Source organism: Malus sylvestris, chromosome 17, assembly GCF_916048215.2.
Source record: "Malus sylvestris chromosome 17, drMalSylv7.2, whole genome shotgun sequence".
NCBI classification, from domain to species: domain Eukaryota; kingdom Viridiplantae; phylum Streptophyta; class Magnoliopsida; order Rosales; family Rosaceae; genus Malus; species Malus sylvestris.
In genome coordinates this window covers 26,887,547-26,955,199 of record NC_062276.1, presented here as the reverse complement: position 1 = coordinate 26,955,199, position 67,653 = coordinate 26,887,547, and the positions used below count along the sequence as shown (strand labels likewise).

At 38.0% G+C, this 67,653-nt stretch overlaps 2 protein-coding genes, 2 long non-coding RNA genes and 2 pseudogenes across 8 annotated transcripts; 5 read left to right on the top strand and 1 right to left on the bottom strand.

Annotated features, from left to right (window-relative positions):
- Nucleotides 1-9,331: 9,331 nt before the first annotated feature.
- Nucleotides 9,332-13,939, top strand: LOC126611935 (1-aminocyclopropane-1-carboxylate synthase 1-like; annotated as a pseudogene).
- Nucleotides 13,940-36,805: 22,866 nt separating this feature from the next.
- Nucleotides 36,806-39,619, top strand: LOC126611934 (putative FBD-associated F-box protein At1g61330; annotated as a pseudogene).
- Nucleotides 39,620-47,887: 8,268 nt separating this feature from the next.
- LOC126611354 (uncharacterized) lies at nucleotides 47,888-49,483 on the top strand. The gene is made up of 3 exons (XR_007618816.1): nucleotides 47,888-48,014; nucleotides 48,132-48,468; nucleotides 49,228-49,483. It is a non-coding gene; the product is annotated as an uncharacterized LOC126611354 (long non-coding RNA).
- Nucleotides 49,484-51,597: 2,114 nt separating this feature from the next.
- LOC126611352 (ribonuclease 3-like protein 1) lies at nucleotides 51,598-61,624 on the bottom strand. Of its 5 annotated transcripts, none has more exons than XM_050279580.1 (5): nucleotides 61,427-61,624; nucleotides 61,108-61,337; nucleotides 60,496-60,610; nucleotides 60,070-60,262; nucleotides 51,598-51,846 (listed from the first exon to the last, which is right to left on the bottom strand). In XM_050279580.1, coding segments are annotated over exons 1-4 (507 nt in total). In that variant the 5' UTR covers nucleotides 61,429-61,624; the 3' UTR covers nucleotides 51,598-51,846; nucleotides 60,070-60,102. The 5 variants fall into 5 exon arrangements, with proteins under 5 accessions (XP_050135537.1, XP_050135538.1, XP_050135539.1 ...); XM_050279581.1 differs by lacking the exon at nucleotides 51,598-51,846 and adding an exon at nucleotides 53,550-53,573; XM_050279582.1 differs by lacking the exon at nucleotides 51,598-51,846 and adding an exon at nucleotides 55,263-56,072.
- On the top strand, nucleotides 54,238-59,412 carry LOC126611350 (ATPase 9, plasma membrane-type-like). Its single transcript, XM_050279575.1, has 14 exons — nucleotides 54,238-54,565; nucleotides 55,155-55,274; nucleotides 55,358-55,456; nucleotides 55,521-55,658; nucleotides 55,737-56,051; nucleotides 56,155-56,481; nucleotides 56,625-56,744; nucleotides 56,864-57,091; nucleotides 57,185-57,494; nucleotides 57,587-58,101; nucleotides 58,192-58,365; nucleotides 58,470-58,652; nucleotides 58,737-58,915; nucleotides 59,024-59,412. Exons 1-14 carry the CDS (start codon nucleotides 54,509-54,511, stop codon nucleotides 59,118-59,120), a joined length of 2,862 nt encoding a protein of 953 aa, XP_050135532.1. The 5' UTR covers nucleotides 54,238-54,508; the 3' UTR covers nucleotides 59,121-59,412.
- A 2,562-nt stretch (nucleotides 61,625-64,186) lies between the features above and the next one.
- On the top strand, nucleotides 64,187-65,779 carry LOC126611353 (uncharacterized). Its single transcript, XR_007618815.1, has 2 exons — nucleotides 64,187-64,346; nucleotides 65,523-65,779. It is a non-coding gene; the product is annotated as an uncharacterized LOC126611353 (long non-coding RNA).
- The last annotated feature ends 1,874 nt before the right edge of the window (nucleotides 65,780-67,653 follow it).

Below are 67,653 nucleotides of genomic sequence, written 5' to 3'. Positions count from 1 at the left end.
TCAAAAGTGCTTTGGCCACCATTTTCATTTTTCCGGTGAATTGGCAAAGCGATGGTCAATGCCACCACTTGTAACTTATATCTCATCATCCCAAGAGTAAATTTCGACCAGCCTTGACCCCGTTGGACCACCGTAGACGACGAATCGACACCGAGAAACTTTAGCCTCCCGCCGGCTTTATCGTTAAAATTGACCATCTTCCGTGCACTTTTGGACTTCGTGGCAGGTATAAAATATGTTTCCCTTGTTGAGCTATATCTCTCTATAAATTTTGGTAGAATTTAGAGTTAGTAAAAAAAGTGGGTTTCGTGTAGCCGGAAACCACCATGCGCGGCAGCGCGTGGGGGATATTCTGTTTTCATGGATTTTGGAAAGTGAGACATTCTCGATGTCCTGAGTGCATATCCAAAGACCGTTCGTTGAAATTCGATACAATGTTTCGATTATTCAAGTTTTAGGATAATTGTACTGCTGTATGATTTTTGTAATTGACAACAATCCGATCGTTGGATCGTTGTGAAATTTTGTGAGCACCCTATTTATCAGTTGTTGGACCTTTGAGAACTTACGGATTGAGAATTCGATGAGCGGATCTTCTAAATTGAATAACCTAGGTTTGTTGACCTTAAATGACCTTTGATCGACTTTTGGCTTTTTAGTCAATGTACCCTATTTTAGTGTGTTGTAATTTTTAGAATGTTGTTGACACTTGATAGAGCTTAGTTGGCTCATCACGATGACGTGTCATTTATGGTTGATGTGTGTCTTGATTTATGTGCAAGTGGCACTTGGCCTTGTTTTACGTGTTAGTGTTATTAAGGTTCCTAAGTGGGGTTTTGTGTGTTGTATTAGATTCCTGGAGGCAGAGTTGGTGAATCTAGAAGTTGTAAATAACTCAGGTGAGTGCAATTAATATTATGTAATATGGTTATTACCTATGAAATTCCTTATTATATACTTTGTGGATATAACATGGATTTGCAAATGATTTTATGGAAATGTGTGCTACCATACTATGTTTACTTAATGGTGCTATCGAAATATATATATATATATATATATATATATATATATATATATATATGTGTGCTACCATACTATGTTTACTTAATGGTGCTATCGAAATATATATATATATATATATATATATATATATATATATATATATATGCTTGAAATTATTGTAATATGTCAGGGCTAATAGAGGATCGTTAACCTAGTATATGGGGTAATGTGGGATTTAATCAGAATCTGCACTATGTAGCAGTGGTACATGGATGGTCCTACTTGGTTAGTCCGCAATGGGGGACCATACTACATTAGGATCGTGCTTGGTTAATCTGCGATGGGCGATCTTTATTACCTAGGTATGGCTATACATACATATTTATGAGTGATCATGCTTGGTAAATCCCTGATGGGTGATCACTACCTATAGTATTCATAGGAGTGACTCTGCTTGGTTAATCCACTATGGGAGTCACTACCTACATGATGTTTTCAGGAGTGGTTTTGCTTGGCTAATCCGCAATGGGGGACCACATCCTGATCGGTTGTCTAATGTAGGCTTCAGCCAAATTGTCTCTCTATAGCCATAGACTGTTGTTTGTTACATATATGAAAGTTGAGGTTGAAGGCTTGTATGACTCAATCTAAAAAATGACGATTTAACCAATTAGTTTACATGATGGTGTTACCTAAAAGATAACGGATTCAAATGTGACTCATTCCTACTTGTAACGAAGAAATGCAATGAGGAAAAGATATCAATCTCATTCCTACACGTAAATGTATTTATGATGGTGTGTCATTCCTACACAACTTTGGGGTTGTGTGATGACTGAATGTTATCTCAATAGACGTGGTGAGATTTAGAATTGAATAACCATTCTTATACGTAATAATGAGGTGTATGATGATTAAATTATGAAATATGTGGCAATTGGACCTTTGTGATTACTCGAAAATGATGAAAGGCGAGTGGTGAGTCACAATCTAAAGGGAATGACAGAATAATATTGACAGTGATGATATTGACGGTTGATACGTCATACAGAAGAAATGTCCTGTGTGGACGTAGCATTACTTTGACATTTAATCATTTGATGCTATTTATTTTCACATATGTTGTATTATTGTCACTCACACGAGCTTCGTAGCTTATCGGGGTTTTGCTTTGCCTGGTCCGTCATTCCTACGGCGTAGGGTTGTTTTGCAGAGTAACGAGTAGCGGTTAGAGGAGAAGATTGCAGGTGGTGTAGCTATTGTGGGCAGTGCACTCGAGAATAGGATTGCCATCCTTTGTTGTAAGTAACTTTCGTTGATGCTCTGATGTATATTATATGTACAAGTTTCGGTGACTTTATATATTTTATATTGTACCGCTACAATCCTTGGTCGTGCGTCGATTCTGGGTGTATCTCGGGATCTGGACGTGACAGTAATTGCATCCAACAATTGCAAACGTTGGGATTAAGCCATTATATATATGGTTGTAGGATTAAATGAAAGCATGCTTTTTAATTATTACATATATTATATAATCTGTATTTGATTGGTTTTAACAATCTAAGACAAAAATATGGATAAATCAAATGTTTGTGTCATTAAGCAACACATTGAGAAACCTGAGAAATTCAAGGGAGTTGATTTCAAATGTTGGCAACATAAGATTTTGTTTTACTTGACAACTCTGAACTTGAGTCATATCATTATAACTGAAGCCTTTAAAGCAGCATAATAGGGAGATATCAATGTTGAAATTTTGCAAGCTATGACAGACAGGACTTATAGTGAATTTCTATGTAGGAACTACATTTTGAATACTTTAGATGACTCACCTTCATATAAGACGGCTAAGGAATTGTGGGAGTTTTGGACAAAAAATATAAGTCTTAAGTGCCTAGTTTCAAAAAGTTTGTGATCGAAAAATTTCTGTATTATAGGCTTCATTTGACAGAACCATCTAGCCGTCAAATTTGGACCGACTCGCTTTGGGATTAGTCAATCTGACATATGGAATTAATGAAGAATATAGGAGAAGATTTCTTGTTTTTCGTGTACACACCACAAGTGCAAAGTCTCATCATTACAAGCTTTAGGGCACGATGTTTAAAGGCACATGTCATGAATCCGAAATGGCTCTACTTCAACTCTAAGAGTTGGATCAAACATACATAAAGATTGAAGACTAAACGATACGTATTCCAGCTTATTCCGAAATGCATGGTTTTTGGATAACAATCCATCCTTAAGGGAACAGGTTACCTTTCAAAGGCATAGTTAAGGGCAATTGCGAGACCATGATTTTCCAGAACCGAGTAAGGCTGCTTCGAATACAGTTATCTTAGGAGTCTAGTCATGGACACACTAGATTTGAGCGGAGCTGGATAGACGGAGTAACGGTCCACCATCACTTTATTCTAGGGCAATATATAGAGTCTAATCAATTCTACCGGATGACCATGCTTCAACTACCATTGCTGTCACGTCTTCCATCTTTGACGCTAGCAAAGGAAGAAATGATACGTGTCACGAATTTGATCCACATGATTTGTGATGACTTTAGACCCGCATCACTCATCAGAGCCGTTAAGGGAATTAATGCAGAACGTGAAATAAAAACATACATTTGGTATATCGCACAATAAATTATCGGAAGATGAATTTATATACTGGAATAAAAAGGGTGTTGTAAAACAATATATTGCTGGTTGATTACAGATAAATGCTTAGAAGAATAGCCCCTAAAGCGAGAAAATTTTCAGTGTGATTGGAACACGGGATGATACACCACGTGTCACTATACAAATGATGGGGTATATATGTTAAAAAATTAATAACTTAAAAATAAAATTTCCCACCACTTATATAAAAAGATGTGGTGTACCATTGTTGACCCTAAAAACTACCAAGCCTACGTGGCGTGCAGGCTGAGTAATTAATAAGCTAACTACGTCATTCGGTTGTGTACGGGGCGTACCAACTCGTCGGCCGAGCTCGACTGAGGAGTAAAATATATTGATGTTGCGTTGGGTGCGTTGCTAACTTCTGAATCTTGCGACTGCGGCCGAGGAAGGAACACGTCTTGGCCTTCGGGTTCTAAAGCCTGAAAACAAGGCTACTAGTTCTGCGAAGTTCAATATCAAATTCGACTTTCAATGTGCTGAATGTAGTAACTAATAACACCTTACTTCACCGAGAATGCTAATGAGATGACCTCTGCCAATAAGGATTCGAAAATCCTTCTCGATCAAGACTTGGATAAATAACCAGTCGGCCCTGTCGCAGTGCTGCTTATCCAAACTAAAGGTGCTTCACGGTCGGCTGATTCTACGGTAACAGTGCTGTTTATCCAAACTGAAGATGTTCGCCGGTTGCCTTTACAGTGCTGTTTATCCAAACTGAAGATGTGTTGGCGAAAAAGGAAAATAAAAATCTCAAGGTTGTTAAGAGGTTTCGCGTAGAGCGAGGGTTTGTGCAGAGTAGTTTGTGTGTTGAGTTGGAGATCCCCTCGAATGGTGCACGCCACCTTGTATTTATAGTACTGCTATACTGGCTTTGGCGGCTGACACTTGTTGGACACTTGTTGCAGAATCCAACCTTTTTTTCAAACTCATAAAATAATTTACGTTACGCAGGCCAAAGCCCATGCTTTGGTCGTACCATCTCATGCAAACTAAAGCCACGTGTTCATTTGTACCAACCTGATATACTGTGATTTTATCTCCAAGTCTTGCCGGCGTTGCCATCTGACTAAAATTCTTGGCATATTGCCAAGGATATTTGGTCCCATCATCATAATCTTTTATCTCTTCATGCATGGTAAACCTCCTGCTGCATCACATCACTATTTCCAGTTCATCTAAAATCTGAAACCTTTCATATGTGACTGGCTTTCCAAATAAGATAAAAGCTCATCTTGACTTTTCAAACTCATAATCAAAAGTCTAGCCTATCTAGGCTTCTTACCTTATCATAACTCCATCACCATCAAATCCTAGGCTTATCACATCACCACCAAAAGCCAAGCCTATCTAGGCATCTCCATGATCTAACCATGCATGCACTCATCTAATTGATGCCGTGCATATCCCAATATTCCATGTGTTCAAATTAATTGGGATTTAGACAAATATTAGGTATTAGGTTTAAATAATTTAACATATTACTACAAAATAATATCATGATTAAAATCACAACATTATTTCAATAATAATTGAAAATCATTTCAACTACTTTGTCATTCAACAGTCTAAAATTTTTGTCATTCAACGACCTCGATTACTCAGGCTGATAGCGTAATTTTGGGTCCAAACATTGCCCCCTAATTTCCTTGAGCTTCGGCCCGAAAGCCGAATGGTTAAGGAAATTAATTGTTTGTAGCCAACAAAATCTCGTATTGCTGAAAAACTTTATTCCTTGGCAACAACATCTCTGTATGTGTGTGTGTGTGCGTGTGTATATATATATGTGTTTGGGCCCAAAATAATGGTTTGGGCCGAGTTCTATTCTCAGCCCGGAAGGTCTTACGAAAAGTTATCATGGATCGTTTAGTTCATGGGCTTCCTAACCTAGGTCGACCAAGTCGTGCTGCAAGACGAGTAATTGAATCCTGGCACAATAAGAAGTCTCGGCAAGATATAGATATTGATAACCCGGAAGTGAACGCTGCTTGATAAAGGATCGGGTTCATAGTCATAGTAAAAATACGATTGGTCGAGATAGTGCTTGGTTAGAATAATGAGTCCTAATCCGAGTAGGGATATAACTCAATTTAGAGAAGACCTGATGCTATAAATATAGGAGGTTGTACATCATTCAATGCCCTCTTCAATTCAACACATAACTGCCCTGTGCAAATTCTCTCAACAACCTTGAGATTTTTTCCTTTTCTTTTTTCGCTGACACACTTTCAGTTTAGATAAACAGCACTGTGAAGGCAACCGGTGATATCTTCAATCGGCATAGATAACACTGTCATCGTAGAATCAGCCGGCCTCGCAACATCTTCAATTGGCATAGATAGCACTGCGTCGAGGTGATTGGTTATCTATCCAAGTCTCGGTCGAAAAGGATTCTCGAATCCATATTGGTCGAGGTCATCTCATTAGCCTTCTTAACGAAGTGAGGTGTTACAGTTTATTAGGCTCGGCACATTGCACGCCGAGTTAGTTTATGATTGGATACTCTTAAGTGGGATTTAGAGTTCGGCATTCCGACGGTCGAACCACATTTATTGTTAAGACATATATTCGCTTTGAGTATTTGTGCCCTTACACTTTGGTGTCGATTCGGCGTGAGTTTACTCTGACGAATACCATCACTGTGACTGAATCCAACGACGATGATTTGTGGGTTTCGTAAGAATAATAGCCTTGTCTTCAGGTTCGATAACCGAAGAGGTCGAGACGTGTTTCTTCCTCGGTTGTAATCGCAAGACGCAGAAGTCGGTTGCGCACTCATCACAACATCAGCATATTTTACTCCTCAGCCGAGCTCAACCGACGAGTTGGCATACCCCGCATTCAACCGAATGACATAGTTAGCTTATAGATTACTCGGCCTACGCGCCACGTAGGCTTAGTAGTTTTTAGGGTCTGATTGTTGAAAAGTGCCTTCAGGTCGATGGTCGATGGGTACCCGGAGAGGGTAGCGTCAACTGGGATGCCGAAAAAGGAAGTCCCTAGGATCGCGGTAATATCTAGGATAGTGGGGCCAATGGGGCCGAGGGGAAAGACCATAGTGTTGGTAGCTGAGCACCAGAAGTTTGAGGCTACCATAAGAAGCTCCTTGTCCATGACAAGTTCCATAGACGAAAGACGAATGGCATCGTAAATGCCAAGATCTTTCCATTACTTGGAGAAGATCTTTTCCATCCATGCAACCCAGGCTGCCCAGGTCACAGTGGTCGAGGGCCAGGAGCCTTGGGGTTTTGCTAAATCTCACCTCGACCATTCAAACCCTTGCAGTAGGGGTGTTAGGCATTGCTCCTTAAAGAGTTGGGTGATGGCTGGTGGTACTGCGTCCTTAAAAAGTGGACCAAGGATTTGGTGGGGGGTACTCATATCGCTCTCAAAGCATAGAGTCTTGATTGAGCGTTGATCGATGATGGTCCAGCATTTGTCCCATTCCTTAGAAAGCTTATAGATGAATGAGGCCATTGGAAATGGTTTGATGGTTTTCTAGGAGAAAGTCAAGGGGTTTTTTCTTTTAATCTCTGAACAAAAGAGAGTTTAGCGAATTTGAAAACGTAAAGAATGAACAATAAAAGGTCGGTTATTTATAGACTCGTGGAAGGAAAGATCAAACGGGGAGAGTGATCGGGAATATCGTTAATAATTAAGGAGTGATGAAGAATATTAACAGACACAGGAGAAAGAACCAAAAGCTCGCAAATTGAAGGTCCATGATGATATCGTGATGGCGTCCTTTTATGAAGAAATGATGTTTTAGTGTCCGCACGATCTTGAGGGTACCGAAAGATTCGTAAATCGAGATTGCACGACGGCATGCGATGACAGGTATAATGATTTGTAGACGTTTGGATGTCTGCACGTCTTGAGGAATTCAAAAATCTCGCGGATCAAGGGGGTAATGATGAAAAGACATTTCAATTCAGGCTGAGAAGGGGACACGTGGCGAGATATCTGATGAGATCAAGATCGTGCAATCGTGTTTCATAAATACACCTTGGGAGATGAAGTCTGGTGTCGCTTCTTCAAGGTTAGGGCTTGGCCAGGGATGTCAGGCCGAGAAAAGCCTCAGAAGCGAGAGGGCAATGTTTGGGCCCAAAATAATGGTTTGGGCTGAGTTCTATTCTCGGTCCGGAAGGTCTTATGAAAAGTTATCATGGATCGTTTAGTTCATGGGCTTCTTAACCTAGGTCAGCCGAGTCGTGCTGCAAAACGAGTAATTGAATCCTGGCAGAATAAGGAGTCTCAACAAGATATATATATTGATAACCCGGAAGTGAACGCGGTTTGATAAAGGACCGGGTTCATAGTCATAGTGAAAATACGATTGGTTGAGATAGTGTTTGGTTAGAATAAGGAGTCCTAAGCTGAGTAGGGATATAACTCGATTTAGAGAAAACCTGATGCTATAAATAGATGAGGCTGTGCATCATTCAAGGCCCCTTTCAATTCAACACACAACTGCCCTGCGCAAATTCTCTCAACAACCTTGAGACTTTTTCCTTTTCTTTTTTCGCTGACACACCTTCAGTTTAGATAAACAACACTGTGAAGGCAACTGGTGATATCTTCATTCGGCATAGATAACACTGTTACCGTAGAACCAGCCGATCTCACAACATCTTCAGTCGGCATAGATAGCACTGCGTCGAGGGTGACTGGTTATCTATCCAAGTCTCGGTCGAAAAGGATTCCCGAATCCATATTGGTCGAGGTCATCTCATTAGCCTTCTCGACGAAGTGAGGTGTTATAGTTTATTAGGCTCGGCACATTGCACGCTGAGTTAGTTTATGATTGGATACTCTCAAGTGGGATTTAGAGTTTGGCATTCCAACGGCCGAACCACGTTTATTGTTAAGACATATATTCACTTTGAGTATTTGTGCCCTTACACTTTGGTGTCGATTCGACGTGAGTTTACTCTGACGAATACCATCACTGTGACCGAATCTGACGACGACGATTTGTGAGCTTCATAAGAATAGTAGCCTTGTCTTCAGGTTCAAGAACCCAAGAGGCCAAGACGTGTTCCTTCCTTGGTCGCAATCGCAAAATGCAGAAGTCGGCCGCGCACTTATCACAACATCAGCATACTCGGCTGACGAGTTGGCATGCCCCGCATTTAACCGAAGGACGTAGTTAGCTTATAGATTACTCGGCCTGTGCGCCACGTAGGCTTGGTAGTTTTTAGGGTCAATAATATGGTAGGCCGAATGACCCCATGGTCGAGCACCAGTACTCCAAGTCGAATGGCCATAGAATATATATAGTGACCCCATGGTTAAGCACAAGCACTCCAGGCCGAATGACCATAGAATTTATATTATATATATATACATGGCAGGCCAAATGACCCTATGGTCTAGCACCAACACTCCAGGCCGAATGGCCGTAGAATTTATATTATATATATATACATGGCAGGCCGAATGACCCTATGGTCTAGCACTAACACTCTAGGCCGAATGGCCGTAGAATTTATATATATATATATATATATATACAATCACTCTTGTATTTCCACTTCATTGCTTGAAAAATCTATCACTCTTGTATTTCCAGACTTCCAGTAATAGTATTATCATTTCCCCCACAAGCTTTGTAGCACGTGTGTTTGTTCTTTGGAACTAAGAAAATGGCCTCATCTGCAAGTGAAAATCGCTTAGTGTTATCCAAGATTGTAACCAATGGAAAACATGGTGAGAACTCTCCGTACTTCGACAGATGGTAAGTGTACGATCAAAACCATTTTCTCCCAACTAAAAATCCTGAGGGTGTAATCCAGATGGGGTTTGCAGAAACTCAGGTTTGCACTGTGCTCCGTTGTTTTTCTTCTTTGCATTTAGTTTTTTCAGTTATAAGGAGGTTAAAGGGTCGGGGTGGGGGATTCAAACTCTTGCCTTAGAGTCCCACTAAAAATAGGGATGTGCTATCCACACACCCCATTTTACTTCTCACACATCCTTTGTTAATTTCTGTTCGTTGATCTTCTTCAATTCATCCGATCCAATGCCCGAAAATTATGGGGGTGTGTGAGAAGTAAAAAAGAGTGTGAGGATATCACACCCCTAAAAATATGCACTTAGAAGTTTCACCATAAAATCAATTGGTTACAGTGAGAGTAGCTCAATTACTTATAAGCATATGCAAAGTTCATTTTTTAGGATTCACTCTCAATTTGCTCTCTCACGTGTGGTAAATTTTCAAGCCTAACACATGTACAACATAAATAGGTTGACGTGAAGCACATGTGGCCGTTGGGCTTCACATATGAAACAACCTGTTCTGATACTATTCTGATACCATGAAGAAAGTTGAAGTTCCACCATAAAACCAATTAGCAATATGGAGAGTAATCCAACCTCTTATAAGCTCTTGCAAGGTTTCCTTTCACTATGGTGGAACTGTTTTACTTTCACATTCTCACAAGCCTCTTTTCCTTATTCATGAGGAATCCCTTGTTTTTCTACCAAACACAAAATGCATAAGTTATTACATTATAGTTAAGAAGTAATTAATCTACCAAAATGCATGGTTTAACTTTCATTTGTTTCCAGCTTCCCTTTGATTTGGTGGAAGAGTGGATTAGGAGATATCCCAAGGCCTCTATTTGCACTGCTGAAGGAGTTGAGAAGTTCAGAAGCGTGGCCAATTTCCAAGACTACCATGGCTTCCCAAAGTTCAGACAGGTATACATACACACATATGCTTGCATGGCATGGTCCACGGAACTCCTTTATTTAGTAATTGGCGCTTTATACTTAACTTGCATGATATTAATTAATTTTCAGGCCATTGCTACGTTCATGTCGAAAGCATAAGGTGGTTGAGTCATATCTGATCCTCACCGAGGCGAAGCCACCGGAGCAAACGAGCTGGTCATGTTCTGTTTAGCCGACCCCGGCGATGCTTTCCTTATCCCCTCACCGTACCATCCAGCGTACGTTGTGCTTCTTCTATATCTTTCATTTCAAATATTGTGCTAAAATTGTTTTAGTTTACGTAGGTACTTTGCTAATTATATTCCATGCTGAATAACTGAGTGCTTAATTCCTCAAGAGCCACCATAACCATCATTTTTTTTAAGGAAAACTAATGAAAATAGCTTGAAAACTTTGAGTTTTAACGATAAGGACAAAATAAAGGGTAAAGTGAATAGTACCAAGTTTGACATTTTAGTGTAAAAATGTGGTTTTTCGTTAAAGTGAACAGTACCGCGGACTTTTCGTTAAAACTTTTTTTTATTTATTTTTTATTTTTTATCATTTGTTTGGTTGACTATGTGTGCTTTAATTTGTACACACAATCTAGTCATAGGTTTAAGAATTTTTTGGTAGAAGGTTTGAAATCCTTAAATTTAACACATATTTGGGTTTTTATGAAGGTCACCAGATTTGGTCCAACTCAGATAGGGAGGGTTGGAATTTTCATATCTGGTACGCACCTACGTGTGTTTAGGGCAAGGTCTAAAATATCGATATTATCCCGATATTTCTATCGAAATTTTCGTATTTTTGGACTAACGATATTTCCGATATCATCGATATTTTAGACCTTAATAGGAACTCCATGTGGTACTAAGTCACTCATGTATCTTACCATGCAATGTATAAAGTGTAAAATATTGTACTAATTCATTATATATAAATGATTATAGTGTGTTTAAACTTCTTTCATTGATTACTACATACTTTCTATACTCACAATGTTTGCTAGCTCGGTATATAATCAACTTAAATCAGTTAAATCCATCATGCAATGCATTTCCTTCCAATTTTTTTTGTGATAAACTAATAAATAATTGATTAAATAAATATCCTGTAAAATTTCAATAAAAATTTCCAAGTTTTTCTTACAATTTCCGTGGTTTTTATTCAATTTTTATCGATATCGATAATATCCCGATATTTCTATCGAAATTTCTATGTTTTTGAACTACTGATATTTCCGATATCATCGATATTTTATACCTCGGGGTCATAATGAAATATAAATAAGGATTATAGTTCAATAAATTAGGTGGACGATCACATGCTTTTTTTTAATTTTTATTTTTTTATATGTATGTGTGAAGGTTCAAAATTCTGAATCTTTCCTAATCTTACTCATTATTCTATACTTAATTCTAGTGATCACATATTTTAATTGGTATGATTTTTTTTTTAAAAAGGAACAACTGATGACAAGCCATAATTATTCATTCCTTCTATCTTTCATTTCAAATATTGTGTGAAAATTGTTTTAGTTTACGTAGGTACTTTGCTAGTTATATTCCGTGCTGAATAGTTGAGTGCTTAATTCCTCAAGAGCCACCATAGCCACCATTTTTTTTTTTTTTTTTATCATTCGTTTGGTTGACTATGTGTGCTTTAATTTGTACACACAATCTACTAGTAGGTTTAAGAATTTTGTGGAGTCCAAGTCATGGGCTTGTCCAGATGGTTTTGAAATCCTTAAATTTAGCACATATTTGGGTTTTTATGAAGGTCACCAGATTTGGTCAAACTCAGATAGAGAGAGTTGGAATTTTCATATCTGGTACGCACCTATGTGTGTTTAGGGTCATAATGAAATATAAATAAGGATTATAGTTCAATAAATTCGGTGGACGATCACATGCTTTTTTTGTTTTTATATGTATGTGGGAAGGTTCAAAAATTCAGAATCTTACCTAATTTTACTCATTATTCTATATTTAATTCTAATGATCACGTATTTTAATTGGTATGATTTTTTTTTTTTAAAAAAGGAGGATAATTGGTAGCAAGCCACAATTATCCATCCCTTTCGGAGGCGAGGAAGACTCACAGAGGTATTTTAGCCTCCCCATGACCACAAGTCTGGCTTCCAACTAGCAACGGGTTTCGAACCCAAGACCTCCAGTTTTTAATTTGAATGAAGCCTCGCAATCCGTCATTTACCACTGGACCATCAACTCGTAGTTATTTTATCAAACTTGCAGCATCATTAATGTAGATTTTAAGAACTAGTTAAGACTTTTTGACTCCACAGTTAGAAATTTACTATAAGATCAAAGCCATACGCATCAATACTCAACCATACATATTCACATTGGATGATAATTCAAATCAGATTAGTCTGTGTTGTTTACAGCTGGATGTTTAGGCAAAACTTCAACTTCGTTAATTTGTTTAACGTCTTAATCTTTATACCGTAATGTTAAATTTCCCAATTAGCTTCAATTTCCGTTCTCATATATTTCTCACCAAACTTGATATGCTCAGTGTACCTCTCATTTTCTTATATCCATATGTACAAGCATGAAGAAATTGCTAATTACAAGCAAGGTATAAAATATCGATGATATCGAAAATATCGATAATTCAAAAACATGGAAATTTCGATGGAAATATCGGGATATTATTGATATCGATAAAAATTGAATAAAAACCACGGAAATTGTAAGAAAAACTTGGAATTTTTTATTAAAACTTTACAGGATGTTTATTTAATCAATTATCTATTAGTTTATCACAAAAAAAAATTGGAAGGAAATGCATTGCATGATGGATTTAACTGATTTAAGTTGATTATATAACGACCTGGCAAACATTGTGAGTGTAGAAAATATGTAGTAATTAATGAAAGAAATTTAAACACATCATATTCATTTATATATAATGAATTAGTACAATATTTTACACTTTATACATTGTATGGTAAGATACATGAGTGACTTAGTACCACATAGAGTTCCTATCAAGGTCTAAAATATCGATGATATCGGAAATATCGGTTGTCCAAAAACACGGAAATTTCGATGGAAATGTCGGAATAATATCGATATTTTAGACCTTGATTACAAGTCACCAAGCTAAATTAGAAGCTTAACTAATTTTACTCGTAAATTAATTAAGATTTCATATATCTAACTGCAGATTTTAACGAGACCTTGGATGGAGAACTGGAGTCCAAATTGTCCCCCTCGATTGTGATAGCTCCAACAATTTCAAAATAACCAAAGAAGCACTGGAAGCAGCTTATGAAAATGCCCAAAAAACAACAACAATGTGAAGGGCTTGATCATAACAGAAGCATCAAATCCATTAGGCACAACTCTTGACGAAGACACACTTGAAAGCCTTGTCACATTCATAAGCCAAATGAACATTCACTGTGGCTTATGAAAGTGACAAGGCTTTCAAGTGTGTCTTTGTCAAGGGTTGTGCCTAATGGATTTAATGGATTCGATGGCTTTGTTATGATCAACGCTTTCAGTTGGGTGAAAAGGAGTTCGGTTTTTCGCAGAATTCTCTTTGTGAGGATCCTGGAGATTCGTGAATCGTGTCTGTTAATCGTACATCGTGAAGTTAGAAATTATTTTAAATATTTTTATTTAAAAATGAACATAAATAGTACTTGATAAAAACTAACTGCATGATATATGATGAACGGATACGATTCACAGTTCTCCAGAATCCTCACCAAAAGGATCCAGAGAGGATCCTGTTGGGGTGAAAAGGGTTTTGATTGTACGCTTTCCATCTGTCGTAGTACGGAGAGTTCTCACCATGCTTTTCATTGGTTGCAATCTTGGATAACACTAAGCGATATTCACTTGCAGATGAGGCCATTTTCTTGGTTCCAAAGAACAAACACACAAGCTATATAGCTGGAGGGGGAATGATAATACTATTATTGGAAGTCTGGAACGACAATAGTGATTTTTTTTTCAAGCAATGAAGTTGAAGCAAAGGGTAAGGCAGTTGTGGAATTTATAGGCGTGGAAGATTGATTGGCAAGCAGCACAGGAAGCAAAATTTGAGGGAAAAGTCCATCTTTCAAATGTGGAAAAACTGACCCCTAAGACTGGAAGTAACAGATTTAATTGTGGTAGTTTTGGTCATTGTGTTGTAATCGATTCCATGTTGTACATGATACCCAGCCATCAAGCATGTAAAAACCTGCACAACCAGGTGTACACCGGCAGTGTACCTCTTGGTGGTTCTTATAGTTGGTGGTGTGACGGTCATACTAATAGTTTTCTTATAATTGATATATTGTATGATATTATCATCACACACAATATAAGACGGTTTACATGATATCGTTTATTTAAATTAGAGCTCAATCTCGACTTTATTTGTTTATAATGAAATATAATACTGACGTGTATACAAACACATCATTTGGTAGTTTTTTAAATCCATCTAGAAAGTTGTTTTTCATTTTCCTGTTAATTAGGTATTTGCTTTTGTTTTCATTTTATTTTTGGCGGATGTGGTGTTTATGTTTCTAGGAATGAACCTTCCCCGAAACACTATGAGTTTGGCTAGCACTATCTAATTAGTTATGTACTTTTAGTTTTCTAGAATATTTTCTAAGTTATAAGCCTTTATTTCTTATGTCTTTTCATACCGGCAGTGTACCTCTTAATGGTTCTTATAGTTGGAGGTGTGACGGTCAAATTAATAGTTTTTTTTTTTAATAATTTGATATATTTTATGATATTATGCACATAATATAAGACGATTGAAATGATATCATTTATTTAAATTAGAGCTTAATTTCGACTTCATTTGTTTACAATGAATTACAATATTGATGCGTATACAAACATATCATTTGGTGGTTTGCTAAATCCATCTAGAAAGTTGTTTTACATTTTCCTGTTAATTAGGTATATGCTTTTGTTTTCATTTTATTTTTGGCTGGATGTGGTGTTTATGTTTCTACGAATGAAGCTTCCCCGAAACACTATGAGTTTGGCTAGCATCTAATTAGTTATCTACTTTTAGTTTTCTAGAATATTTTCTTTTAAGCCTTTATTTCGTATGTCTTTTCATATTTCTCACTTGAAGTTGTAAGTCTATAAATATATATTTGTAAGGAAGAAAAGAAGGTAGAAGTTATTTGAATTATCACGATGAAATTTAAGTTGTAAACTCGTTTTTAAGTGTCTTTCTCTTGTTTAAGAGTTTGTTACTTTGTTCTTTAGTTGTATATACGTCATAGGTTGTTACTAGAAGTGAATTTTTAATTAGGGCTTTTAGGTCTCTCCTCACACTAGAAGATAGTGGACACTACTTATCTATCATATATCTTCATTTTTATTTCCAACCACGTTGCCTTCTTGTATCAGTTGGTATCAGAGCATTAACTTGATCCAAGGGTAATGCTATATCAAAAATAACGACGTCAGTTCGATTTCCTACTACGACAATCAAGTTAGTCAACAAATCTATAATTCTTAAAGACCTGAAAATCCTAAGAACTTCACTTCTACTACCAACCTAGACAACTAGAAGAACGTACAAATCAATAAACTTTGAAACAAGAGTAAGGCACTTAACAATGAGTTTACAACTCAAATTTCTATATGATAATTCAAACAACTTTTATCTCCCTTTTTACCTTACAAATACATATTTATAGGCTTACAACTTCAAGTGAGAAATGTGAAAAGACATATATAAGAAAATATTCTAGAGAACTAAAAAATACATGATTAATTAGATAATACAAGTAATATAATCAGCCAGCACCATAAATATATTAAAAATAGCCCATGTCTTCCTTCTCCACTCACTAGGAGTTTGAAAGCTTCAATCAACACAGTCCTACGCACACTAGAATGGATAGCACATGTCGTAGATGAAGCTTCTAGACCAACCTCTTCCCCAGCCTTTGTATGATTTCAAGAGTTAGTCACCATGAATGGTAGAGAGAGTTCATTTTTTGTTCGTTTGACCCAAGAAAAATGCTCTTTATTGGTCTCTCTCTCAATAGGCGAAATAAAACAGAACTACGCTCAATCTAGCACTAGTAATGAGAAAAAAGAGGTCTTTTGCCTAGTAGTCGTCTTTTCCTTGTCCAGATCGGAAGTTGGAAATAAGGAATTAGGTATTGAACGATAAATCTTTTAGACAGAATTGAGAAGAAAGCTACGTTTCAGCTCCTTTTGAGGGGGACTTGGTATATGGTAAACTACATTTTGTGTAGTACACCTCTTTATTACTACATGTAATTTATCTTCTGATAATATATTGTGCTTTATGCCAGATGGATCTTTTTTTATTTCACATCCTGCATCAGGAACTCTGCGAAATATTTGACGGACCTGGCTTCGATTTACACCTCTGCTAAGCCGACTCGCCGAAATCTCGAAATCTCCGTCTTTATCTTCGATGCTTGCAGATTTTGCCATTCTCTCTTGAATTTCGCTTTCCAAATTCCTGCAAAATCCTAACTTTTATTCACTCCTCTACTCCAGTCTAGCTTCCTAATCCAGAATTGATTCTCTTTTCGATGTGGGTTTCTATTGTTCCTCTGTTTATTCGGCTCTCACCAACGAGCCCCAAAATCTGCTCGTCGGAGACGACGACCTGTATGGTGCAAATCTGTACCAGATTAACATCAAGGCGTACTTCGACGACGTGTAGGAAGAAGGGTGATGATGGCGGTGGCTGGTGGGAGAGTGACAGAGGGGCAAATGAGGGTGATGATGGATGGGTATAAGTGGTAGGGAGTAGGGCCCACCGTGTTTTGTAAGTTTTTATTTTTATTTTTGAAGTTATTTAAATCTTAAAAAAAAAAAAAAAAAAAAATCCTTTGTGGCCTACTAATACTTAATTTGCTTTAGCCCGTCACCTCCACAAACCCAAATTTAAGGGTACATTTGTTGTACTGAATTATCTCGAAGCAAACTAGTTTTAAGAATTAAGCTGAATTGGCCTATTATAGATTAAGTTGAACTGACTTAAAATAAACTAAACTAGATTAATTTAGTAAAACGTTTGTTGCAGTTGGACTAAAAAATAGGATTAATGAAAACAATACAAAATAGACCTGTTGACCCTAAAAACTACCAAGCCTACGTGGCGCGCAGGCCGAGTAATCTATAAGCTAACTACGTCTTTCGGTGAATGCGGGGCGTGCCAACTCGTCGGCCGAGCTTGGCCGAGGAGTAAAATTTGTTGATGTTGCGTTGGGTGCGCTGCTGACTTCTGAATCTCGCAACTGCGGCCGAGGAAGGAACACTCTCGGCCTTTGGGTTCTAGAGCCTGAAGACAAGGTTGCTAACTTAGCGAAGTTCAATATCAAATTCGGCTTTCAATGTGCCGAATGTAGTAACTCGTAACACCTCACTTTGCCGAGAAGGCTGATGAGATGACCTCGACCAATAAGGATTTGGCAATCCTTCTCGACCGAGACTTGGATAGATAACCAACCGTCCTCGCCGTAGTGCTGTTGATGCCAACGGAAGATGCTGCGAGACCGGCTGATTCTACGGTGACAGAGCTATCTATGCCGACTTAAGATATCACCGGTTGCTTTCACAGTGCTGTTGATGCAAACGGAAGATGTATCAGCGAAAAGAGAAAATAAAAAATCTCAAAGTTGTTGAGAGGGTTTGCGCATGGCAGTTTTGTGTGTTGAATTCGAGGTCCCCTCAACGTTGCACATCCTCATGTATTTATAGCGTTGGATATCTGCTTGGCACGGCCTGATGGCGCCTACAGAGTCCAACTATAACTCAAACTGATTTGCGGCATTGGCTTCATGCCTATCTTCAAAAGGTTGACTTTTCAAATCTTTAAAAAAAACCTAAGCCATCACCCATCCAAAAAAAGCCTATCCGTCTGACAACTCATCAAACAACCTAACCTACTTAGGTTTTATTTTTATTTTTTATTCACCAATATCCAAAAACTCTTATTTTTCTTTTAGGTGATTATCAAATCCCACGTTGATGCAATTAGATTCTTGGCAAGATTCATGCATGCAAACCAACCCTCTGCCATTCCTTATCTCATCCATAAGATGACGCCCATCATGACCATTTACCAGCCATGCCACGCGATAAGTCCTAACTCTTACTGTGATGTTCTACTCCAAGATAAATATAAAAATAATTATTATGATAAAAATCATAATATTATCTTTTAATAATAACAACATTATCTTTACTTTTCCATCCAACGGTTGGGAGCTATGCTCACTCAACGGCCTCGATTGCACAAGCCGATGGTGTAAATTTGAGCCCAAACAAGACCATATTTGAGCAATCACAATAAATAATTTCTTAGAATCCACACATTACCAAGATTTACATACCCAATTAAAATCAAACCAAACAATTTCTCAAAATTCACACATCCCAATAAATTTCCCACAAATCCAAAAGAAAAAAAAAATGGGGTAAAAAACAGTAAGAGAATTAAATTTCCTCTATCTAGGTAATTAAGTTGCAGCTGCGATCTTGAACGAAGCAAATCAAACCTCCCATCTTCTCCCCAATAGCCCATACCACACCCTTTTGTAAACTTTATGTGGTTATATAAACACAAACAAGGAGTTGGCTGACCTGATCGTGAAGCAATAGGCATTGGATACCAAGTGGAATGATGATATAGGATGCGGCAACACCAAAGTCTTCTACAAAGCACCTAGCTGGATACAACTACTTTATGAGAAGCGTTTGTTTGTTGTGTATCTAGTGTTTGTAGGGACCTTAGTATTTATATTGGCTAAGGTATTAAGGTTCCGTCCATAAAGGAATCCCAAATTCCACTTTTTTAGCCTATCAGTTAAGTATCATAATCACATAAAATCAAGGATTCCATCATTCTTACTTGTATTATAAGAGACCTAATATAAGATTGATATCTTTAGGAAATCAAATCACAATATCTACATTAATATCCAATATTACATTCCTATTATATGTTGTAGACCATTTAAGGTTGATTTACATATGAATAAATCCAACATTCTCCCACTGGTCTACACATATAATATTTATGTTTATACTTAAAATTGGAAATTAATGTCACTTTAATGGCCATGTAGTTGTGATAACATCCTATTCTTGATACAAATTTCTGTCATATAAGTCTTTCAACATGGAACTAACAAGGTTGTAAGGATGACACAACCCAAAACCTTCATAATCACACATGCTAAAATCCTCATTCACATGAAACACTGTCAAATTATGATTGCAGAGATGAACTTTAATTACCTAAATGTTTCTCAACTTTTATCATCTCAGGTCCTCTTTAATGCAAACTTCTACTGCAGTTGCAAACAAAACTTCATAAAACATAATTAATTCAACACCTACGAGCAAGATTAATTAACATGTTTTTGACACTGGTTCATATATCATATCAATTACTTTCGTGAGAAATTTTTTAACACTTATGAGCAAGATGAAAAAAACCCTCACAACTAATACAATGTATAAATCATGTCATGCCATTTTAAGTCAAACCAAAAGAATTAATCCACACTTACAAGTAAGAAGATTAACCATTCCTTTATGATTTAAAATGCAATTTGCTTAACTGGATATCAGATATATCGTCATTTGATAATTGACCAACACATAAACATGTGATTCAATGAATCTAACCAAAGATTAAACTGAATACATGGATTCAAAAAACCATACATACCTTATAGGTCATTTGCAAATGTAAGCATTACTAACATGAAACTCAAGCTCCCACTGATCTGCAACATTGTCACTTAATTTGCAAATCCATACTTAAATCATACTTTTTGAAATATGCTTGTGGGAACACCCTTACTTAGTCAATGAATGCGTACCACTACAAAATTGTAATTCTTTAACCTTTCCTTCACACCTTAAATAGCATAATCTCAATGAAAGGTAAAACTAAGACATTCACCGCTGTTTATACAAAATCATGCATCCCACAACCGTCTTATTTGCATTAATAATTCCATATTTGTGCTAAGTCCCCATGAGCCTCAAATTCTTTCTAAATATTAACAAATAATGAATCAAGGCATCCAAATGATTGTAAGTAAAAATATACACATACACCAAGTACTCATTATGCAACTTAAACATATTATTGTCATTCGAGTCATGGCATAATTCTAATTTCATCAACCAAAACACATATTCATGGAAGATAGAATAACACTTTAATAGATTTATGCAAGTCCGCTTAATGCTCAAAACTTTAGAACAACTCCCACTAAACTTATAGAGTTTATACACTTATTGCAAATAAGTTAATGAGTGTGAAGTCCAATTTTCTTTCACTAATTCTCCCACTTGGGTAAACACTCATTCATATATTATTTCAAGGATGTACCTGTTTGGACCCAAAATTACGTTATCGGCCCGAGTAATCTAGGCCGTTGAATGACAAAAAATTTAGACTGTTGAATGATAAAGTGGTTGAAATGATTTTCAATTATTATTGAAATAATGTTGTGGTTTTAATCATGATATTATCTTGTAGTAGTATGTTAAATTATTTAAACCTAATACCTAATATTTGTCTTGTTGATGCACAAAACCGGAGGGGTCTTGGAAGAACGTAAATATGACCGTGAATCTGCAAGAAATGTAAATAACACAAGATGTATCATGGTTCAACCTAAGGTTTGGGCTACGTCCACACTGACGTATTTCTAAGGGAGAGAGAGCTCTGAATATGAGAGTGAGAGCTTTGAGAGGATGAGGGAGCTTAAGGCCTAAGAGTTGGCCTCTGGAAGTGAGGAGGCTCTCCTTAATTGTGAAGGTAAGGGGTCCTTTTATAGAATAAGGGCTCCTCACTTATTACATATTTGCCCCTTCCTTTATTACATAATTACATTTAAGTCCCCTGAGTATTTATACGAGATCTAAATACGGATGCCCTAAGTATGATACAAACAGTAGTCCCCCAAGTCTTCAGTCAAGAGCGTCTTTTGGCTGGGGACTTGAAATTCAGTCCATGTGCGGGTCGAAGTAACTAGATGTCGTCTAAAACTGATACTCGATACGAGGCGATGCTCAATCTGAAATGATGTTCAACTAGAAGTAGTGCATGTTGCGAGACTGCTCTGCTTGTGTTGCCTTCGTTGGCTCGACTTGTGGCGTTGAAGAAAGTCCCTTTTATAGAATAAGGGCTCGCTCCTCATTACAAAAATGATGGGTTAAAGTTGGTGCTCGCGGCGAGGCGGTTGCTCAGCTGGCGGCGATGCTCTCTAATGATGGTGAGGGAGTCATTTTTATAAAATAAGGGCTCGCTTCTCAGAACATGAATAATGGGTGCTCTCTAATGAAAGTGAGGGAGTCTCTTTTATAGAATAAGGGCTCGTTCTTCAATACATAAATAATGGGCTAGGTCCCCCAAGTATTTTTCATGAGGCCCAGTTGATGCCCAATATATGGTGTATAGTGTAGTCCCCCAAGTCTTCGGTCAATAGAGTCTATTGGCTGGATACTTCAAATTGAATCCATGTATGACCCGAAGTGACGGTTGTTCGGAGGTGGTATTTGTATACCCTGCACTGAAGCTTTGTAGGTGAAGCTTTGCAAGTGAAACTTTGAAGCTGGAGCTTTGTAAATGAAGCTTTTGAAGCTAAACCTTTTGTAAATGAAGCTTTTGAAGCTCGAGCTTTGTAAATGAAGCTTTTGAAGATAGAGCTTTTGTAAATGAAGCTTTTGAAGCTGGAGCTCTGTAAATGAAGCTTTTGAAGCTAGAGCTTTTGTAAATGAAGCTTTTGAATGAAGCTTTTGAAGCTGATTGACATGAGTGATGCTTGTTTATACCATATTTAGGGCATCCGTATTTAGATCTCGTACAAATACGCAGGGGACTTAAATGTAATTATGTAATAAAGGAAAGGGCAAATATGTAATAAGTGAGGAGCCCTTATTCTATAAAAGGACTCATCACCCTCACAATAGGGAGAGGCCAATTCCTAGGCCCTCTCACCCTCAAAAACTCTCTCATCCTCAATACTCTCATAAATACATAATCAATGTGGACGTATCCCAAACCTTGGGGTGAACCACGATACATCTTGTGTTCTTTACATTTCATGCAGATTCATGGTCGGATTTACGTTGTTCCAAAACCTAGGGTTTTGTGCATCAACATTTGGCGCCGTCTGTGGGAAACGATACGAAAAATTGTGTCGGTTCTCTTTCATTTTTCACCTCCATCATGAATCTACAAACAACTTCCAGTACGATCAAATATAATTCAACCCCATTTTCTTCTAGTTTTCCATCTAAACACCTCCATTAAACACATCTTTCTTTCTCTCCTTCAATTTTCGTGTTCCATTTCAACTTTTGTTAAAGCCCACTATCTTTCTCTCATTCCAAGAACTCTCTCCCAGCTGGAGAGAAGAAAAAAAAACAACTTAATTTAAGCACTTTGAGATTTGGGATTTAAAAAAAAAAAAGGGAGCAAATGGAGGAAAGCAAAGCTTGCACTAGGGCTGAATCTGTGTTTACATCTTCCCAAAACACTAGAGGATTCATCATCCTCATTTGTGGACTCAGCTGAGAGGTTCTCAGCGACGAGAGGCTGCCCTGCTTTCACCTGCCAATTGGGCCAAATACGGTGTGAAGCTCCGGCGCCGAAGATCCCTCGTTGGAGAACCGATGGTCCCCGAGGGCCACGTCCCGGTCTACGTCGGTAAGGAGATGGAGCAGTTCATGGTCAGCACTAAGCTCCTGAACCACCCAGTCTTCGTCGAACTCCTCAACAAATCGGCGCTGAGTATTCGTCAAGATCGAGATCTCTATCTCTCAAAAGCTTCTTCTTCTGCTGCTTCTTCTTCTACTATGTCAAATGAGAGGAAAAATCCTTACCAGTACGATCATTTTGACTACAACCACCATAAGATCAACAACTCAAGCTTTCCATTCTTCAACTATGGCAATTCCTCCATATACCAAAACCAACCAGATGACCCACAAACCCTAAATGGGTTTGAATCTGATCATCCTAATCCGTTCATGAGCTTCACCGACTGCCTACACGGATCATTGGACTACAACACCCTCTTGAAAGCCTTTGACATGTCTTGTTCTTCATCCGAAGTCATTTTTCTACCGTTGGATCATGATAACAACTCAAACAAGCAGCCGGTGGCAGCAGGTGTACGAGATCACTCAGTGGGGACTACTAGTACCACTAAAAACCCTTCCACACCAAATTATTCCCCAATATCTTCTTCATCTAATGAAGCTGCTGGTGCTGCTGGTGATGACCAAGTTTTAGATGAAGATTTAGATCATAAGAGAAAGAAAGATAAACAGCCAAAATTAGGGTCTGATGGAGATCATGAAGACAAGTCAAAGAAAAGTTTTAGCTCTCTCTCGCTGTGATGGTGTCCGAGGGATTCTGTTGGGGACGGGCAACCCACTGCTTGACATTTCCGTCGTCGTCGACGAGGAATTCATACAAAAGGTTTGGAGCAGCACATGGCCTAAAAGGGCGAGGTCTCTCAGCATTCATTAAGATCGAGATCTCTATCTCTCTTTCTCCATACCACTGTCCCCTACCTCTCGCCATTCGCCTCTTCGAGGCTGTCCACTCCCACATCGCCGCTATAGGCCGCACCAACAATGAGCTTCACGGTCGGAGTTTTCAACAGTGGCGTTTGTTCACAATCAACAGTAGCGTTTGTTCTGCAATGACTCAAAGTTCAGTGTGCGTACCCTCGGAGTTTTCAATCATTTTTAGGAATGATCACAGTCAACAGTGGCGTTTGTTCTGCACTAACTAAAGGGAGGCTTTACTTTTGAAAACCCGAGAGTCACGAGGATGCTAAAGTTGGCGAATCCAATGCCACTTTAGAAAAAGAAGTCACAGATTCAGCTTCAACGGCAGTAACCAGTCAAACCCAACTCAGAGGGGGTGGACAACAAAAGCAGAAAGCAAAAGATGTCGAAGAAATGGAGTGGGAGAAACAAAAGCAGAAAAGAAAAGAGAAAAGAAGAAAGCAAAAGATAAGCCTATTATTATGATTCCTTTTGTCCACCAGGTGAAGATAAGAGACAGAGAGGTGCGGTGGAAAATAGGAAAAGAGAAAGCAAAAGATAAAGCAAAAGCAGAAAGCAAAAGCAAAAAGAGAAAAGTAAAAGCAAGGAATAAACACCCCATCAGAATGATGTGATTTATTTTTCTTGTTTTTGAATGATGTAATTTATTTTTCTTAGCTTTCGGAGACATCTGTATAAATCCCATCAGAGGGTAAAAAAAAAAAAATGACAAAGCCCAAAATAAATGGGCTGGAATGTTGTGTAGAGGGCGAAAGCCCATAAGCCCAAAATAACTCTAACCAGGTGATCAAAAGTACGTCTAGTACTTCACAATTATTCGGCAACCTGCCACAATTACCACCAACCAGGTGATCAAAAGTACGCCCAGTACTTCACAATTATTCGGCAACCCGTCGCTAGTACCACCAACCAGGTGATCAAAAGTACGCCCAGTACTCCACAATTATTCGGCAACCTGCCGCTATTACCACCAACCAGGTGATCAAAAGTACGCCCAGTACTCCACAATTATTCGGCAACGTGCTGCTATTACCACCAACTAAGTGATGAAATGTACAACCCATACTCTAATATCATTTGGCAACTAGCCATTCATGCCACCAACCAGGTGATAAAATGGACAACCCGTACTCTCCTTCATGCCACCAACCAGGTGATGAAAAGTACGCCCACTACTCCAAATTATACATGAGCATTACTCATGTCATTCATACATAAACATTCATGAGTATCACTCATGACAATCATACATAAACATTCATGACCATCATTCATGTTAATATTCATGAGCATCACTCTATGACAACATCCATGAGCATCACTCATGACAACATTCATAAGCATCACTCATGTCAATCAACATAAACATTCATGAGCATCACTCATGTCAATCAGCTTCAAAAGCTTCATTTACAGAGCTCTAGCTTCAAAAGAGTCATTTACAGAGCTCTAGCTTCAAAGCTTCACTTGCAAAGCTTCACCTACAAAGCTTTAGTGCAGGGTATACAAATACCACATTCGAACAACCGCCACTTCGGCCCATACATGGATTCAATTTGAAGTCTCCAACCAACAGAGTCTATTGATCGAAGACTTGGGGAACTACATTATGTACCATATATTGGGCCTCAAGTGGGCCTCATGAAAAATACTTAGGGGACTTAGCCCATTATTTATGTATTAAGGAGCGAGCCCTTATTCTATAAAAGGGGCTCCCCAACTTTCATTAAAGAGCACCCATTATTTATGTACTGAGGAGCGAGCCCTTATTTTATAAAGAGGACTCCCTCACCTTTATTAGAGAGCAACGCCGCCAGCTGAGCAACCGCCTCACCGTGAGCATCACTCCTAGCCCATCAATTATGTACTAAGGAGCGAGCTCTTATTTTATAAAAGGGACTCTATCACCTTCATTAGAGAGCAATACCGCTAGCTGAGCAACCGCCTCGCCGCGAGCATTACTCCTAGCCTATCACTTATGTATTGAGGAGCGAGCCTTTATTCTATAAAAGGGACTCCCTCACCATCATTAGAGAGTATCGCCGCCAGCTGAGCAACCGCCTCGCCGCGAGCATCACTCTTAACCCATCACTTATGTATTGAGGAGTGAGCCCTTATTCTATAAAAGGGACTCCCTCACCACCATTAGAGAGTATCGCCGCCTACTGAGCAATCGCCTCGCCGCGAGCATCAACTCTAGCCCATCATTTATGTATTGATGAGTGAGCCCTTATTCTATAAAAGGGACTCCCTCACATTCGACGCCACAAGCCGAGCCAACCAAGGCAACATAAGCCATGAGCCGAGCAACCTCGCAGCATGTGCTACTTCTAGTTGAGCATCATTTCAGATTGAGCACTGCCTCATATCAAGCATAAGTTCAAGACAACATCTTGTTACTTCGGCCCACACATGGACTGAATTGCAAGTCTCCAGCCAAAAGACTCTCTTGACTGAAGACTTGGGGGACTACTGTTTATACCATATTTAGGGCCTCCATATTTAGATCTCGTACAAATACGCAAGGGACTTAAATGTAATTATGTAATAAAGGAATGGGCAAATATGTAATAAGTGAGGAGCCTTTATTCTATAAAATGACTCCTCACCCTCATAATAGGGAGAGGCCAATTCCTAGGCCCTCTCACCCTTAGAAACTATCTCATCCTCAATACTATCAGAAATACATAATCAGTGTGGATGTAGCCCAAACCTTGGGGTGAACCACGATACATCTTGTGTTCTTTACATTTCATGCAGATTCACGGTCGGATTTACGTTGTTCCAAGACCTCTGGTTTTGTGCATCAACAATGCTCATGAATGTTTATGTTGATTGATATGAGTGATGCTCATGGATGTTGACATGAGTGATGCTCATGAATGTTGACATGAGTGATGCTCATGAATGTTTATATATGATTGATATGAGTAATGCTCATGTATAATTTGAAGTACTGGGGGTACTTTTGATCACCTGGTTTTTGATAATAGCGGCAGGCTGTCGAAATATTTGGAGTACTGGGCGTACTTTTGATCACCTGGTTAGTAATAATAGCGGCAGACTGCCGAATAATTTGGTGTACTGGGCGTACTTTTGATCACCTGGTTGGCGATAATAGCGGCCGGGTGCCGAATAATTTTTTTTGTAGTACTGGGCGTACTTTTGGTCACCTGGTTGGTACTATTTTGGGCTTATGGGCCTTCGCCCTCCACACAACATTTCAGCCTATTTATTTTGGGCTTTTTCGTTTTTTTTTAATTTTTTTTAATACCCACTGATGGGGTTTATACAGATATCTCTGAAAGATACGAAAAATAAATTACATCATTCAAAAAATAAGAAAAGTAAATCATATCTTTCTGGTGCGGTGTTTATTCCTTGCTTTTGCAGTGTCCCCATATGCTTCCCTTTTGCTTTCTCTTTTCACTTTCCTTTTTCTTTTTCTGCGTAGGCGCAGTGGATTTTGATCTAAATCTGCTAATAGCATTGCTTCTGTCAGTGCTTTTGCTTTTCTTCTTTGTGAGCACATGACCCCTCCATGACTGCACCACTTTTTCTTAACACAATTTTCAAAAGCAGCTAGTTGCTTTAAAGAAAGCCATATCTAATATGCTTGTTGCATCCTTGACATCAGGATCAGGTTCGTCCACATTATTCCTTGCTTGCCCCCTGCTTTCCATAATATCCATATTATCAGGATCTGGTTCTTCACGAGACTTGGTCCCTACTAACTCAGGTTGACAGATCATAGACTCACTGAATTCTTTTCCAAATAAGGTCCCACTTCCAGTAAATTGAGATGATGATTCATTAGTGCCCTGAGAATCATGAGGACTGGGATCAAACTTGTTTTAATTGTCAGGCTGGGCATGATGGGGACTTGTACTTGGCAGTGACCTCGAAGATGTTGCCAAAGATGTTGTACTGAATGAATCGATCGTCGTGGCCGAGCATGGCCGGAATGCTCTCCACTACCGCATGGCTTGATGCGGCAGTGGCGGATGTTGCTGTGGGTGGTTGGGGTCCGGATGCGACGGTGGCGCCGTCTGTGACATCACAGTGTCCGCCGATTGAGTTGCGGGCCCTCCTCGCTGGTTAACTCTGACATCACTGTGATCTTGCAGCGGCAAAGAGCAGTGCGGGTTTTGCAACTGGTTTTGCTTTCCCACATGCATGCAGGTGGTCTTTCTGTGTTAGGCGAACATGGATCTTAAACCTCAATGCCAATCTGCGCCTCCAAGGGAGACAAACGAAACTGCTAAAAGTCTCCGCAAAATCATGCATAAACCTCGATCTGAGTAGTGGAGTTGACAAATGGCCTTCCTTTGGTTTGCTGGGTCCTGGAAGTGAAGACATAGAGAAAGCATGCTGTCAAATAAACAAGACTGCAAGCGGTAGGATTACTACTTGGATTGCTAGGATTTTGTTTGCAGTTTGCAGAGAGATAGAGACTGAGTGAGAGAGGAGGTGGCTCCGTGGGTTTTCTGGGAAAACTTTGGGTTCTTGGGTTTTTGCAGATTCACTGTGGATGTGAGAAATTGAGAGAGAATCGACATAACTTTTCGTGTCGATTCCCACAGACGGCGCCAAATGTTGATCCACAAAACTGGAGGGGTTTTGGAACAATGTAAATCCGACCATGAATCTGCAAGAAATGTAAATAACACAAGATGTATCGTGGTTCACCCCAAGGTTTGGGCTACGTCCACACTGATTGTATTTATGAAGGAGAGAGAGCTCTGAATATGAGAGTGAGAGCTTTGAGAGGATAAGGGAGCTTAAGGCCTAAGAGTTGGCCTCTGGAAGTGAGGAGGCTTTCCCTAATTGTGAGGTTGAGGGTCCTTTTATAGAATAAGGGCTCCTCATTTATTACATATTTGCCCCTTCCTTTATTACATAATTACATTTAAGTCCCCCGAGTATTTATACGAGATCTAAATACGGAGACCCTAAGTATGGTACAAACATGTCTAAATCCTAATTAATATGAACACATGGAATATTGGGATATGCACGACATCAATTGGATGAGTGCATGCATGGTTAGATCATGAAGAAGCCTAGATAGGCTTAGCTTTTGGTGGTGATGTGATAAGCCTAGGATTTGATGGTGATGGAGTTATGATGAGTAAGAAGCCTAGATAGGCTAGACTTTTGATTCTGAGTTTGAAAAGTCAAGATGAGCTTTTATCTTCTTTGGAAAGCCAGTCACATATGAAAGGTTTTAGATTTTAGATGAACATGGAAATAGTGACGTGATGCAGCAGGGTGTTTACCATGCATGAAGATATAAAAGATTATGATGGTGGGACCAGATATCCTTGGCAGGACGCCAAGAATTTTAGTCAAATGGCAACAAGTGCAAGACTTAGAGATAAAATCGCAGTATATTAGGTTGCTACAAATGAACACGTGGCTTTACTTTGCATGAGATGGTACGACTAAAGCATAAGCTTTGGCCTGCGTAACGTAAATTGTTTTATGAGTTTGGAAAAAGATTGGATTCTACAACAAGTGTCAGCTGCCAAAGCCAGTATAGCAGTACTATAAATACAAGGTGGCGTGCACCATTCAAAAGCACCTCCAATTCAACACACAAACTGCCCTGCATAAATTCTCGCTCTACGAGAAACCTCTCAAACACCTTGAGATTTTTATTTTCTTTTCCGCCAACACATATTTAGTTTGGATAAACAGTATTGTGAAGGCAACCGATGAACATCTTCAGTTTGGATAAACAACACTGTTGTCGTAGAATCAGCTGACCGCGAAGCACCTTCCGTTTGGATAAACAGCACTGCGTCGAGGCCGACTGGTTATCTATCCAAGTCTCGATCGAGAAGGATTTTCGAATCCTTATTAGCATATGTCATCTCATCAACCTTTGCGGCGAAGTGAGGTGTTACAAGTTACTACATTCAGCCTATTGAAAGCCAAATTTGATATTGAACTTTGCAGAACTAGCAACCTTGTCTTCAGGCTCTAGAACCCGAAGGCCGAGACGTGTTCCTTCCTCGACCGCAGTTGCGAGATTCAGAAGTCAGCAAAGCGCCCAATGCAACATCAACAAATTTTACTCATTGGCCGAGCTTGGCCGACTAGTTAGCATGCCCCGCAAACAACCGAATGACTTAGTTAGCTTATTAATTACATAGGCTTGGTAGTTTTTAGGGTCAACATTTTGGCACTCCCGATGAGACCCAGTGCTAAAACTACGGAGTTCATATGATACATCAAGATCTCAGTGAGGGTTATATTTGGCGCTTATTAAAGGAAAATGTCGAGGAGCAAACAAAACTCCTTGAGGAGTATTGGAGTTCTTAAAAAAGGGCTAGAGGCTGGGGGGCGATTTTTCACTCTGGCCACAATCAAAATTTGGCATAAGAAGATTGTCGATACGGTCGAAGAAGAACCTAGGCCACCTATTTTTTCAGTCGAGACTAAAATTATGGTAGGCCTAGAAGCAAAAGTTCAAGTTTCTGAGCCACAAATCGACTTAGAAAATGATTTGTCAGATGAGTGCTCCAATGACGGACAAGGCTGAGACATAGGTCTAGCCAAACAAACCACGCTAATCGATATAATTATTGGGGATAAAGCCAATATAGAGAAACCTCATTCGGATAAGTTGTTCGAGTTAAAAGCCAAAATTGACGAAATTATTATGCATGGGGGGGGCATAATAATTGTTCAACACATTCGGCAGCCGAAAGTGGAAAATATTTCGCCAAGTAAAAAATATTTGGAGAAAATTCTTTATTCGGCCTAGAGCAAAATCAATTTGAAGATTTTGTTATTACTAGATCTCGACTTGGAATAAAGCATCGTTGGCCTCCTCATTCTCATAGATCGGCCACTTTTATTCCAATATTTTAGATTTCAGTTTTCTTTTTATATACTCTTACTGTTTGAGCTGATGATGCATAAGAAAATAGAGGGCAACAGAGACATACACCTGACCTCATATATATGTGTGTGTGTATATATATATATATATAACTCTCGGCTGTCTAGGGCGAGGCTGAGGATCAGGAAGATGCAAGGTCTCTTACCGAGTTCAGCAATATCAGTTTTGGCCCAGGTTTTTTATAAACAAAAAAAAAAAATCGATATTGAAGTCTCGGCCAAAAGATTATCGAGCCAAGCCATTTAATGCTTGCATCTTGATGGGCAGGTGTGTGATATATATATATATATATATATATATATATATATATATATATATAGCCAACTGTTGAGGTCATTCAAATTGTGGACCTAATTTGTCAATAGTCATTCTGGAGACAATGATGGAAATCGAGGAGAGTGCCAACATTAAGACTTTTGACCTTTTTAGTCACAAAAATGTGGTATTGACCATGAGGTCATTCGGCCTACCATGTATATATATAATATAAATTCTATGGCCATTCGGCCTGGAGTGCTGGTGCTCGACCATCGGGTCATTCGGCCTGCCGTGTGTGTGTGTGTGTATATATATATATAATATAAATTCTATGGCCATTCGGCCTGGAGTGCTGGTGCTCGACCATGGGGTCATTCGGCCTGCCATATATATATATACACACACACATACAGAGATGTTGTTGCCGAGGAACAAAGTTTTTTCTGCAATACAGGATTTTGCTGGCTATGAACAATTAATTTCCTTAACCATTCGTCTTTCGGACCGAAGCTCAAGGAAACTGGGGGGCAATGTTTGGACCCAAAATTACACTATCGGCCCGAGTAATCGAGGCCGTTGAATGAACAAAAATTTAGACCGTTGAATGACAAAGTGGTTGAAATGATTTTCAATTATTATTGAAATAATGTTGTGATTTTAATCATGATATTATCTCGTAGTAGTATGTTAAATTATTTAAACCTAATACCTAATATTTGTCTAAATCCCAATTAATTTGAACACATGGAATATTAGGATATGCACGACATCAATTGGATGAGTGCATGCATGGTAAGATCATGAAGAAGCCTAGATAGGCTTGGCTTTTGGTGGTGATGTGATAAGCCTAGGATTTGATGGTGATGGAGTTATGATGAGGTAAGAAGCCTAGATAGGCTAGACTTTTGATTATGAGTTTGAAAAGTCAAGATGAGCTTTTATCTTGTTTGGAAAGCCAGTCACATATGAAAGGTTTCAAATTTTAGATGAACATGGAAATAGTGACGTGATGCAGCAGGAGGTTTACCATGCATGAAGAGATAAAAGATTATGATGGTGGGACCGACTAGCCTTGGCAGGATGCTAAGAATTTTAGTCAGATGGCAACACCTGTAAGACTTGGAGATAAAATCGCAGTATATCAGGTTGTTACAAATGAACACGTGGCTTTAGTTTACATGAGATGGTACGACTAAAGCATGAGCCTTGGCCTGCATAACGTAAATTGTTTTATGAGTTTGGAAAAAGATTGGATTCTGCAACAAGTGTCCAACAAGTGTCAGCCACCAAATCCAATATAGCAGTACTATAAATACAAGGCGGCGTGCACCATTCGAGAGCACCTCCAATTCAACACACAAACTGCCCTGCGCAAATTCTCGCTCTATGAAAAACCTCTCAAACACCTTGAGATTTTTATTTTCTTTTCCGCTAACACATCTTCAGTTTAGATAAACAGCACTGTGAAGGCAACCAGTGAACATCTTCAGTTTGGATAAGCAACATTGTTACTGTAGAATCAGCCGACCATGGAGCACCTTCCGTTTGGATAAACAGCACTGCATCGAGGCCGGCTGGTTATCTATCCAAGTCTCGATCGAGAAGGATTTTCAAATCCTTATTGGCAGAGGTCATCTCATCAGCCTTCTCGACAAAGTGAGGTGTTACAAGTTACTACATTCGGCACATGGAAAGCCAAATTTGATATTGAACTTCGCAAAACTAGCAGCTTTGTCTTCAGGCTCTAAAACCCAAACGTCGAGATGTGTTTCTTCCTCGGCCGCAATCGCGAGATTCAGAAGTCAGCAGCGCACCCAACACAACATCAACAAATTTTACTCACCGGTCGAGCTTGGCCGACGAGTTGGCACGCCCCACACACAATCGAAGGACATGGTTAGCTTATTAATTACTCGGACTGCGCGCCACGTAGGCTTGGTAGTTTTTCTAAACAAAATTGATTCATAGTTTAGACATAATTAAATAGACATCACAATCAACATAAAGTTATCAAACATAATTTCAGCAATGAGTTACACTTACTTTAGAATTTATCACAATTAATTTATAAGCTTAATTGCTACCAAAATTTTACAAATCAAATAGACATACTAATCTTCATAAAATAAAAATAGAGTCGTTTTAGGTCAAAATAATTGTCTAAAGTGATGTCTCAAAAGACAAAAACAATTTGCCAGCAAAACAGTCTGTACAAGCATGGGTTACTAGACGATTCACCATACTTACACTACATGGCAAAAATTTACGAAAATTTTCAAACACATAGTAGACATATATATATTGAACATGTCAAAAATTTAGGTCATTTGATGACCATTAGACATGTCATTCACCCGATTTAAATCAAGACGTGCAATCTACCGAAAACAATTATGTGCATTTATCATGAATTTATACACCCAAAACAAATTCAATTTCATTTCATTTCAATTTCGATGTCCAAAGGAAACTCTAGAAGTCAAATTTCATCATCTAAACCGGCATCATAGTTCAAAATGAAAAGATTTACAAGCATAATACTTCAAGAATGCGTACCTTAGCAATCCTTGATTAACCTTCATGGGTCCAATACTTTGCATCAACAAGTCTCATGAAGAGACACAAAATACGTCATGATGCAACCGATTTCCATGCCTTAAAAACCACAACCTATTATGGGGCTCATAGTGGGATTTTAAACTGATGGCATGGAACTTTATCCCAAGTACTTCATGAAACTAGATTAATTTATACCTACGGGCAAGCATATTAATTAGTTTCTAGTAATGGATTATATGTCACAAGAGTTACCTTCATAAAAAACTTCAACACCTATGGGCAAGATGAAGCTTTCACAAACTCCTGTGAAATAAAACCCATACTATGCCATCTTAATTAAAACAAAGGAAACGATCCACACCTATGGGCAAGAAGATTATCCATTTTATTCTAATTAAGATGCAATGTTGATCGAAGTAACTTAAAACCACAGTCCCATAATCAACTAAGCCGCTATGGCTTGCTTAGTTGACAACACATTGATCAACTCCAGCCTGAAACCATACAAACGTCACATGGATTAATTAGCTGTAAGTGACAAAGTTATGATAACCTGATTCAAGCTTTGAGTCTTTCCAACAAAATGGCCTCAATTTAATAATCTCCTTCATAACTCCCTTTGATATCCAATTAATCTAAAAAAACTTGACAACATACTTGAAGGAGATTAATCACATATAGCACAAGTTGTATAAGACTGTAATATCAATCTTCCACTACAAGGATGTCAATATGTATGAAAGAACATGATGGAGCTAATAGATTTAAAATGGAAACACTTTAAACAATACAGTCGCTTTAATTCAAAAGTTAAATTGTGATATCACCTAAATGCTCTTTTAAGTCAAAAGGGTTCCTTTCCTTTTATACCTTTATTTCCGTAGTACAAGGCTCCTAAAACATTAGCATAAAAAATGTGCATTAGCCTTGTAAATACTAAATTAAGTAAAGGAACAACCAAAATTCTTTTCTTCCAAAAGAAAAATCTCCAATACATGCCATACATTAGCCTTGAATAATTTATTTTCTTCTCCCCTTATGGCACATAAAAATTGACTCATCAAAGCATTGTTTAAATTCTTTAGACATAGGAAAAACTAACAAACTATATACAAGTTAAACTTATGCTTATCAATTAAGTCACATACTTTGAATGAAATACATACCTCATGCCTTCATATGTTCACCACTTCTTTATAAACATATATATAATCACATGACCAACCACGATTCTCATATAAATAGATAAAATACAAATGAGAATTGTCACATAATTACTAAAAACCTCATTTTATTTGTATATTGTTCTTGTTCTTGCCACCGGATGCTTTCTGCCATTCTCAGTCAATTCACAAGTAATGCATCAATTTCATAATTAACTAGTCATATACAATTGACCATACCGAGATATGAAAGCAAAATTGTAGACAAGCTAATTTGATTAGTCATGCATATTCCTTACGAGTTAATATCACTATGACCATAAGCAACAAATGTACTACATAACTATTGCTTATCTGCCAGATCATACATATATTTGTGTCTTTGTATGGTATCATCTCAAGCTTAAAGCAACATATGACCACCCAATCCTAGTATAAAAACACGCCATAAGTCTATTTTACTACATGTTTGCAAATTTAAAATTTAATCCATATTTATTACTTCCCACAGCAACTAATGACATGACAACTCAATTCAGTCTATATATATGTCCCACACATTATCATATAAGACAACTAATTAAAAAAAAAATTGATTTGCATGAATTTATTTTACCCATGGAAATCAGAGGCAATAAGGATTTGAGGTTGTTTGTACCATACTTAAGGCCTCCGTATTTAGACCTCGTATTAATACTCAGGGAACTCAAGTGTAATTATGTAATAAGTGAGGATCCCTTATTCTATAAAAGGACTCCTCACTCTCCTCATTAGAAGAGGTGAAGATTCAGGCCATGGGAAGAGAGAAAATAGCCTAGAGAGCACACTGCCCCTAGCTTTCTTGTATATTCACCATTCGAACACTTGTGCTCTTCCGTTCCTCTCTGTTCTTATCACTTTCTCAGCTACCTCGAATGGCGACCTCGACGTTCAAATCAACGACAAAACGGACGACGATCGGAGCATCCAAGGCTCCGCCGGAAGACTCGGCTACGTTTAATCAGAAGTCGTCTCACCAGTGCTCTCACAACCTGAGCTGCTTCTCTCGCGGGTCGCCGGAACGGACGCTGACGGCTGACGATTACGATGATAATCCGGTTCCCAGTAGAGGAAGGTTCGTCAACAAGGTTAGATGCTCGGGATTCCCAGAGATCAGCCTCGACGACCTCATTGTTGATCTATTTGACTCCTCTGCTGACCGGAGCCACTCGGTTGCGCGGAGCTTTGAAGCTACTCCTACTGGCAGTGCCTCGTAGAGGCGTGGAAGGTCGGTGTCAAAGCACGGCCAGAGAGTTAATGACGGTACTAGTAATAATTCAGCTGGAGAAAGGGTAGTTTCGGAAAGTAAGGGTAATTGCAGCTACCATAAACCCTTACAAGTCTAACTGCCTCAAGTTGCTATTCAGCTAGAGGAAGGGTAGTTTCGAAAAAAGCTATAGTAGATGAGATCGAGGCACAGCTTGCTCAGAAAGATTTTAAAGTCACAGCTCTGCATGGTGAGAAAGACCAGGCATCTCGGATGGATATTTTGCAAAAATTTAGATCTGGCATTTACCATGTTCTTGTTGCGATTGATGTTGCTGCCCGTGGTCGTGACATCAAGTCAATTAAGTCAGTTGTGAACTTTGATATTGCAAAAGACATGGACATGCATGTCCATCGAATTGGTAGAACAGGTCGTAGTGGTGATAAGGATGGCACTGCATACACTCTTATTACACAAAAAGAGGCACTTTTTGCTGGTGAGTTGGTTAATAACTTGGTTGCTGCTGGTCAGACTGTTTCCACGGAGCTCATGGACCTTGCAATGAAGCTCGTGCTGCCGTTCAACCACTTGAAGCTACTTTTGCTTTTGTCGACCACCAAAGAAGATTCCCACACTTTCATCATGCATGTTCCCATTTTTTGAGAAAGCTACAAGAAAAGCAAATGGGTGGTGTCGGAAAGGTTGTCCAAGCAGTTGTCACTTTAGAGAAAGGAATATTGCCTTTTCACAACTGGAGTATACTGACCTTTACAACCAACAAGCGGAAGAGGAAAAGCAACGAAGAAGAAGATAAGTTTTCTCAATTGCTATCTGCCAAAAGAAAAAGAAAAACAGAAGAGAGGGATCTACTAGTCCAAACCTGCCTCCACGTGAAAGTTTCCTCCAACAGATGGACTGCTGAGGTTGATGTGAAGGGAGAAGTCTCGGTGTTGCCAAGTCCCAACAGTTTTTTTTTTTTAATGATGTGATTTATTTTTCTTATCTTTTGGAGACATCTGTATAACCCCACCAAAGGGTAATCATAAATAAGAAAGAAGGCAGCATGCCAAAAAAAAAACGACAAGCCCAATATAATGGGCTGGAATGTTATGTGGAGGGTGAATGCCCATATGCCCAAAAGAGCCAGGCTTTATGGCTTCAAACTCCAACCTCCATCCCTCCACTTAAGTTTACCCTTTATTATCACCAACCAGGTGATCAAAAGTACGTCCAGTACTCAAAAAATTATTCGGCAGCCTGCCACTATTATCACCAACCAGGTGATCAAAAGTACGTCCAGTACTCCAAAATTATTCGACAGCCTGCTGCTACTATCACCAACCAGGTGATCAAAAGTACGTCCAGTACTCCAAAAAATCATACATGAGCATCACTCATGTTAATCATACATAAACATTCATGAGCATCACTCATGTCAATCATACATAAACATTCATGAGCATCCCTTTTCACAACATTCATGAGCATCACTCATATCAACATCCATGGCATCACCCATGTCAATCAACATAAACATTCATGAGCATCACTCATGTCAATCAGCTTCGAAAGCTTCATTTACAGCGCTATAGCTTCGAAAGCTTCATTTATAGAGTTCTAGCTTCGAAAGTTTCATTTACAGAGCTCTAGCTTCAAAAGCTTTATTTACAAAAGCTCTAGCTTCGAAAGCTTCATTTACAAAGCTCCAACTTCAAAGCTTCACCTACAAAGCTTCAGTGCATGGTGTTTGTACCATACTTAGGGCTTCCGTATTTAGACATCGTATAAATACTCGGGGAACTCAAATGTAATTATGTAATAAATGAAGGGGTAAATATGTAATAAGTGAGAAGCCCTTATTCTATAAAAGGACTCATCATTCTCCTCATTAAGAGAGGTCAAGTTTTAGGCCATGGGAAGAGAGCACACAGAAAATAGGCTAGAGAGCACACTGCATCTAGCCTTCTTGTATATTCATCGTTCAGAGTGAAACAATATCAACATCAGTTTTGACGTAGCCCAAACATTGGGGTGAACCACGATACATCTTGTGTTCTTTACTTTCTTGCAGATTCATGGTCGGATTTACGTTGTACCAAGACCTATCCAGTTTTGTGCATCAACATTTAGTGCCATCTATGGGAATCGACACGAAAAGCTATGTCAGTTCTCTTTCATTTTTTTACCTCACCACCGTGAGATCTCACCACACTCCATCATGAATCTACAGAAACTGAAGAACCAAACACCTGCACAGTCACTACAACACCCATGTTTCCCGTTCCAACTCCTGGTCACGACAGCAGCGATGGAAACACAATCACAGCCTCTCTCTCTCTCTCTCTCTTACTCCATGCTTATGTAGTGCAGGTGGTCTCTCATTGCAAAATGACTACCAGGAAGAACAAACAATGATGTCAAAAACTACTGGAACACCAAGCTCAAAAAGAAGCTTTCCAAGATGGGAATTGACCTATCACCCACAAACCCTACTCTCAGATCCTCTCCAACTCTGGCTCTAGCAGCAACAAAAATGCCGTCGGGCTTGTTGGTTCTGTAGAACTGAACCACGACATTGTTCATCACATTCTTACTCTCCTCCCCATCGATAAGTGTATCAAGGCCCACGGCTTGGCGACGAGATTCAAAGACTCATGGCGCTTTGCTCGGAAACTCCACTTCGGGAGGGAGTTCGTCAAGGAGTTTAGACTTGAACCAATGGAGTTCGTCGACACAGCGGACCATGTTTTTAGGTTCTACAAGGGACCCAAAATCCAGAGCTTCCACATCTACGTCGATCCCGACCATGACTATGTCGCGCGAATCGCCTTGAAGAAATGGGTTTCCAAGTGCAAAGAGAAGGGCATTGAAGAGCTCGATTTGGAGGTTTTCGCAATCGAACGTTTTCCTGATTACTTTATCCCATCGAGGGTTTTGGATGTGAAGACCCTCAAAGTGTTGAAGCTCACTTTCTGTGTCTTCACGCTCTCACATCTTGGCAAATGTCTGTCCCTTATCACAACTCTTATTCTCACCAGAGTTAAATCATTGAAAAATACCTCCAAACTATATTCAATCACTGCCTCCTCCTCGGAAACCCTGGACATGGCATGGTGTGAAGGGTTTCGAGATCTAGTGGTGGCACACCGTACCTAAAGAGATTTCAGGTGTTGAAGATTGCCAACAGCGGCTCAAGCATTGAAACTGTGACGGTATATGCCCCGAGTCTTCAATATTTTTACTACACTGGACAGTTTCCTGGTTTTCAAATTATTTCGCAGCCTATAGTGCACTTGAAGCAGGCCATGATAAAGTTTAACCTGATCACAGTTTTCACAAGCTATCGGCAAATTGAAAACCTTGTTTCTGCAGTCTGCATGGTCGGGGTCCTCATAATTACCGGCACATTCCTTGAGATGAAGACACCCAACAAGACATCAAGTTGCTTGCTGAGGCCATTCGAAAGAATTTCTTGGCTCCTTTTCGCGACCTCATAGCTAAACTTAACCACACGGATGGCGATGCTCATGTGACTCACATCGTTGCAGACGGTTGGATGTCGGCATTCCCCATGGATGTCGGTGTTCTTTTCTAGCACCGGGATCGACCTCATCGTCTCTTTGTCTCAGTCCGGCACCAATCGCGCCAAGCATGACAGTAGCGTGACATGCGTGACAGCGTGATAACAGCGTCTCAGTCCGACGTTCCCCATGGATGTTGGTGTTCTTTTCCAATACCTACTTTAGTGCAGGGTGCACATGCATGACATCAGTGCAGAGACAAAGAGGTGCAGTGGAAAAGAGAAAAGAAGAAGCAAAAGAAAAAAAAAAAAAAAAAAAAAAAAAAAAAAAAAAAAAAACTCAAATTTAATCAGCAACAAAAGGAGCATCCGGAGCTTGCTTTCGAGAAGCTCGAAAACATGGGAAATTACTTTTCTGAGAAAGCCACGAGGAAAGCAAAAGATAAGTTTCTATTAACAATCTTATTATTATTCATTTTGTCTGCCATCTGCCAAAAGAAAAATAAAATATAATAAAATAAAAAAAGTTTTACTTTTACTTTTTAGCATACATCATTATGTTTTCTTAATATCATTGTTTATTTAATATCTTATTATTTTATTTGTGTCATAATGACTAATTATAAAATAATAATTTTATTATTTTTATGTCATGATGACTTATGATTAAATAATATAATTATTATTTCTGATATCACATGATTACTACCACATTATTGATTTATACAACATGTGATTTATCAAACAACTGAATAAATCATTTATTCATGATTATATATACACACACACACACACACACACACATTTAGGCAATACCTAATTTATTGTTGATTTATGCAATATGTCATTTATCACACAACAGAATAGATCATTTATTCACAGAAGGGACACATTACAATATTTTTGCCTCGACAAACTTTGCCAACTTGATTTATTCATTATACGGTCATACTTATACTACCAACTTAAAGGCTGATGAGCCAGCTGCTCATGGTGATCTCTTATCTGACCGGACACCCACTTGCTTATCACCAACCAGGTGATCAAAAGTACACCCAGTACTCCAAAATTATTCGGCAGCCTACCGCTATTATCACCAACGAGGTGATCAAAAGTACGTCCAGTACTCCAAAATTATTCGGCAGTCTGCCGCTATTATCACCAACCAGGTGATCAAAAGTACGCCCAGTACTATAAATTATTCGGCAGTCTGCCGCTATTATCACCAACCAAGTGATCAAAAGTACGTCCAGTACTCCAAAATTATTCGGCATCCTGCCGCTATTATCACCAACTAGGTGATCAAAAGTACGTCCAGTACTCCAAAACATACATAAGCATCACTCATGTCAATCATACATAAACACTAAGGAGCATCACTCATGTCAATCATACATAAACATCCGTGAGCATCACTCATGTCAATCAACATAAACATTCATGAGCATCACTCATGTCAATTAGATTCAAAAGCTTCATTTACAGAGCTCCAGCTTCGAAAGCTTTATTCACAAAAGCTCTAGCTTCGAAAACTTCATTTGCAAAGCTCCGACTTCAAAGCTTCATTTACAAAAGCTCCAACTTCAAAGCTTCACTTTCAAAGCTTCACCTACAAAGCTTCAATGCATGGTATACAAAACACCACCTCCGAACAACCGCCACTTTGACCCATACATGAATTAAATTTGAAGTCTCCAGCCAACAGACTCTATTGACTGAAGATTTGGGGGACTACACTATGTACCATATATTGGGCTTCCACAACTGGGCCTTATGAAAAATACTTGGAGGACTTAGCCCATTATTTATGTATTGAGGAGTGAAACCTTATTCTATAAAAGGGACTCCCTCACTTTCATTAAAGAGCACCCATTATCCATGAGCGAACCCTTATTTTATAAAAGGGACTCCCACACCATCATTAGAGAGCATTACCGCCTGCTGAGCAACCACCTCACCGCGAGCATCAACTCTAGCCCATTATTTATGTACTGAGGAACGAACCCTTATTCTATAAAAGGGACTCCCTCACCTTTATTAGAGAGAGACTCTTAGCCCACCACTTATGTATTGAGAAGTGAGCCTTAAAAATTCAACTTTTCCCAAAATAGCTGATGAGGCCAGCCAATATGCACATTTATATGTATGCTTCTAGGTATGCCTTAAAAATTCAATTTTTCCCAAACACACTAATTTCCACAGATTTGGGCTATTCATCAAGGAGCCCCCCCCCATCTAAAACTTTAACATTTGGAGCAAAGTTACTTAACGATCTGCTGCTAGTTAAAAGAATTGTAAAACACTTAATTAAATGAGAAGACCAAAAGGAAGGGTTATACCAAGATTTCATATGCCTATGTATATATATGAACCTTCACATCCATATATTAATGCCTTCATGTCTTTTACACTGTATGTTTTCATTCCATACATCAATTCCTTCATATGCCGGTATATATGAACCTCTCCATCGAACTTGCTGATGTACAGGGATCTCAAAAATTTCTCATGTGCAAGGTTAAAATAAATGTAAATATGTACATATTCTTACACAACTTGAGAATACATCGACAGTACATGGTAAAACATTCCAGCCAAAATATTAGCATGAAAATGGAAGTAGAAAATTTGAAATGTGCCATGGTCTTCAGTCTTAGTTAATTTAATGAACTGAGTAATCAAATTTTCTTTACGTCCTTTTTCAGAACTGTTGGTGGCAATAAAATTTGACTAATCAATTGATTTTTAAACTTACATATACTTGCTTGATCAAACAATTGCTGCCACTTATGCAATTGTTTCATGTCATACTAGCGTAGCAATTGTAGAGTATAATTCATATAGAATATAATTCATGGAAAACATGATACCTTCGTTGTAGCCAACAATTCAGAGAAATCGCAATATCCTAAATTTATCATTGCTCATTATATTTAAGGTGGACCGAATTAGTTCTAATATGACCTGATCAAACATATACGTCACAAAATTGATAAAATTAGTTCTTATTCAAATACATCAATTGCCCATTCGGATATACATGCTGCCAAAATTTGTAAGAATTGGATCCATATTGGTGACATGCTTAACTAAAACATGGTATTTAATGTACCTACATGCTCGACAATAATCAGCACATCAATTATGCAAATATATCTTAATCTTAATTATAACCAATTTAAACTTTTAAGGATCCAATTAAATATATACACCAACCAAAGTACAATATCATAGGCCATCATGAAGAATATCGAATTCAATGAGACAAACCGTTTTGCTTTGGTAGATGACTTTGTTTTGCTCGCTAAGTGGAGGGGACCTTCTTCTTCCAATGTAAGGTCATAACAAATATAACATGCTCACAAAAATTTATGAACAACATCAGCGGCACGTGTGATTAGTAGAGTTTCAACGTCTATCCAAATATCAATTACTGATTAAGCTGTTTGCTTTCAGTAACTAAAATCAACTTTTCTTAATAGGTTTTAATCATATAACCAAAAGCTCTGATACCACATGTAAACTTTATGTAGTTATATCAGCGGAATGATGTAGGATGTAGCAACACCAAAGTCTTATACAAAGCACCTAGCCGGATACTACTTTATGGGAAGCGTTTGTTGTGTATCTAGTGTTTACAGGGACCTTAGTATTTATACTAGCTAAGGTATTAAGGTTCCATCCATAAAGGAATCCCAAATCGCACTTTTTTAGCCTATCAGTTAGGTATCATAATCATAGAAAATCAAGGACTCCATCAATCTTACTTGTATTACAAGACACCTAATATAAGATTGATATCTTTGGGAAATCAAATCACAATATCTACATTAATCTCCAATATTACATTCCTATTATATGTTGTAGACCATTTAAGGTTGATTTACATCAGAATAAATCCAACACCTTTCCCCTTCTCCACCAACCTCCATTGAATTGTAAACCTTAGTCACCCAAATTCGTCCCTCCGGTGACTCCACTTTCGTCTCCTCCTGCAACCTCTCTTCTTTGATACCCACCCCAATCCCCTCATCTAATCGACGTGAATGGCCATGCCGCTAGCGGTGGAGAGCTTCATGTGGCAGACTCAGCCTTATGCATATCATCATCCTTTATGAAGTCAAAGAAGCACGGAGTCAAGAACTTGTAGATCTCATCATCGTCGCCGTTGGTGGGGTTGTTTGGTGAGGTCGGTTAGCAGACTAGGACAAATGGGCGACTGGACGAGGACGCGAGGATGAAGAAGACGCAAACGGTCTTAGCAGTCCACTTCTCATTAGGGGTTCTTGCTAAGAACTCCTAACGAAGGACTTAGTCAAAGTGTATCCGGCTTAATCCCATAACTCTATTCCTATTCGTAACAAACACAGTATTTGACTAGTAGCTAGTCCAGGGTTGCATCTGCAATTTCAGACTTAACTAGTATGAGAAACTAAATTAAACTGACTTAATAAAGTGTTTTGTGCAGTATTGAACTAAAAACTAGAATAATAAAAATAATAATATTTAGTTCTATCTTTTACATGGTTTTTCTTTTTACTTTTCTAGAACACTCCCTCTCTGTCTCGAGTCCTGAATGCTCTTCATTTTTTTCTCCTTCCCGTCCAACTTCCTCTCTGTCTCTCTCTACTTTCTCCCTCATCACTAAATGCAGTTCTTCATTCAATCTTAGAAAAAGCTTCTGGATTTGTCATGTGGGGTTTTTTTGGATTTTTCACAACTTTCTGAATTTCATTTGGGTTTTAGCAGATCCGATATTAGGGTTTTTGTCTTCTCAGTTTTGGCGAGTGTTTGGTGACGATGTCACAACGGATAAAGGCGATGGTCGAGCAGAGATCAAGATTGGGAGTCAAGGAAGCCAAGGATCTTAGCAGAGGAGAAGCGCTACCTCCGACAGCGAGCTCGGTATAAACCTAAGATATGCGCACAAGGAAAGTGGATTTAAGGTCTTGTGATTTTGGGTTCGGAGCGAGGAGAGAGGGAAAGAGTAGGACAATGTCAAACATAGAGTGGAGATAGGCAGTTCTCAGCTAGTCCCATGGTTTTCGGGGACTCCACTAAGAATCTTTTAGGCCCGTTTGGCAGCTCGGATTGTACTGTACTCATAATTTCTGTTGGGTAGAATAAATAATCATCGGATAGTACTAACTAAATTAGTTGGTCGTTTTATGCAATATCAAACTAATGATCGTATTATTTATCTTGTGTTTGGTATAATACAGATATATCGTTGTAATAAAATAAAAGTAAAATTTATGTTATTATATCTAAAAAAACCCAAATATTTCTCAAATATTATCTTTAGAATACAGACATCGCTAGCGCTTACCAGAAACGTAAAATTAGATATTGAATAAAAAACAGCAGCCATGGAGGTTCGACCCAATCCAATAGCCGACAACTCGTCGGCCATGCAGAAGCAGTGTTAGTGCCACCTTCAACTACTCAGAAAATTTAGAACCAAACCCCCAAAATTAGAATCAAATAAAAAAGCCCCCAAAATTAGAACAAAACCTAATTTCAAATGAACATTGCTGAGAGCAAATCTTTCCTAATCTTCAAACCCCTTCATTGATTCCCAATCAACATTCTAAAACCCGTTTGAAAAATACCTAAATCACAAAAAGCAGCAAAAAGCTAACCTCTTAAATATCACCAACTAATGACTCGAATGTTGTGAGATGAGAGATAAGCAATGGTCGGTGTGACTGGTCTTTCTGCCTTTGTGGGCATTTCCAATTATCAGACAAAGAGTGAAGATGAAGAGAGAACTGAGCCAACGAGAGAAGAAAACAAGGAGAAGAGAGCCGGCGAGAGAAGAGACAGGGAGAATGGTGAAGAAATGTGAGAGAGAGAGAGACCAGTTCGCGTGAGAGAGCAAAAAGAACCCGACTAATAATTTGGGTCTTTTGGACGATTTTATTACGAGTATATATATATATATATATATAGAGGGAGATAAAGGGAGAATGCCAATTTGGTGAAGCATTCAAAATGCCAAGAATGTCCTCACTTCAGGAAAAACAAACAAAATCACCCTAATAGAATATGGTTAAAATCGTAATATGCAACTATAATAGGGCTGAAATCGTAGTACACACAATATAATATTCAGAGATGTTTTTACAAGTATTAGATGAAAGACATCCCCTATTCAAACAAATTGTGACCCTTCAGATGAAAGACATTCTACAACCAGTTGCTACAATGGAAATTGCAACCAACTGCACGTTCAAAAGGCCACAACGGCTTACTCAATCCCCACTAGTCATAGAAAAAGGAGAAACGAACTCAACCGCACATAGTCGTTTCTCACATCGTCTGTTTTATGCTTCTTCTTCATCCACTTTCATTGTCTTAAATTTCCTATTCATTTTACTCAGTTTTTGTTCAATTTCGATAAGGTATTATAGCTCGGAGCTGATTTGCAGATTTTAAAAATGGTGGATGCTAGGCAAAAAACACTTGGACAGGTAATTCAATTTCAATGACAAAACCGTTCGTTTCTTTAGGATAATTTTGATCTTCTGCTGATTTCGACTAAATTCTTAAAAAAATTAATTTGCTTAGTTTAATTTGTAGTTGTTCATTTCTGATGAAGAGCTATGAATGTTATGAATTACTACAGGTTTAAACTAACGATCTGTTCAACAATATGAAATTGCTTTGTGTTTTAAGATCTTCATCCGAATAAAGTTTCGTTATTTCATATGGTAACGGACATCCGTTTGCAGTTCGGAGCCAATGTGCGTATGTTGAAGATGGTGTATGCTGGGCCAAAAAGGCTTGGACAGGTAATTCAATTTCAATGGCAAGACCGTTCATTTTTTTTTTTTTGCGTAAGTTTGGTCTTCTGCTAATTTCAACCAAAATTTTTTAATTTGCTTAGTTTAATTTGTAGCTTCTCTGCACAAAGCGTCCTCCCTCCTCTTGCTACCCCCACAGTAGCGGATCCACAGAGGGACCTGGGAGGTCCCAAGACCCCTCGGCGACCCTAAACCACTGCTAGAAATTTTCTGGGGACCCCTCATGCAATGCAGGTTGCAAGTACGACATCTTGTCAGAGAAGAAAGAAAATAATTGGCCCAAAACAATAGTGTTTTGGCCAATTGTTTTAAATTGTTTTTTAATTCCCACCCAAAGTGTTTGTCCATTATTTTAAAAGGAAAACTAATGAAAAGGGCTTGAAAACTTTGAGTTTTAATGATAAGGACAAAATAAAGGGTAAAGTGAATAGTACCATGATTGACTTTTTAGTGTAAAAATGTAGTTTTTCATTAAAGTGAACAATATCGGGAGCTTGTCGTTAAAGTTCCCTATTTTAAATCTCAGGCCCAACCCACATCATTCCCCACTGTCCCACCCTTCCCCTGTTTACCGCTCTTCTGCTCCCCCCACTGCCTAATAACATATTCACCCAAATTCCTCTTGTGCTTCCCTCAATGCCCAGCTTTAACATATTCATCCAAATTCCAATCCCCAACTCCTCAGATTTCAAAACCCTAAAATTCTAAATCCCACACCCAATCCCAGATTATAATTTCATTACTCCAATATCATACCTCCCCAAATCTCTAGGCCACCACTATTTGGTTCACAATTCAAGTAAGTTTTTTGGTATTCTAATCTAATCTCAATTAAATTATATTAGATATTGATGGAGATTTTTAGTCTATTATTGATATGATTGTTGATATGTTTTATGTTTATACTCATTTGATCATTAGAATTTAGGTGGAATTTTTGTTTATTGGTTAATTGGTATATGTTTTGTATTTTTTGTTAAATATGTAGTTTAGAAATAAGAAATATGGAATTTTTGTTTATTGGTTAATTGGTATATGTTTTGCATTTTTTGTTAAATATGTAGTTTAGAAATAAGAAATATGGAAAAAAAAATTCAAGCCAAAGCCAATAGGACCATCTATTTGTTCGGGTAGTTCAAACTCAAAACAAAAGGACCATCTTTTCAATGTTATTTTTGTCCATAAATTTTTTGACCTTTATTAATAGGACCCCCCGAGTTTAAAATCCTGGATCCACCACTTCACTCTCTTCTGGAAGAATTTGTTTATGAATTGAGAGATTGAATTGCTGCTTGGAAATTCGGAAAATTTATGGTCTTTGTATGGTATTTTAGGTTTAGGATAATTAATATTGAATTTGATGAACTTGATTAGATTTTGCATTGTTTCTGGCCACTGCATATTAAGTCTGTGATAAAAATTAGAGATTGTTTGTGTGATTTTTTCCGTATTCATAATTGTTCAGCATAATCAAAATTAGAGTTTTTTTTTTGGTGTGCTGATTTTCAGGTACTCTGTATTAGTAATTGCTTATTTCAAAAGGGAATGCGGGGATATAATAGAGATGTAACCAAATTTCCAATCTTCAACCATTGACTTTTTGTATGTAAATTTTTTATCACGATACTCTATTATTTTTTGGAGTAATTAGTTTAACAATTGATATCTGTTGTTTTGGCATAGGAATATGGTCGGTCAGGCAATGAATATGAGGATTATGAGGACAATGAGGATGGCGAAGAATATGAAGAAGAAGAGGAAAATTCGGAAGAGTTTCACCCCCACTACATTTGCACCTTACAATTTCCAATTGGATTGAAATCCTCCATCTTTTTCCATATGCTCACCAATCTCCTCCAACAGAATATTCAAAAGGATAAACATGGGATGAAACTATAAAGCAATGGGCAGTTTTGCGAGAACGAACACAAACTGTAGAGCATAACGGGTTCCTTTGTTTCTTTGTAGATGAATGGAGAACTTTAAGGCATTTCTCATGTGGATTTTTCTTATAGAAAAGGTGTGGTATTCTGTATGATCTTACCTACTTTTTTTTTAGTGTCGTGTGATTGTTTTCTAATAAACTTAGGCTATCCATATTTTTTTTTCTTATCTCTTTCCTATGTTTCTTACTGTAGGGATGCATCTGAGTAGTTTTACAAGAGATCTAAATGGGAAAAATAAAAATAAAAAATCCTTCTGAAGTTAACAAAATGAATACTTATGGCAAGAGGATCAAAGTGCTCCCACACTTCTGATTCTAATGGAATGCAATATGATTACCCAAAAACCTTACACAGTTAAAATAATTGCACTAATTATACAAGAGAAGTTAAACTGTAAATCATATTCAATCATGTGGGCAAATAACCCTGCAGAAAATTGTTCATGCCCATAATGTGGTCATCCGAATTTTGTATTGACTGGTCCATTGATTTTTCTGAAGGAAATCAGAATATAGGCCTGTTGCCTGTGATATGATTGACATAGTTTAATTAAATTGAAACCAGACATACCCATCTAATGTATATGTTGAATGCATTCGTCATCTTTAGGGGCGTGCAGTGCCCGTGATTAAAAAAGGCCTCTCACATGAGTGTAAGCGTATGTGGAGATATAAGGTGTTGATCTCCCTCATTTTGATATATGATTGGATTTTTATTGTAGTAGATTCAATTTGCAAAATTACAATTGCTTTGCTCTTAGTTCTCCACGATTGTTTTATTTGTTATTATTTCATTTCTTTTCATTCTGTGTGTTTTTTTTTTTTCTTGACTAGCCAGGAACAAGATAAAGCCTTTTGATTGTTTGGATCGACATGGAACGATAAGCATTTTTTCAAGCCATTTGAAGTCCATCCAAATAAGAATTCAGGACTATGTATTGTCTTGCTTAATCAGGTTTTTGTTTTGGGTTTTATATATCTTAGTTTCAAACAATTCTATATGGCTTCATTTGTATGCTTTTACTTCAATGTTTGGGTGAGAAGTTGGATGTCTTCTTCATTTGAAAAATAAATAAATAAATTTCCTCTTTTCCATGGTGATTAGTTCTTGACTGCTCTCATTGTAGAGGACAAAAGTATAAACATTAAACACAAAGGTTTTTGAATTATATGTGGATTGAGGATAAAAATATAAGAGTATATGAAATCAGAATTTTGTATTGACTGGTCCATTGATTTTTCAGAAGGAAATCAGAATATAGGCCTGTTGCCTGCGATATGATTGACATAGTTTAATTAGATTGAAACCAGACATACCCATCTAATGTATATGTTGAATGCATTCGTCATCTTTAGGGGGCGTATAGTGCCCGTGATTAAAAAAGGCCTCTCACATGAGTGTAAGCGTATGTGGAGATATAAGGTTTTGATCTCCCTCATTTTGATATATGATTGGATTTTTGTTATAGTAGATTCGATTTGCAAAATTACAGTTGCTTTGCTCTTAGTTCTCCACAATTGTTTTATCTGTTATTGTTTCATTTCTTTTCATTCCGTGTGTTTTTTTTTTTCTTGATTGGCCAGGAACAAGATAAAGCTTTTTTATTGTTTGGATCGAATAACAAATTTATGTATAATTTTTGTACTTTTGCAAACAAGTACCACCTGATAGCGAATTGTCAATTTTACTTGCAATTGGTGACAAACAACATTTTTAATGTGCACAACGTTGACATGCCAACGTCTAAAACCTAATAGAAAATTTTAAGTTCAATTAGCATTTGATTAAAAATTAGTGCCCGTAGAGAAAAGGATATCAAACCAATGTTTTCAGAGTAGCTGGGTGAATTCTAAAAGCCCGTGCTACAAATTGCTTTTCACTAGTAGGATTTCATTTCCTTGCAAACAAAGTTAACTATCAATTCTAGAGATTCTAGATTCTGATTCAAGATCTTTGGTTTCGTTCTTATCATCAGACAAGGCCTTGAGAATTTAATGACCATAGAAAAAAAGATATCAAAACACTTTTGTAATTCATCGTCTCTGCATACGATTGCAATCACTTATAGCTAATACATACGACCAACAATCAATGCAGTTTTATATTCAGAGCTTCACCATTTTCTCTTAATACATTTTTTTTCTGCATTTTGCACTGTAATTGCAATCGTACGCATTCCTTTGCTACGCCAACTTCAGAGTGAATTAAGGTTTTTTCTGCATTTTGTACTGTAATTGTAATTGCATTTTGTACATTTTTTCTACAAGTTCTTTTTAAAAAAAATACAATGTCCAAATTCATTTTAGTTGTACTCTATTGTAATGCTGATGCTAGCCAATATTTGTGCATTTTATCTTTCTTAATAGTCGGAAAAAATCATATTTCATACTTATTTGTTTTGGTGCACGTGATAAAAAAAACGTTTGATAATGTGTCACCAATGATAAAAATAATAATAACAATGGCTACAAATTGGCATACGTGGTTTCAACACATGTAAAAGTTCTTTGGGTGTAACACCCGGAACTATAGAACAATAAGCCTTGACTATGTGCGTTAATTAGAAAGCATGGTTATAATAATAGTTTGTAACACAATCGTAAAGAAAAAAAAATATCATAAGGAGATGATTGAAGAAAAGAAAATAATAAGAAATTGTTATGACAGTCTCACATGCATAACCAAAGTAACACATCTTTAGGGGTGTGTAGCGCCTGTGATGAAAAAATGTCTTTCGCATGCACGTGAGCTTATGCAGAGAGGCTAGTGGTGTATAAAACAAGTAGATCATATTAAATTAATCCAGTCCAATTTAATACGGGATGACGCCAAACGATTGAGTTTGTATTATTAGTCCTATCCGGCCACTTATATGACCTGCCAAACGAGGCTTTAGTGATGCATTTAGTCGAGGCGGGCTAGTCTTACTAACATTAGTCCTGCATGATAACAAATAGGGTCCAGTCTAATCCCATGACACTTAATGATGGCAAAACAAACGCCCCTTAAAGGTTTAACAATAGTTTCCAAGGGCAAGCTCCATGAAAGTCCAATCTCTTAACACTTTGTGTAAAACTCAGAAAATGACCAAGAAAGCTCGAAGAGATGAAGCTTGAAGAAGAAACTAAAAATACCTTAGTGTTTTTCATTAACTGTTTCTCAACAAATATAACAACATAACAGAAAATGCAAGGAGAGAAAACTATTTATACTTTTCAATTACATCGGCTTAGAGAGTAAGCTACTATTGTATGGGTGGCACTATTGACATGTGCCATGGCACGTCACCTACATACTTATTCAATAGCCTCCCTCAATCTTAAGTGGGATATCCTAGTTTAAAATTAAAGCACTGTCGAAGAAAATCAGGTCCATGCAGTCCCTTGGTTGATACATCTGCCACTTGACCCTTGGCGTATAAGTACTGAACTGATAAGTCTTCTTTTTGAACCCTCCATAAACAAAATGAAAATCAATTTCTAAGTGTTTGATCCGAGAGTGCTGAACAAGATTCAAACTCAATGCAATTGCATATTGATTATCACAATAATGCATTAGAGGAGAATGCAAATGCTCATGTAAGTCTTTAAGAATTAACCTAATCCAAGTAACTACAGTGGTATGAGCCAACGCTCTGTATTCAGCCTCTATAGAGCTTTTAGAGACTGAGGATTGTTTCTTTGATTTCCAAGACATAAGGAGTATCCCCTAAATATACCACATAACCAGTAATTGACCTCCTGGTATTCAAATTTGCAACCCAATTAGAGTCACTATATGCATTCAAGTTTGGTTCTTTTTAATGCCTTGCCTATTAAGGACTTTAATTATTTCTCGAAACTACCAGAAACCACTAAGATGAGGTTGGATATAAAGTGGCTATACTCACACACACCGCTTTAGTCATTTACACCAAAAGTAAAGACAATAAGTAACAACAATAGTAAGTACAAAACTGAAATTTATATTAATAGATTGAGTATCACAAGATAAGTAAAGTACATAAATGAACTTACAACAATCAATAAAACTCTTACAGGATTGAATTCATGGATGTTGGATTGGGTTAAAAATGCTTCCTTATAAAGAGTTTCAACAAAAGAGACAATACTTAATGGTTGGTAACTCGATGCTACGTACGCAAAGAGATGGTAGCCGCAAATTGTAATTGGTCTAAGAGTCTATAGGAAATGATTCCTAGAGTTCTAAAGTCTTGGTTTCAAGTGGTCTTTTAGCAAGGAAAAATGAATGAAACAAGTAAAGGTAGATAACTTTTGTTTTGTTGAATGATTTGAGTATCCTTTATTTTGAGCCTTTAATTTGTATTTGTCGACCTTTTACTTCCTCCTTCAATGCTTCTCATGTCTTCATTTAAAGCTGGCATAGAATTACTTTTTAGAAAGTAATGCATCAACAATAAACTAATCCAAAATATATGGGCGGTGAATCTAGATAAGCCTAACTAAGATGGTGATTTTGATTAAACCTATGATCATTTAATTTCCCTCCAAAAATACCGAAGTGCTTTTCATTCAATGCTTCCAGCATTCGAGATGGAAAACTGGGACTTTGCATCTTTGACAAATAAAATGTAATATGGGCTCTGTATTGTTTATTTAAAATAAATTGAAGGCTTAAACTCTAAATTCCTTTGTGAATGATCTTATCATGTCAAAACCACCCATTTGTAACCGTTCCGAAAAGTGATAGAGTTTGACCGGCAAAAACCCTATACTTCCGAATCTTTCAAAAGATAAAAGACCACATAAAACAACTCTAAAAATTTTTCATCCATATTGTAACAATCCTTAATTGGTACCTCCAAACACAACCCGAGAAAGCAGTTTAAATAATCATCAACTTCAAAGGACTTATAACCACATTTTACACAAATTAGGAGTCTTTCACGGTCGATTTAAGAAAATACTAAAGGGTAATGCTTTACAAACTAAAAGACATGGAAGTTGGTAATTGGATTATTACTTAAATATTGATTAATGTGCTTATTTCTTATTAGTGACACATCATTTAGTTTGTAAATTTATTCTACAAATTTTGTCTCACTAATATTATCCAAACACTAAATTGCAGTAATTGTCTCGTCATTGCCCGTTTAGTCACATTTTTGTTCTTGTAGTTTCGTTGTGGTAGCGGTAGCGTCATCAATCTTTTCTTGACCCTTTCCAATGAGATAAAAAAAAATTCAAATTGTGTTTTTAATAAGATTAGAGGACGTTCACAAAAATGAAAGAAAACGTTAATTTAGTTGTTGAATTAAACTAAAATCTAGGTAAACTACGACAACTGTTAGTACAATTTGGCCTAAGAAAATTACTAGCTAGTTTATCTCCTTCTAACAAAGCCGCCTAATTAGATAACAAAAATTCTACATTTACTACATTTGTATCACTCACTTTAATAGAGAAGAGACCCATATATGTTGGTGAACCTACCTCTACCAAAGAGATGGTACAAATATAATATAAAAAATGTGATAGGTGTAACATTACTCTTAGAAAATTATTAGGCAGTTCAAGTGATGTGTGTAACGCTGTGATAAGAGAAAAAAGAAAGAAGGAAAGGACTAGTTAGTTATGACATAAATCATATGTTAATAATGTATAAAACTGCCACCGAGTGCGAAGACGCAGAAAGCGATTGGTCCATGCAGTTAAGACAATAATGAAGAAGCGCAGTGAGCGTAAGGAAGCTGGTTGTGAGTTTTAACTGGCCTTTTGACCGGGACTAAACTCTAGAAAGCAGGCCAAAACTCTCGCTCCTTCATCCAATTTTTCATTTTCCATAAAAAGCTATGCCCTTTTCCATTATAAAAAGAAACTACCAGTCCTAGTCCTCTACAATGCCGATTATTCCTCCACCAGAGACACCAACACAGTGTGTGAATCGACCCCGCATTGATTGAGGACTTGGCCCACTGAGATAAAAGAAACTGGGTTCTAACTTGCTGGGCATTGAGAGTTTCTAAAAGTGCCAACCCTAGAGACAGATATAAATATATGTGTGTGTGTGTGTTTGTTTTCTGTATGAGTAGATGAGTGTCTAGACCACCTTTGTTCTGGGTTTGGTTTTTGTTGAAATAAAACAAAAGAGAAAATGGCGGCAGCCAAAGGCATTAGCTTGGAGGAAATCAAGAAGGAAAATGTCGACCTGGTAAGTTTTTCTTGATCTTGTTTTTGCTGTACATTTTGTTCGTGTTCATGTTGTCACCACGCAGATTCTGATTCTTTACTTATATGGCAACACTTTAATTTGGGTTTTTATTTTCTCTCTATCGTTTGCTTAGTTTCGATCTTTGTTTTTTGTTTTCAGATTTAATCCTAAATGTTTGTCTTAATCCATTCTGTCTCATTTCTCCTAATTCATTCTGCGTGAAGGGATAATTTAGTTGATAAATTGAGACAGCTCTTAGGTTCAATTTGTTTTTTTTTTTTTTAATTTTATTTTATTTTTTATTTTTTTTAATGCATGCATGCATGAGTGCAAGTTTTTATTTGCACCTTGGGTTTCATGGCAGATCCAGTTGATGAATCGTTGGATGATTGTTTTTGTAATCCTGGAATAATAACTATAAATATTGAGGATTAAAATTCTATTATGATGAGGTGTTTTTGGCGTAATGTCCCTCGGACCTTGTTTAATGGCTGAGAAAATTTTGAAAATTGAAGAGAAGAAGACTACACCAAGTAATTGAGTTGCTGAGGAATATCAGTCATTAACTTTGCCTTCCCTTGCATTGCAGGAGCGCATTCCAATTCAGGAAGTGTTCGAACAATTGAATTGCACAAAAGAGGGCTTGTCAAGCGAAGAAGGGCAGAAAAGGATTCAGATCTTCGGGCCAAACAAGCTCGAAGAAAAGAAGGTACTTTTCGAGTATATTCGAGTATACTTCTGTCGCTAATATTGGTTTTGAAAGGAAAACTCTTATGATATATCTTTGAACAGGAAAACAAGGTGCTCAAGTTCTTGGGTTTCATGTGGAATCCCCTATCATGGGTGATGGAGGCTGCAGCAATCATGGCCATTGCCTTGGCAAATGGAGGGGTAATATTTCTCTCTCTCTCTCTCTCTCTCTCTCATATTCTCATGATTTTAATGAACAATGCAGGGGAGACCACCGGACTGGCAGGACTTTGTGGGAATTACTGCTCTCTTGATCATCAACTCCACCATAAGCTTTATCGAAGAAAACAATGCAGGAAATGCTGCAGCGGCATTGATGGCAGGTCTTGCACCGAAAACAAAGGTGAACATTAGTAATGGTTACATCAAATGTATAGAAACAAAGAAAATGGGATATTTATATATGCTTGTTCGATTGTAGGTTCTGAGAGATGGAAAATGGAACGAGCTAGAGGCTGAAATATTGGTACCAGGAGATGTGGTCAGTATTAAGTTGGGAGATATCGTCCCAGCAGATGCTCGTCTCTTGGACGGAGATCCTCTAAAGATCGATCAGGCTGCCCTCACTGGTGAATCTCTGCCCGTGACAAGGTACCCTGGTGATGAAGTTTTCTCTGGCTCCACCGTCAAGCAAGGTGAGATTGAGGCAGTTGTAATTGCCACTGGTGTTCATACCTTCTTTGGGAAGGCTGCTCACCTTGTTGACAGCACCAACCAAGTAGGCCACTTCCAAAAGGTACTAGACATCTGTCCGAAGCTACAAGTATTAATACGAGCAGTCAGTCCTTTTCAATATTTTTCCATGTTTCGTTTCCTGATATGCACTGCGCATTGATCAGGTTTTGACTGCCATTGGAAACTTCTGCATATGCTCCATTGGCGTGGGAATTGTTATTGAGGTAATAGTCATGTATCCAATTCAGCACCGGGCGTACAGAGATGGGATTGACAATCTCCTGGTGCTTCTCATTGGAGGCATTCCAATTGCTATGCCAACGGTGTTGTCAGTTACTATGGCAATTGGTTCCCACCGCCTTTCGACCCAAGGTGCCATCACCAAGAGAATGACAGCCATTGAGGAGATGGCTGGAATGGATGTCCTCTGCAGTGATAAGACTGGGACACTTACTCTCAACAAGCTTACAGTTGACAAGACCATGGTTGAGGTGAGTATGACCGTTCAATTGATTTACTATTCATGAAATTTGTTTTATGATGCAAAGAAAAGAGAATAAGAGGAAAAATCAAGAACCTAGAACATAATTGCATTGCTCAACGAATAATGAATGAAATTTGTTTTGATTTTCAGGTGTTTGTAAAGGATGTGGACAAGGACGGTCTAATTCTGCTCGGAGCCAGGGCTTCCAGGGTTGAGAATCAGGATGCCATTGACACATGCATCGTTGGAATGCTGGGAGACCCCAAGGAGGTGCATCCCAATCAAATTTCTTTATGTACTTGCATTTGGAGCATAACTATTTCTCAGTGTTTTGACAGCGAATGATTAATTTGACCGTCTTAATGTACCAACAACTATTTGTGTTGCAGGCCAGGCAAGGAATAACTGAAGTCCATTTCTTGCCCTTTAATCCAGTGGAAAAGCGTACCGCCATAACATACATCGACCCTGAAGGAAATTGGCATCGGGTTAGCAAAGGTGCACCAGAGCAGATCATTGAGCTTTGCAACCTAAAGGGTGATGTTGAGAAGAAAGCACATGCTATCATTGGCAAGTTTGCAGATCGCGGCCTTCGCTCCCTTGCTGTTGCTAGACAGGTGAGTTTTAGGCCTTATTCCTAGTAATTATAATTTGATGATGATGCTTTCTTATAACTGAAGTTGACGTCTTCATAAATTGTTTTTATTTAGACCGTGCCGGAAAAAAACAAAGAGAGTGCTGGAACACCATGGGAGTTTGTGGGTCTCTTGCCTCTCTTTGATCCTCCAAGGCATGACAGTGCAGAGACCATTCGCCGAGCCCTTAATCTCGGTGTCAATGTCAAGATGATCACTGGTGATCAGCTTGCCATTGGCAAGGAGACCGGCCGCAGACTTGGCATGGGCACCAACATGTATCCTTCTTCTTCCCTCCTTGGTGACACCAAGGACGAGTCGATTGCTGGTCTCCCTATTGATGAGCTTATTGAAAAGGCTGATGGCTTTGCCGGTGTCTTCCCAGGTAATTGAACTAAATCCTTCAAGCAAGTAGGTTAAAGTTTTGAAAATTCCAGGGTTTTGTATAGTAGAACTAAGTAATGAGGTACCATGCAGAACATAAGTACGAAATTGTCAAGAGGCTCCAAGACAAGAAGCATATTTGTGGGATGACTGGAGATGGTGTGAATGATGCCCCAGCTCTAAAGAGGGCAGACATAGGAATTGCAGTGGATGATGCAACTGATGCAGCTCGCAGCGCATCCGACATTGTCCTGACAGAGCCAGGGTTGTCTGTGATCATCAGTGCTGTGCTGACGAGCAGAGCCATCTTCCAGAGAATGAAGAATTACACAATCTACGCCGTTTCCATAACAATCCGTGTCGTGCTAGGTTTTCTGCTCCTTGCTCTCATCTGGAAGTTTGATTTCTCTCCTTTCATGGTTTTGGTTATCGCCATACTCAACGATGGAACAATCATGACTATTTCCAAGGATAGGGTGAAGCCATCTCCTCTTCCAGACTCATGGAAGCTAAAGGAGATCTTCGCAACCGGCGTAGTCCTGGGCACCTACATGGCTGTCATGACTGTTGTTTTCTTCTGGGCTGCTCATGGCTCTGACTTTTTCACAGTAAGAAAAATTCCTAAAATCCAACTAAATCAAAATCTTTTTTCTGGATCAATCTTATTGCAAATATACTTGCATTAAAAAATTTTGCAGGAACGATTTGGGGTAAGATCTATCAGGGGAAATTTTCCTGAGCTTACAGGAGCTATCTACCTTCAAGTGAGCATTATTAGTCAGGCACTCATCTTTGTTACTCGGTCCCGAAGCTGGTCTTATGTTGAACGCCCCGGTTTACTTCTCTTGGGAGCCTTTTTCATAGCACAGCTGGTAAGTTTCAAGACAAGTTTGCGGTTGAGCATCGTATCTAAGTTTTTTCATATTTTCAAGAACAACAAACCACTAATTTCCTCTTGCTGTTATATTTCATCAAGATTGCTACCATCATTGCTGTTTATGCAAACTGGGGCTTTGCAAGAATCCGTGGCATTGGATGGGGATGGGCAGGGGTTATCTGGCTCTACAGCATTGTCACTTACATACCTTTGGACATTCTTAAGTTCATCATTCGATACATATTGAGCGGCAAGGCCTGGGATAATGTACTTGAGAATAAGGTATGTTTGATCAAATCCGATGCTTAAGACAGTATGTTTTCATCCCCGTATCCTAAATGTTTCATTCTTCATACTGGTATCCAGACTGCTTTCACAACAAAGAAGGATTACGGAAAGGGAGACAGGGAAGCCCAATGGGCTACCGCTCAACGAACCCTCCACGGTCTGCAGCCTCCCGAGACAGCTGAACTCTTCCATGACAAGAACTACAGGGAGTTGTCTGAAATCGCCGAACAGGCCAAGAAGCGGGCTGAAGTTGCTAGGTAATTATACAACTGGAAGTTGGAATTGCCCCTCTTTTTGTAACACTAACCGGAACATGTCAAAGGATCCTATGTTCCTAACCGTTCTTGTGGTTGTTTGGTTTCCAGGTTGAGGGAGCTTAACACACTCAAGGGGCACGTCGAGTCGGTGGTGAAGCTCAAAGGACTGGACATTGACACCATTCAACAGCACTACACTGTTTGAGTGAGTGGCAAGAATTTTTGGGCAAAGCGAGTCTTGAGAGGGCAGAAGACAACTAGCGCATTGGTAGGACAATTTAGTGTTCATCCTTGAAAAACCAGCAGAAAAACAAGAAAAAAATGTTGTTGTTTGTCATTTGACTTTGTAGGAGGATGAAGGGGTTGGGAATAATCCGAGGGAGTTGTCTCAGACAACCTAAGGTTGGAATAAATTATATCAGGAGGTTGAATCTTGTATTCTCTATGGATTAAATAATTAGTTCATTTCAATGATAATTCGCTATTTTTGGCTTCTACCATTTCAATTTCAACTTCTATATTTGTACTCAGAATACAAGTAGAGAATCACAGCAACTCGAGGTCTCGAGCCCCTTTGAGCACCGCTCGAACCACTCTCAAGTACGAACGCTTGTGCCCCCTTTGAGTGCTTAAAATTCTAAAGGTCAAAAAACAGAGCTAGAATTCTTTAGCATGTTTCGAATTTGGCTACAATTGAGTCTCGCAGCCAAATCGCTTCCCTATAGGTTTCTGCTGAAGTACTCTAACTGAGCTTCTAGTTGTAGAAACATCTTTCTTCAAGTTGCAATAAACACAACTCCGAATCGTCAAGAAAACTTACATACGCATAAATATTTTCACGGTCTTATGAAATGTGTGTAAATAATTCATGTGTGCAGGTCATTGATGTTGTAGGAGTATTGTGGGGGCAAATGATAGAGGGGGAAAACTTGACTCTGAACAGGTATAATTTCAGGTTTTTGAAAACATGTAAATTCCTTTGATCAATCAGTTCTACAAGATCTGAACTAGTTCAACAGCAAGTTATTCTAAGACTACTAGATCTCTGTGGTTAACTGGACCATTACCGAAAGCTAGTCTGCTACATGTGAATCCATTGTCTCTAAAGTCTAAACTGTGTGCCAAGGGAAGAAGCCAAGGATAAAAACCTGTACCTGATCTAAACTGATGTTCCACAATCATTAACTTCACCGATCCTTCAAGTGATAACCAACGTTCTTCAAGTACCATAACGCTCCTTCAGCTGCGTGCTCTGCTGCTGCCTTCTTTTTTGAATGTGGAGAGCTAAAGCATTCCAAAAGGGTTTTTGATTCGTCGTCTATCTCAACAATAACCTTGAAGGCGAACCTGTTTAGAACAATGGATCAGTTAAACACCTTATACCCCTCTTGGATAACGCTAAGTAAAACTGCATTGTGCATGATTAGTGAAGATTGCAACGGGCCATTGTATAAAAGAAGTAAGAAAACTAGGAGTAACATACCACATCGACTTATAGAATGTGGAATTTAGAAACTGTTTAGAAAACATTTCTTGACGAGGCAACTATGACTTGGGTTTGTAGAATGTGGTCAACTTACATTCTCATGTGGGGCGGTCCTTCCTCTTTCCAGCACTCGAACGTAGGGTTCTTCCATTTTCTTGCAACGCATATCGCGAACAACTGGGATTTTGCTGATAGCTTCTTACCAGTGCCTACAAAATTGATTAATCGGAGTTAACTCTTAAGATTTCATTAATTTACGCTGATTCTGCCGATATTCTTCTGGAAAGCAACTTTGAGCAGCACAAAAGTTTGACCATTGGAATACAAAAGTCTAACTATAAAGAGATTACATAATTTAGCTTCAAAGTTTTTGGATAAGTTACTTTTTATCTCTTGTTAAACAAAAGGTTATGTTAAAGATGCAGAAAATTGAGTTCCAAAGTTCAAATCTTATGCTCTTCCCGTAGTGCGAATTATAAAGGTTAATGTCGTCATATCGGTTGTATTCAAAACCACTACTGCAACTCTGCTAAAGCAGTAAGCCGCTTTGGTATCAAATTTAGTCTAATTTCCACAAAACTTTAAAATCCCTCATCCAAACGCACTGCAAATCTTCTTATTAGAAGAAAAATGCAGGGAAGTCCTGCAATAAATATCAAATAAAACAGAGAGCAATGGATTTTTTTAACATTGGAAATATTTGTACCTTCATTTGTTGAATCACTGGCCCCAATCTCTCTGGTAGAGGAAACTTCACTGCGTTCTTGTGTAGAACCAAAAGAAATATTTTTACCCTTCAAATTCTCATCATGTGATTGAGAAGTGTTGCTAGGATCTGATTTCTTAGCCGTCCCGCCATCTTCAACTCCTCCAAAGGAGCTTGCACTCGCACCTTTGAGTCCAGTCACGGCACTGGCTTTTACTCGATACCTTGACCTGAGAACCAACAAATTAAAGAAAACCCACTAATTAGAAAGAATATATAAAATAAATGAAAAGTGGGATTCCAGGATTAGAGGGTTTACATGGGAGATAAAATGATGAGGAACTTTGCTGGGTTTTCACCAAATTCTTCAACCAGGTGGGAGATAAGAACATTCTTATCAAAAGACAGTTTCTTTTTATATATTTGATTCTTTGGGAACCCATGTGTAAGATATTACCTGGATCATCCTTTCAAAGAGCTATCAATAAAATTTGAGAAATAAACATCGGCGTGCATAAGTCAAAGGCCTAATTGGATAAATGGTCCCCGTGGTCATAAGGTATTCGGATGATAGCCCCTGTGGTAAAAAAATTCGGATTTAAACCCCTGTGGTCTAAGTCTGTTAGGATTTAAACCCCTGTGGTCTAAATCTGTTAGGATTTAAACATTTCTGTTAAATAATGCTGATGTGGCTGCCACGTGGCTGCCAAATGGCTGCCACGTGGCAAAATAATAATTTTTAATTTTTTTTTAAAAAAAACCTGAATTAAAAAAAAAAAAAAAAAAAAAAAAAAAAAAAACAAACAAACCGGATCTGCAAGAAGAAGAAGGAAGAGGGAGAGGGAGGAGGGCGCGAGGAGACGGCTCCGGCGAGGGGGGAGCTAGTCTCCGGCGGGAAGAAGAAGAAGAAGAAGAAGAAGAACAAGAAGAAGAAGAAGAAGAAGAAGTCGCGCAGGGAGACCGGCGGGAAGAAGAAGAAGAAGGAAGAAGGAGAGGGAGGAGGGTCGCGCGGGGAGAGGGCTCCGTCGGGGGGGGGGAGCTGGTCTCCGGCGGGAAGAAGAAGAAGAAGAAGAAGGAGAAGAAGTCCGGCGGGGTGGGGGAACGGGCGGAGGGCGGAGGGCGGAGGGCGGGGGGGATTTTCTGGGTTTCTGCGTTTTTTTTTTTTTTTTTTTTTTTTTTTTTAATTCAGGTATTTTAAAAATTATTATTTTTGCCACGTGGCATATATGTGGCAACCACGTCAGCATTATTTAACCGAAGGGCATAAATCCTAACAGACTTAGACCACAGGGGTTTAAATCCGAATTTTTTTACCACAGGGGCTATCATCCGAATACCTGTTGACCACGGGGACCATTTATCCGATTAGGCCTAAGTCAAAAATGCGTCAAAGTTAATTTCTTAAATTTTTTGGAACAGCGCAACGGACCGTACATTGGAACTAGACAAGAATTATGAGTAATGCAAATGGTGCACCACTCAAGCTTTTGGAATGTCGATTTTTTATAGAAACGATGTTTAGATGACGATTAAAAATTTAATATTTTTTATTATGGTACGTTTGCGTTTAAATTACATTAAGGTTATTTTCAACGAAATATGTAAAATGCGTCGATAGGTGTATTTTGCATTTATAGTGTTGGCCAAAAACTTTTTTAATCGAGAGATGCAAAATATTCATATTGGCTAGAAAATGTAAATGAAAACCTAAACATGCATGTTTTTTTATTTACATTTTTCGGTGGCATGTTCTGCCAATCAAGGAGAGAAATGAAAATAGGATCTCAAATTTACACCTCTTCTATTAGAGTAGAACTCCCATCGACATCTCCCAACCGCATTCATATCTATTTTTTAAAAGGAAAATTAATGAAAAGGGTTTGAAAACTTTGAGTTTTAATAATAAAGACAAAATAAATGGTAAAATAAATAGTACCAGGATTAACTTTTTAGAGTAAAATTGGATTTTTCGTTAAAGTGAACAGTTGATGCTTTTCGTTAAAGTTTCATTTTTTATAAAACGGGAATTCTCCATCCCACTTTTGCCGCGAAAGGTACCTCCAAATCCACACCCACGAACCCGCCTATCATAATATTCATCATTCTATGTCTAAAGACTTATTGAACAAAAAAGAAAATACGAAAAAAAATGCAAGACCAATATATAGAACTCAAAGTCATAATGTTCTCCGGAAAAAGCAAAACATAAGCAAAAACTTAAAAAGAGCCCAAGTATTTTCTAAGATTGATCTGAGATCAGGATATCATCAATTAAATATTCGTACTGAGGATGTTCCGAATACTGCATTTAGAACACGATATGGTCATTATGAATTTCTTATCATGCCTTTCGATTTGACAAATGCCCCTGCAGAGTTCATGGATCTAATGAATAGGGTTTCAAAACTTATTTAGATAGATTTGTGATAGTCTTTATTGATGACATACCGGTGTACTCTAAAAATGAACAAAAGCATGTTCGACAGAGACTTGTGCTGGAAAAGGCTAAGAGGAAGGAGACTCTATGCTAGGTTCCGTAAATGCCAATTCTGGCTGGATGACATTGGTTTTTTAGGTCATACATTTTGGCCGAAGGAATCTTTGTCGACCCGCATAAGGTTTCTGCAATTGTTAACTGGGAACAACCCAATAATGTAACTGAAGCTAGATATAGACATAACCACTATTACTACCAATTAGACAATCTTGTGTTCAAGCTCATGCACGTTTATTTGTTCACTCACTTGTGATTAACGTATTTTAACAATAATTAGAACTAATTTTCTTTTTATAATTAAATATTATCTCTACAAAAAGTCAATTAATTTCGAGATCTTTTAATCATATCGAATGTAATGGTTTTGGCAAAAAGGTAACATCCTCATAAACAACAGTACATTTATTTAATACATAAAACTGAATAAACTATCTTCAACTTGATATATTTTTCGAGAGATAATCTTTAAATGATAACACATCGGATAGGACTAATAATACGGAGTACGATGTTTGGCGTCCGTTTGTATTAAATAACCACCGGATTAAATAATCCGGACCCACCTCCTTTATTAGGTAAACACCCGTTTCCTTATCCCCTCTAAAAGCACGGGACAATTTAGTCGGAACGCACTCTCGTTCTCTCCTTCTCCTGAGAACGCACTCTCGCTCTCTCCTTCCTCTCCAGACGGTACAAGAAAATCTCTCGGTCTCTCCTTCCTCTCCAGACGCACCGCTCCCAGGTTTGTATTCTCATTCTTCTTCTCTTCCCAGGTTCCGCCCCTCCCTCTGTTCTTCCCCCTCCTTCTCTTTTTCTTGCAATTTTCTTTCAATTATTTGAATCTATTTATTGTTTTCTCTGTAATTATGCAATTGATTATGTAATTTTGTGTTTTAATTAGAATTTTCGAATTTTAGGGTTTGTTGATGGGGTCGAATTATGGTTTGTTGGGGTTGAATTTTGGCACGAGAATTGTGCTAAAAAATGAGCTGCTTCCATACCATTGTTCTGCAAATTCTTATGTGGGTTTTCTTTGATTTGAGATTTGGTTAGTGGGATTTCGTTGAATTTTCAAGATTTTGTCTTTCAATTTTTTGTTGAGTGACTGATGCATGGTGAAAGTTTGCTTTGATTTAGCTGTTATGTGTTTATTGTTGATATGATGATGTTAAAATAATTGAGTAATTAAAGGAGTGGTCAAACGTTAATGGTAAAAAAATTTGAACTGAAATGCTCAGATGAACAAGATTAGTAATGGGCAAATGGGATATTATATAAAATTTGTGCAGATGATTAACTCTAAAGGTTACTCTGTACTTGATGGGCAAGAACTGAAGGTTACTCTGTACTTGATGGGCAAGCTACAAGATTGTCAAGGGCGGTTAAATAGAAGAAGAGATAATGTGGGCCGAAAGGAAGTGATTAAAGTGTGTTATATGGTATCTGTTTACATGTTAGAGTCGTTAGACTGCATATGTTGGGGACTTCGTATGTTATATGGAATATCGTGTATTTGATGCTTGTACAAAATTGTTGTGTTTTGTGTGGTAGTATTTTCTCATAAGTTTTATATGTTAACTGAGAATAACATACTGTCTTGGTTCATTTTTCTGTTTGTAACTGAAGCTTTAAGTGGTGGGACTAAGTAAATGAAACGCTGGCTAGTTTCACTTCAGTGGTGTGTTGATCCTTCCATGGCACTTACTTCAGTGGTTTGTAACAGAAGCTTTGTCTTCGTTTTGTTGTTTGTCTTGTTAGGCTTTCAAATCTTGTTCCTTTTAAGCTTTTTTAGTTTTTTTATTCATTGCATTTATCAGATTTTAAGTGGGGTTGTCTAGGTTTTGTTTGTTAAATTTCTCTTATTGGTTGTTTGGACTTATGTTTGCGACATTAATGCATCTGGCCTTTATGATTGTAGGAAATATTTGTTTTGTTGATGCTCCCTGTGTTTGTTGGTGTTTAAGGAGAAAGCAAAGCAGAGGGAAGAGTTTGCAAAGCAACAGCATGCATATATTTTGGCTATCTGGACAAACTGTTTCTTAGTGAAACCAACTTGCATTTGTATATTTTATGAACTTGGATATGTGGTTGGATTAATCTATATAACGTAATGACTTGTAGTTGTTTTTTGTGAACCTTCTTTTATGTTATTGGAAAATATTTTGATTTGATGTATGGAATTTACTATTTATCATTGTTATTTGAAAATTTGTGTGGTTTTCAATACGTATAAATATGAGAAAAGTTCATTAAACAAACAAAGATTTGTCATTTTTTTTCCTTGTCCTATCCGGCTCAGTACCAAACACAGTATAAATAATATGGTCATTAGTCCGATACTGCACCAAACGCCCGACTAATTTAGTCAGTACTATCCGATGACTATTTATCCTATCCGACAGAAATAGTCAGTACAGTCCAAGCTGCCAAACGAGACCATAATGTTTGTGCAATGAACTTGCGTTAACCATGAATGTGGGTGTACAAGTAGATGCCCCCATATCGTGGACACAAGTATTACCATGCTATTCCAGAGACTTCTAAGAAATTAAATTACTACTACCAATAACCAATAGAAATTTCATATTGTGCAATGAGTAGGAACAAGAAAGTACCCTTCTACTCTGTATAGTACACATCCAGATCAAGTTCAAGATGATTTAATTACCAATTAAAGTTTGTGCTAAATTAATAGGATTTGATGAAGTTTTTGTTTGCTTATTAAGTCAAGTAAGAACAAGATGTAAATAGCTAAATCCAGCAATTTCAAAGATATATACACAGCTAAATCAAAATCTATACTCAATGGTATTCAATTAGGTGATTCTCTTAACCCAACTGAAGAAAGAGCAGGGATCCCAACAAACAAAAGGGTGTTAATTAATTAATTAATTATTTCATTCTTCATGGATGCTCTCTAGACTTGGCTGCCAATGATCTAGGGATGACAATCTTTTAGGTGTTGAATCTTTGCCCCAATGCTTCGTAGAATTCCTGTTCCTCTTCCTTGTAAGCGTCTTTGTCTCAATCTCAGAAGATGAAATGCTGCTGCTTGATGATTCTGTTTCCTCTTTCGAATCGTGATGGCCGCCATTTTCTTTAATCTTTGTCCCCTTAAAAAAGCAAGCAAAGCAATTATCTTCAGAAAAACATCCTCCCTCCTTCACATTGTTTTCCTCATGGTTACAAACACAAGCATACGAAAACTTGGTAGATTTTTTATTCCTCGCGTAAAACCAATTACAATAATTAGAAAGAATGTCATCACGTTTCTCATCTTCTTTGCTTGGTGGGGGTGTCACATTTCTTTGAGTGTCATGAATTGAAGTGGGTGAATGCTTTATGGAGAGCCTTTGAAGCTTCCGAATCGTGCTTACGGGCACAACGTAGTACTTTTGCCCTAGACTTAGCATGGTATCCGGCTCCACAATCGCCCATGGCTGCTGGAAAATGTGAGGGTGCGCAACGCAACATCGCGGATTTCTTAGCATGATCTCCACTGCGAGAAGAGGACTATCGTGCAGCTCCACATGCCCTCCGGGGTGAACAATTTTGACAAGCATGTTCTTGGTGCTTTTAGTGCAGAGCCATGTCGACATCGACATTGTTTTCCTTGTAATTGTGAGGAATGTTAAACTGATTAGGGTTGGAAATTCTGCAGGGAGAGTTTATTTAAGTAGTGATATTCTTCTCCAGTGTGAAATCAATGCGAATCGAGGAAATCCACGAGATGTTGGAGTGTGACCTTTTACAATGTATCTTTGATAACATCGTTGACCTTTTGTTGCATGTAGGTTGTAAATCATTGAGTTTGGCTGGTATTCAAACATGTTTTTATTTGCTGGAAAATAAAAACATTTTTTTAATCATCGTGACCTTTTCATGTCTTAAGTTTTATATTTTATGATATTTTGTCATCCTATCTCGTTAATTAGGCGGATATTTCTGTAAAATGTGTACTTTATAGTTGATATGTTTTTATTTGTTACGTAAACTTTTAAATGCCTAAGACATAATGTTTTAAACTTATTGATGTTTACAAAGAAAGT

Coding starts and splice junctions, on each gene's coding strand:
- LOC126611350 (XM_050279575.1), top strand. CDS start 54,509: ATGGCGGCAGCCAAAGGCATTAGCTTGGAGGAAATCAAGAAGGAAAAT. Junction 58,366..58,469: donor CCTTTTTCATAGCACAGCTG/GTAAGTTTCAAG, acceptor TATTTCATCAAG/ATTGCTACCATCATTGCTGT. Junction 58,653..58,736: donor ATAATGTACTTGAGAATAAG/GTATGTTTGATC, acceptor ACTGGTATCCAG/ACTGCTTTCACAACAAAGAA.
- LOC126611352 (XM_050279580.1), bottom strand. Junction 60,611..61,107: donor CAGTGATTCAACAAATGAAG/GTACAAATATTT, acceptor TCAATTTTGTAG/GCACTGGTAAGAAGCTATCA. Junction 60,263..60,495: donor GGACCGCCCCACATGAGAAT/GTAAGTTGACCA, acceptor TGTTCTAAACAG/GTTCGCCTTCAAGGTTATTG.